The sequence below is a fragment of the Melitaea cinxia genome, chromosome 7, assembly GCF_905220565.1.
Source record: "Melitaea cinxia chromosome 7, ilMelCinx1.1, whole genome shotgun sequence".
NCBI lineage: Eukaryota > Metazoa > Arthropoda > Insecta > Lepidoptera > Nymphalidae > Melitaea > Melitaea cinxia.
In genome coordinates this window covers 10,636,266-10,697,213 of record NC_059400.1, presented here as the reverse complement: position 1 = coordinate 10,697,213, position 60,948 = coordinate 10,636,266, and the positions used below count along the sequence as shown (strand labels likewise).

At 32.9% G+C, this 60,948-nt stretch overlaps 2 protein-coding genes across 2 annotated transcripts; both read right to left on the bottom strand.

The window, feature by feature from the left end:
• Positions 1-7,942: 7,942 nt before the first annotated feature.
• LOC123655345 (speckle-type POZ protein) lies at positions 7,943-43,162 on the bottom strand. The gene is made up of 8 exons (XM_045591157.1): positions 43,071-43,162; positions 34,459-34,494; positions 21,520-21,688; positions 17,186-17,523; positions 12,986-13,227; positions 11,575-11,753; positions 10,097-10,239; positions 7,943-8,696 (listed from the first exon to the last, which is right to left on the bottom strand). The coding sequence occupies exons 1-8, from the start codon at positions 43,082-43,084 to the stop codon at positions 8,543-8,545; spliced, it is 1,275 nt and encodes a 424-aa protein (XP_045447113.1). The 5' UTR covers positions 43,085-43,162; the 3' UTR covers positions 7,943-8,542.
• A 7,765-nt stretch (positions 43,163-50,927) lies between these two features.
• On the bottom strand, positions 50,928-51,567 carry LOC123655173 (protein GVQW3-like). Its single transcript, XM_045591008.1, has 2 exons — positions 51,322-51,567; positions 50,928-51,275 (listed from the first exon to the last, which is right to left on the bottom strand). Exons 1-2 carry the CDS (start codon positions 51,565-51,567, stop codon positions 50,928-50,930), a joined length of 594 nt encoding a protein of 197 aa, XP_045446964.1.
• Between the last annotated feature and the right edge of the window lie 9,381 nt (positions 51,568-60,948).

Genomic DNA, 60,948 nt, shown 5'->3' with positions numbered 1-60,948 from the left:
AAGGAGCCTACCTGCGAAATTTCCAGTTCGTTGGTGTTATAGTTTCGGAGATTTTGTGATGAATGACCTTTCGCTTTTATATATGTATAGATAGATAGATAGATAGATAGAAGATAGATAGATAGATAGATTATAGATTATAGAATAATATACGGTTGTGCTTTCACCTAAATTTTTGGAGGATAAAAAGAACTAATTTGTGTTCTTTTTTTTAGTTATGTATTCACCTGTCCATTCTGTTTTTAACTGACTTCCAAAAAGAAGGTGGTTCTCAATTCGACTGTATTCTTCTGTGTATTCTGTGTTATTTACTAATAAATTTCTCATCCGTAAACAAAATTTTCTGACGTCCTTTGCGTACCATTTAAGAGCCATTTCACAAAAATCGGTAACAATCCGCGAAATTGTAATATTTTGACGTCGTTAATCTCAGTGTTGGATGCAATAATGTAATTTATATTCTTGAAATATAATAGAGCAACCTTTGTTGTAGTCCATAGTCAGATCAGAATTTTGATTTATATTATGTGTATAAAATTATTAACCTTTTCATCAGCCTCCTCCCTAGGTAAACGGTCGCAATGTATACTTTGAAGTCCTACTTTTCAATAACCTCTACGTTGAAACCATTTTAAAAAAATATCATAATATGTGGAATATAATTTTGTTGTCCACTATCATAGATTTTTATTCCATTTGTATCTCTATTAAACGATAAAAAAAATTTAAAGTTACGAATATTTTCCAAATAAGTACAATTTTAAAAGCGATATTTCTCTTAGAAAACTAAGAAATTTTAACGAACTATCTTCATCAAAGTAAACTTACATCATTAAGGAATACAAAAAAAATAATTATAAGATGTAATTATTTTTAATACATTATATAATAAATAATAAAAAGATGGTATATATTGCCACGCATCAACCCCGGTAAATCAGTCGAGCGCTAGCGCTCTTAGAGGTAAGGTCCACGCCAAATTCTGCGCAGCCGTCTCTTTCGCTCACACGCGCCAAGCGCCTGTTGTTATAGCGGATAAAACGCATTTGATACTTTCATAATAAAATATAAATAAAATAAACATATTATGAAAATGACTGTAAAATAATATAATGATAATTTCTGTAAACAAATGTATAATTTAATTTTCTTTTCTCACACTATCAATACAAATAGGCATTTCAATCTGTTTGTCTTGTTATTTGTTAATTAATATGTTTGTCGGTGTCGATGTCATTAAATGCTTTTTTATTCATATCGTAAATATTAGATTCATTCGTAAACTGAAAAAACTAAATCAATTTAAAAAAATTGTTTCATAAAATTGATTTTTTTAATTTTATTTTAAATTTATTGACTGTTGTTATATAACATACTTGAAATTTTTAACAAATTAATTATGTAAAAAACATTTTATACCATAGTTATAATTTTTATTATACATCAGAAAATGATCACGATGGTCTTTTGGTTGTCACACTATACGTACTAGCACAAAGATCGCGCGGCTCGTACGACTCGCGCGATGCGACCAAATTTACCTAAACTTGCAGAGCGTAAAATTGTGAAATGGCTCTTAAGTAGTTAATATGTACGATTTTATTTTTGTGTTACCCACACATTAGGAATTCTAAACATTTTTGATATGATATTCAAAAATATTTAAGTAGTTGTTTTGATTTTACCACATTTATTTTTAATTGCAACAGCAGTTGCATGGAGCAGTTGTGTCCAGACTGTATAATAACATTTCGTCGCATAAGTTCTAACACCGCGGAAGTCCAAAAAATGCCTTTTTAACATTTGCATGTTATTTGATAGAGAATCGAAAGACGCACCTCTTGATCAATCAGAAACAATGATTTGAACCAATTAATGCATTTTGTTTTGAAAACAAATACACAGCGTATCTCCGTGTCGCGGGAATCGTCATGAAAACAGCGGGTAAGTCAGTTTACTTTCGTATTGTAACAGATAACAAATTGTGCTCTTAAGAAATACATTGTAAATTAAGGTAAGTTTAATTCATATTAATAATATTATGTGTTTATATAAGGGATAAAATCTGGATATTTGGTTTTTAAGTATAGTTAAGTCTAAATATCAATTATGTTATCATAAAAATAGTATGAAAATGTTTCTTTACTTACGCGGTGTTCTGCTCAATGCAGAAGTGACTTACGCGGTGTTTTCTATAACGATTTTTAATACAAGGTTTTAAATTTACAGATAGCAATGCACCATGAATTACGAAAGCAGTGATGATGAAGAAATCGCTTACCTATACTAGGACTAAAAATACCATTGAAAGAGAAAAATGAAAATATCACCTCCAATGAAAACTTGGAAAACCTAGACATTAACAATTTGCCTGTTGTTATAATTCCAGATAATGATAATATAAGCGGCGAGGTGAGTTTACAAGATCTTTCCAAATGCCATGTAACGATGGAAGAAACTACAGTTCACTCGCCTCTGTTACCATCGAATTTCGAACCTGTTGATATTAACTTTGGACAAACAAGTGTGATACCGATTGCGAGTCCCTTGCTAGTGGATGACGAGGTCGAACATGGTGATCTTAACTCTGGGCGAAAAAGATGTTCTAAGGGATGTTCTGAGAACAAAAAGTGGACTAAAAATAATAGCAAGAAACTTAGGATGGAAGGAAAAGAATATCTAGTTTATCGTCGAGATAGCAATGGACCAAATTTAGAGTATTACATGATACGATGATGATAGGCCAGCCCGAATAATTGGCCATCGATATACTTCCGCGTTTTGTAAGAAATCAAAGCTTTGTGCTTGTGATACTATACCAGACAAGGAACGGAATAATTTATTCTTCAATTACTGGAATAATATGACGTGGGAACAGCGTAAACAATAAGTCGTATCAAATGTTCAGGTATGCTTAAAAAAGCAAGTCAAATCTAAAACATCGTCATCTAGGCGTAGTGAGACCAAAGAGTATTTTTTAGAAACTGCAAATGGACGTGTTCAAGTCTGCAAGCATACTTTTTTGAATACGTTTGATATCAAGGAATGGACAGTACGCTATTGGCGTAACCCGAACTTAATCATAAGGTTTCAGAAGGACACTTAAAGAAAGATGAGATAGCTTTTCTGAAAGTTTTTTTAAATAGTTTGCCAAAAATACCTTCTCACTACTGCAGAGGTACGTCTTCTAGAGAATATTTAGAGCTTATTATCGAAAACAAGAATCATGTTTTCAAAATTTATTGTGATAAGTGTAATTCAGATAATAAAAAACCCGTCAGCCGATGGTCCTTTACCAAAATTTTAAGGAAAAGAATTTAAGTTTATTCCAGCCAAAAAAAGATCAATGTGACACATGCAATGCGTTCAAAGTAATATTAGTGAAGATCTTTATCGCAATCACGTAATTCGAAAAGAAGCAGCTAGAGATGAGAAAAGGACGCACGATCTTCAATCAGTAAAATTATGTCCGATTCTCAGGCTAGTGCTTTATATTACAAAACAAAGCTCTGTGTTTACAATTTTACAATGTTTTATCTAGGATTAAAATATGTTCATTGTTGCTGGTTTGACGAGCACAATGCAGGATTAGTGGCTTCTGTTTTTACATCATGTATCATAGATTGCTTAAGAAAATCTCTTTCTGAAAAACATATGTCAATTATGCTATTTTCTGATTGATGTCCATGTCAAAACAGAAACGTTGTTTTAGCTAATGCTCTTTTAGATTTGGCCATGGAATATAACGTCGTAATAACGAAAAAGGTTCATACCCAAATGGAGTGTGACTCCAGCCTCAGTGTAATTGAATGTAAGCTTAAAAATAAGGAGATATACTTACCCTCCCAGTATGCCTCAATTTCTAAGGAAGAACGACAAAAACAACCTTTTATCGTTCAGTTTTAATCTTACGACTTTTATGACTACTCAAACAAAAATGATTTTTGTATGAGTCAATCCGGCCTCGCCGAGTTGCAAACGATCCTACAGTCACTGATTTGAAGGCTTTAGAGTATAACCCTAATGGCATTATTAACTATAAGTTAAGCTTTCAGGATAACTATAAGAATTTGCACAGAAGAGCAAAAAATAATAGGACAAACCAGGCCCAAGGTCAAAGCTTTATAACAATCATCAAAAAATAAATGAATCTTAATGGAAACATCTTCAAGAACTAAAGTCAGTTATACCCCCTGACTGTCACAATTTTTACGATACTTTACTTCACTTACTTCACAAGAATCTCATACAATTCTTGCGATTAAATTAGTTTAATCACTACTTAAATTTAAATTTCTTTTCGTGCAACTCGGCGTAAGATTATTAATGACTAATTTATGATGCATTTTTGTTATTTTTAATATTTTCATAAAGTAGGGCAGATTTCGCATTTAAGTAATACTGATGTTCCTTTTTATTTGATTTTATACCAAATAAGCATCAAAGTAAAAAAAATAGTGTAATAAAGCTAATTTGTTAATTATTTATAACGAAAAGTTTATAAAATCTGTTAAGAATTTTGTAGAAGTATCTTTAATGTTTGTAATTTTGTAGGAGGTAAAATTCTACCCGTTATTTTAATTTTAGTGGAAATAAATATTTAAAAATATTTACAGAGTATTTATCATGTATTTATAATAACTCAGCGTAAGTCTCGCCATTTTTAACCGACTTCCAAAAAAGAAGGAGGTTCTCAATTCGACTGTATTTTTTTTAATGTATGTTACATCAGAACTTTTGACCGTGTGGACCGATTTCGACAAATTTTTTTTTAATCGAAAGGTGGTGTGTGCCAATTGGTCCCATTTAAATTTATTTGAGATCTAACAACTACTTTTCGAGTTATATTTAATGCATTTTTACTTGACGCTTTTTTCGTCGACCTACGTTGTATTATACCGCATAACTTTCTACTGGATGTACCGATTTTAATAATTCTTTTTTGTTGGAAAGGAGATATCCCTAGTTTAGTACCATGATAAGGAAACTAGGATCTGATGATGGAATCCCAGAGAAATCGAGGGAAACTGTTGAAAATCCGCAATAACTTTTTACTGGGTGTACCGATTTTGATAATTATTTTTTTGTTGGAAAGAAGATATCCCTAGTTTAGTAAAATGATAAGGAAATCAGGATCTGATGATGGGGTCCCAGAGAAATCGAGGGAAACTCTTGAAAATCCACAATAACTTTTTACTAGGTGTACCGATTTTAATAATTTTTAATTTAATCGAAAGCTGATGTTTGTCATGTGGTCACATATAAATTTTATTGAGATCTGATAACTACTTTTTGAGTAATCTTTAATAACGCGTAGTTACTTGACTATTTTTTCGTCGATCTACGTTGTATTACTCGTCGATGTAATTGAAGTCGGTTTTTTTTCGTTTGTGAGCAAACACAATTGTTTATTATAATGTAGTACCTAATACCGCGTAGGTATGTCACAAAAATAATTCAAATAATAATTTTTTATAACAACCGTTACAAAAATCTTAAAAAAACCTTTCTTTCATAAATTTTCATTAAAAATATATGTACTACGATCGCGATATATAAAAAGGCACGGTTTTTTTGCTCTCATGAAAAGTTGTTATTTTTGACTTTCGGGATGTTAGAACTTAAGCGACGATTTGTATCATTATAATATAATATTTATTCATTTATAAAGGTAGTCAACAGTTGTTTACACTAATTCATAAATTTTTTATTTGTAGTTAAGTTGTAAAGTCAGCGAACCTTTTACATTTGTTTTTTCTTTCATATTTATTTATAGAACCGTTAAGGGATTATTCATGTAATAATTATTTTAAGAATTAGATGAGAAAAAATAAAAAAGTTTTAAAAAGGAGTAATAAAACCATACATTACATTACATTATTTCATTTATTTGCTCAACTTATTGACAATTTCGAAAATCACAGTTAATATTTCTGACAATTGTTTTGTAACTATCATATTACGCGACAACAGCTGTCAGTATGTAAATGGGAAGTGGGTATAAAATGGTATTATAAATATTATTACTTTTATTGGCCACAGTATATTATTATTTATTTATATATTGTAGTTTTTCATTGATATTGGTACAATTTTTTCCAGGAAAATTATATAAGAAACTTTATACAAAAAAAAAAAAAAAAACAATCAGTAACTAAAATAAGAAAGTGAAAGATGACTAAGCAATTAAAACACTTTACGGAAAGAGCATAAATGAAAAGTGATTGACTGCCATAAAAGACACAAAATATATAATAAAGACACAAACCAATGATTATATCAGTTTTTTTAAAATAATTTAAAATAAATCCAACATGTCAAATTAAAAACATTACTAATTTTAAACAAACAGATTTTTTATGAGAAAAATCACAATATGCCATTGGAATATCACCGATGTATACAAAAGAATTCAGAATGGTGTCTCACAATGATACCACTTAAAATTTAGTACTTAATAAATATTGTAATGGTGGGATCATAGCTCATCTATATACAACACCAACAAATTCAATAGACTTATTATAATCACTCGAGTTACCTACATCATCTAAATTAATGTCACAGAGCTTTGTACAGGAAGCAACACACGGTGACCAAAACATTGACTTTGGTCTTGACATTGATAATATTTGTACAAAACTGTGTTACAGAACTTTATAAACATTTATTGCGTTCAATTACCACACTACTTCGAGTAGATGAAAAGTGCTACTTTAAATGTCTACCGAGAAATTTGTCAAAGCAACTTATGATTCAGTGAATCATTTGTATACCAATATTTTACTAGGCGAATAATCTTTTTTCATTCTGTACATTTTATCTTTCCAACATTTCATCAAATAAACAGGAAGATCTTTACACTACAACAAAAACCAGACAATGACAGTTTCTTTTAAATATGAGGTCTAAATTGAATTAATAGCAATAATTTACATTAAACATAACCATAAAAGAATGTTCACAGAAACGACATATATAAAATATACTTCGAGCCTATATCGAAAACTACATAAACGCGCAAAAAGCGTCCAGCATATTATCATAACATACACATTAAAAGTAATTATTTAAAAGCGGTACAGATAAGACCGCGAGAGACAAAAACGTTAGGATCGAATATCGTCTTGAGATCAATAATAGTAAACAAAGTGACGAATCCACAGATTTACAACTAAACATACGAATACATTCACCGTCCACTCTCACTCCTAATCTGGTGTAAATATATTTAATATTCATTTAGCTCCACACACGACCCCCAACATTAGTATAAAAGTTGGCCGAAAACTTCAAATACAAATTCATATTAAGCGCTAATGTTTTGTCGGCACATGTCATCCAAACCACTTGTGAATAAAACAATAGTGGTTAGCCTGGTTTGAAGTTTATGAATCACACTGTTGAAACATTACCATATAAAACGATTTAACGTATGAGTGACCAAATTCAGCCCAGATGATGATTGTGTAACCACCTTTATGAAGTAAATCTTTCTCCTTCATGGGGACGAATGGCTATGCCACAGCAGTTAGTTGTGACAGGCTGAATCATTATGAAGTAAAAATAATAATGGCTTCACGTATCCTATGACATAGTAACTTAGAAGAACGAATCTTTTGACAGTACTATTAAATCTTTTTACTTACTCTGCCTTCTGTAGATTTCTTTTTTTCTAGCTTCTTATTATATTAACTTTATCACTTCATAGTAAATACAGGCTGCTTAAAATTAGTTTGCAATACTTGCCTGATGCTTTAAATAAAGTCAATAAAACTAGTAATTACCATAGGGTTAACGCTATGTATGCGTAAGTATTAGTCTTATTTGTTCATATTGAATCATAAAAGCAGTTTTCGGATCTTCGACGATATTTTATATCATATGATGAGTCACATTTAATTATCACATAACTTGAACATAAGGTAAACAAACCCAAAAGTAAAAATAGAGAAAGCCATGTATTTTATTCACACCATGTACTTTTTATCGTTTTACATTAATCGAGGTAAAATACGACCAACAATTTATCATTAAGTCTGTATAGTGAAGGTTTAGCGCTGCGGGCGTAAACTTGGGTTGTCAGGTATCTCCGCTATTACTCTGCTATTGTTTTAAAGGATCCCAGTGATGCCGTATCTGTAATCCTAACAATTCGCTCGCATACATTCACAAAGAGATTGATCCGCGTAGAACTCTATATCGACGAGTCATAATGGTCGTAATGCATGCGAAGTCGGTTCAAATTCCAGACGAAGCGGGCTCATTGCAGGTACGGAGCCACCGTCGCATATTTTCTCTCATTCCACTATCATTAATAATAAACGGGTAAAGCATCCTCCCCAATGTCAACAACAAGTCTTACGTAACAGTCGTAACGAGACGGTGCAGTCGGAGCGGGCTAACTGCTATAACAGCTCCAGTGGTTCGTTCTCTCTCACTCCAATATCAAAAGAAAGAGACGGACGATGCGTCTTCGTCGAGACTCGAGACGCGTCGGAAGTGATCGGATCTTTGGTATGAGGCGGTCGGGGTGCGGCGCCTACGCCTGTTTGACGCGCTTGCGCGGCGGCCCGATGGGCGGGATCTGCTGCTGCTGCGTGGCGAGCGCGCGGAAGGCCTCCGCGATGAGGTGCGGGTGGGACGATATCATGTTCTTCCAGCCCGCCGTGTCCATCACGTCCGTCGCGTGACTCCTGAAACACGCACGACACACTCAAACACATGGCCACAGCGAAAAGATCGCCTTTGTACATCTCTCGTCCATCTCATTTGTTACTGTGTCTTTATATTGACTAGCCCGTTGGCGCAGTTTGTAGTGACCCTGCTTTCTGCTCCGAGGGCTGTGGGTTCGATTCCCACCCCGAGTCTGGGTGTAATATAAATATTTATTTACATATTTATATATGTATTATTTATAAGTATGTTTATCGAAAAAAAAAATATGTAGCTATATAACAGTCGGCTGTAACCTATAACACAAGCATTAAGTTGCTTACTTTAGGGACAGACGACCGTGTGTGTATTGTGTAAATATTTATTTATTTATTATATTGGATGTAGAGTAAGGAGTATTATCGTTATTACATTTAAAAATTCAAATTCAAATTTATTTTATTTCGAATATAAACTATAAGATGTCATCGGTTTAAATAAAAGTACGAACTATTCGGCGCAGTGGGGTACAATGTTATCATTTTTAACCGATATCAAAAAAAGATAGGGTTTTTATCTGTACTGTATTTTTTTATGTGTTATCTCATAACTTTTTGCTGAGAGTACCGATTTTGATGATTATTTTTTAATGGAAAGCTGGGGCATGTCGTGTGGTTTCATTTAAATTTGATGGAGACGTGAAGGGTACTTTTTGAGTTTCGCTCGCGTTAAGTTGAGGAAACAACGTGCTTATATATCATATAGCCTATAAGCTTGCATTGGTAAATGGAGTATGCAAGAAAAAAAATTTTTTCAATTCGAACCAATAGTTCTTTCAACAAACAAACACTCTTCAGCTTTATAATATTTATACAATTATACCTAACTAGCTGACCCGGCGAACTTCGTATCGCCTAACACAAACTTTATCGTATGGTATTAAAGTTCAAATTGACTTTTAAATATTATCACAAATCTTTTGTATGGGAGTATAGAAAAGTGTTGTTTTTAGACTTTTTCAGGAAATTTAATTTTTTTTTTTGAATTTTTCTCTCCGTAAGAACCATCCTCGTACTTCAAGGAATATTTTAAAAAAAGAATTAGCGAAATCGGTCCAACCGTTCTCGAGTTTTGCGCTTAGAAACACATTCAGCGACTCATTTTTATATTATAGATAACGTGTAGTTAATATATTATTTTTTCGACTTCGAATGTTGTATTACTTGTCTATGTAAATTGAAGATTTTTTTTGTTAGCGATCATTTACAATTATTTTAAGTCATATACATTCAAAAAATTAAACTAAACTTCCTTGCTGGCAGCTTTTTTTATAGATCAAACTAGATCTGTCGATATATTGAATAAATATTAAAAGGGTAAATTAAAGAAATAAAAGTATAAGATAATAATAATAATAAGGGAAGAAATATGATGAACTAACGTGTTGATAAAGTCGATGGTCTGCGCTTTTAGTTGGTCTGCAGAATGTAAATCGGCTAGTATCAGCGTATCGGCTGCCGTTTCTACTGACAAGCTCAGGCACAACGCTTCCTCGCACATCACTTTTAGTCTGTCCAACGCGTACTGAAAATAAAAAATATATAATTAATCGTAGTATTTTTTTTTAAATGTGCTCTGCTACCTCTATAAATTGAACTAATAGTTTTGAACGTCCTCGTCAATTTAATCAGTAAAAGTATTACGCGTAAGCGCGTAAGCGTATATATATATATATATATATATATATATATATATATATATATATATATATATATAATTATATTATATTATATAAAGGTTTGTAAGATTCTTATTACATATGAGTTTTTGAATACATACTTAAGTAAGTTTACATAGTGATATATTCAAAATCTGATTCTATTCCAGGGCCATAGCTTCAACATTCAGGTCCGGCAGACGAAATATTATCTATTTAACGTTAATCCTATTTTCGTATCGTACGAATACATACTAACTACTATTACATTTTATCAAATCTATTTTTGTGCACGTTTGGAATGTTATTACGTTTCCTCAATTTTATGGTCGACACGTTACGTTTCACGAATTGTATTATTTTAGTTGGTTCTCGTATCGAAACTAATTATATAACTAATAAACTTTAAAAGTGAAGTTTTGGTTTCTTTCGTTCCTTTTCTTTGACAACATAACTTTATATATGTATATACATTTATTATGTTGAATATCAGTACCTACGGGTGAAATATTTGTTTAAATGACATCGTATAACTTTAGCCTTTTATTAAAAAATCGGATGGATTGTAAAATGTTTTAAAAGAAGATGTAATACTACGGCAACTGCGATGTTTGTATGTACCTGTGTCCGATTTTCTACAAGAATTATCAAATGCACAAAATAACTTAAGATTTAATGCCTTCAGCTATTGGTTTAATGTTATTATTATCTATATAAGTTGATAATAAATAATAATTCATAACAAATTTGTCAGAAATTCATGATAATTTTAGTATCATTTCAATGTCAAGATTCCACTGCATTACGTAAGTTACGTATCTATTAACGACTAGGTACCACTGTATTTGTAATACCTAATACAATTTGGTAGTAACATAATATAAAATATGTATAATAGAAAATCGTTTCTCGATGAAGATTATTTGAAGAAACGTACGTTTCTATGAATATGTACAAATTTTATTTCTATTTTAACAAAGATATGTACTTGATTTACATTCGGAATAGTGTTCATAACCTTGGTCACTTGAACTTTTGTCTGAACCTTTTTGATAAATATATCCAATTTTTTTTATCATTACAAGTAGCTAATGTTACAAATTAAAGTGAATTTTTAGCAACTTTTATTTGTAGTTATTATAGGGATAGCTTATGTTTGCTATTGTGTATCATAATGTATATAAATAATTGATTTTTAATACCTTGTCTGCTGCAGCTAATAAATCGTCAGCCATTTTGTCGAGGTTTGGCGCGCGATCCGTGTAAATGAATCTTAACATCTCTCGTAGAACTTCGTGATCAACGTCTGTAATGTCTACGCGATTTCTTTTCCTCTCTTCCATTTCATGTTCAAACATTGCCGCGAATACAGGACTCCGCGCTATAAAATTGAACGAAATAATTTATACTACACGTCATTTTTTTTTTTTTTTTTTTATGAATTATTTAAAATAATGTTACAGTTTAATGCAGAATATGCTGTAATCGTGGTAACCGAAAAAAGAAATTCCCTATATTTAGCATACGTGACAGATGATACATAGCGAGTGTCAGCACGTTTTGCAATTGAAACTACCTATTCATTGTTATTTCGTAATAAGTATGTTGTTTGTTCCATTATTAGGTTTATAAAGAATATAGACATATTTATTTATTTTAAATATCCGTTGTCCGTAAATTTTATTACTCATTTGGATTTTCACAGAAAAATAATTTCATATGTAAACTGGACCACTAGGAAAAAGGGTCGGTTAGAAAACCTTACATATCTTCAGAAGTACCTGACCTTTATGAAATAAAGACTAAATTAAAGAATATTTTAATGTGCTTTAATGAAAAAAAAAAAAATGAGTTCAAGCTTTTTAGTTTTAATAAACTAGCGACCCGCCCCGGCTTCACATGGGTGCAAAAACTATCAGTGTTCCTCCACTATATTATGCATGTATTATTCGTATAAACCTTCCTCTGGAATCACTTTATTTACTTAAGAAAACCGCATCAAAAGTCGTTGCGTAGTTTTAAAGATCTATATACAGACAGCGGGAAACGAGTATGTTTTATACTATGTAGTGATGTAAAATAAATAAAAATGCGCAGGTTTTTTTCCAGTAATTTCGTAAATGTTTGTTGTTCGCAGTAATGCAGTTATACGATTTGACAAACTTTTTACTAGGTTTTTGAGTCAATGTTGCCGAATCACTCGACAGCTATCTATCACTGTATTTCACCGACTGTGCACTGTCAAGATTCTGGTACATTCTTCACGGGTTAACGACGTGATGATGATGACTTAAAAATAATAAAATTTGTAAGTCATAGTATACCATATTTATAATTTTTATTGCAAAACTAAAACAAACGCGAAACAATTGATTTGTTTTTTGATACTAAATTCAATAACGACCATTATTTTACATTTTCAGTTTTTTATACAATTATCAAAAATAAATAAAAAGGTTTAATATACTATTTTATGTGACATTAAATATTCTTTAATTGTACTTTACTACTTACAGGTACTTTTAAAGATATTTAAGATTTTCTAACCGACCCTTTTTCTTTGCGGTCCAGTGTAGTAATAGTAAGATTGTTGTTTCTAGTTCTAATAATTACCTGCTAAAATAGCTTTGTGCGCCTGAAACTCCCTTCCTCCCACCGCTAACGTGACATCAGAAAACCTCTCGTTGTCAAAGAGTGCACCCAAGTCATCTGACAACCGACACTCTGGTACTTTAAACTGAACGACGTTGCTTTGCCCGCTAATATTAATGCTATCTGCGACAACTGACACCTCGCAGAATATCGTCAGTTTGTCTTCTGGTAGAAGGCCATTCGCTTCATCCAATAGGAAGTCTCTGTAATTAAATCGATATAATGTTATTGGCATTTGTGATTATTATTATCATGCGTATTAGCACGTGACTATATTTTGCGTTCAGTAAAAACAAAGAATTACCATGTCTATTCTATAACAGGATGAACCTACTGCGTGAAATTATACTTTCGGTATAAAATTACTTTTATGTATTATTTTTTTACAGATAGCGAATAATGACTAAAAGGTCATATTTGTATGACGTCATTGACTAAAATCTAGCGATAACCGATAGATAGAATTGCTACTGTATCAATATTTTTATAACGTTTTTTAGTTAGGTGCCTACTTCATCATAATTTCCACTATTGAATCTGTTTGAAAAGTAAATGATAACAAATCTTTAAATAACAGAATTTATTTTTAAGTTAGATTTTATGTTGATTGATTTGTTAAAATACAAATGAATTTAAATTTATGAATTTGTATATCTCAACAACGTATTTCTTTTAATAGAGGTAAAACTTTTAACTTAGGTAGGGCACAGCAGGAATTTCCTGCTCAAAATATGGAGCAGCTCGACTGGGGTAGTACCTCGACCTTACAGAAGATCACAGCTAAATAATACTGTTTTCAAGCAGTATTGTGTTCCTGTTGGTGAGTAAGGTGACCAGAGCTCCTGGGGGGGATTGGGGATTTGGTCGGCAACGCGCTTGCGATGCTTCTGGTGTTGCAGGCTTCTATAAGCTACGGTAATCTCTTACCATCAGGCGAGCCGTACGCTTGTTTGCCGACCTAGTTATATAAAAAAAAAACTAACTTTACTAACGAATAAAGTAAGTTCCTCGTATAGGGCCTTGATAATTGTTTTATTTTATTGTACTTCACTTTTTTAATCTAATGCATTATTATTATTTAAACCGTTGTTATAACAATCGTGATAGTATGTAAGTCCTATATATTCCATTAACATTACATGTGTGTATGACTATGCACGGACATTGAAGTCTTAGTGAAGGAACCGACCCTTTAAGTAGGTACTAAACAAAATTAGTTTCTGCTGTTTCACATTGTATTTTAAATCGAAAGCAAAACATAAATTCTCTTTGATTATGAAATAATCAAGTCATGTACGTCAATAGAGTAACTTTGAAATTATCTTCAACCCTGATCTGATATTTACTCTTTTATCATTTTTCCGTATGCGTTATCTGTTAGGTAGTATCAAACAGTACGTTACATTTTGCAATTTATCGTTAGTACAGTTTACTGGAATTAGACTATGTTTTTAATTCACAGCGCAACAGAATAATTTAATGATATATAGCATTAATACATTCAAGAGACACAATTAACAAGCACCTATCTAAAATTCAATATTGATTCCTTAAGATAATCAGCACAAAGTCCTAGGCGCAACTTTATAAGCGCGTATACACACAAATAAACAAAAAAAATCGCACACTCGTTATGTTTACTTTGATTATGGTTTTTATTCAGCAATAATGGTTATGAAGGTTATGTTGGTTTTAAAATATTTTGTTACCATTCCTCTGATTTGAATCAAGGTGTCAGGGTATCGTGATGTCATTTACACCAAAAAATGCCACTGGAAGCAGCTAAAACAGCCAGGGCTTTGGCACATGTGGACGCTGGGTTTAGCCAGCAACCCTTATTCAATATGCTATCCAGTGTTACAGCCGGTCCTGTTCTCACTCAAGAAGATCAAGAAAAGATCACAAAGTTTTTTTTTTTTGTAATTGTGAGCTTAAGAATCTTAAGAAGTAGTTAGCAGAGAGAGACATGAGATCATTTGAACCAGTTCGTGTCCCAGAACAGACCGTGGTTCTACTAGCGAGACTTAGATTTACTCAAGAACTTTTAAATTGGACTTCGGAACAAAGGAAGACAGCTTTCTTTTCTGAAGAGTCAAGAATTGCTTTGCAGTCTTAATGGACATCAGTGTTTGTATAAATGTCGCAGTGAAAGGTTCACTGAATGTTTTGAGGTTGAAACAGAGGGCACGCGGGACGTTCGATAATGGTCTGATGTGGCATTTATTTCAACGCTCGTACAGTTGTTCGACTTCGAAACTGGCAGGGTTAATGCTCAGAAGTATGCGATAAACGTATTAGTACCATGTGTCATTTCGAATTTTGCCATTTATAGGCGATAATGTTGTTTTAATGTACGATAACTCTAGTGCACACGCCGCGAGAGTTGTAGCAGGTTTTTTTTTTATTCAACTAGGTCGGCAAACAAGCGTACGGCACACCTGATTGTAACCGATTACCGTAACGTATAGATAGATACCTGCAACACCAGAAACATTGAAACGCGATGTCGACTCTATTTTGGCCTGAACCTAATCAAACATGTATGAGACAATCTCAAAAGACAGATTCGGAGTCGTACAACAGCACCTCCAAATATCAGAGACCTAAAATTTCTGCTGTTGAGGAGTGGCAGGACATTTCACAAAGTAACATCCCAAGACATAATGGACCGACTTCCAAATCGATTGCAGTGGTTCATTAAAGACAGAAAATAAAATACACATGATTAAATCGATAATTTCATCATCATCATCATCTTTTTAGCCATCACAGTTCCCTGCTGGACATAGGCATCCACAAGTTCACGCCAAAAATGGTGTGAACTCGTGTGTTTTGCCTATAGTAACCACGCTGGGCAGGCGGGCTGGTGACCGCAAGGCTGGCTTTGGGTGGTAGTGGAACTGTGTTATCCCTTAGTCGCCTCTTACGACACTCACGGGAAGAGAGGGAGTGGCTATATTCTTTATTGCCGTAGCCACACAGCTAGGTGTCGAAAATTTGCATCGATATAATTGAACCGAAAATTTAAATCGATAATTTACAGCACATTTTTTTTTAATTTTTCTGATTTTTATTATTATTATTTATTTTTTGTAAGAAATCTGCACATTCTTATTTTTTCTTTAATTTTTATTTCTTTATTTACCTTATAAAAACTTCCAAATATTTCATTTGTTTTCGTAAAGATTAACCTAATGTAACTTTATAACAAAATAAATTAAATTCGCATAGAATTTTGCAAAAAATAAATAAATTATAAAACGTTGGTGGTCGGTTAATTGTGCCAGTGAGTGTATTTAATATCTTTATTGAATTTAGATATTACATATAATAATATAAAAGAAAAATATTTTTGGATCAACATAAAATAAAATATATTATTTATAGATATGTTCTTTATGTTTATATGGTTGTTTTTACCAAAACATTGAAAACTTGATAAGTTAGGGTTATGTTAACATGCCCTTTCGATATGCCATGTAATTGTTAACATTTATAAACGATTCAAGTAGATTAAGATTATTTTTTTAAAAGCTAAATTATACTTAAAAGACTTGTATAAAACGCATCTGCATATATATACTACATATAAATACAATTTTATTGAAGTGTCTGTCTGTGACATCAAAGTAACTGCCTTTTAACAAGTGCATTTAGTTAATTGCACGAAATTAAAACACAAACTAATGATTTTTAAAATTTTGTCCGTCTGTCTGTCTGTTTGTCCGGGCTAATCTTCGGAACCGCTGAACTGATTTCTATGGTACTTTCACAAGAAGATAGAGGAGATTCTTAATCAAAATATAGGCTACATTTTATCTCGCAAGAAAATTGTGTTCATGGCGTGCGAGTACTCACCGCCCAGATAGATACGAAATAACCAAACGTTTTCTTTTAAATGAGAAGATTTTTGTGCGCAAATCTGTATCGGTATATCTTTACTGATATTATAAAGCTGAAAAAGAGTTTGTTTGTCTGTTTGTTTAAACACAGTAATCTCAGAAACAACGAGTCATTTTTTGAACTGAAAAATTATTTTTGCGTTTGATAGCCCATTCACCGAGCAAGGCTACAGATCATTTTTCCTCAAATTAACGCGAGTGAACCCGTGAGGCATAGCTAGTGACAAAAACGAAGTGAAGGCAAAGAGTATAAACGTACCTTCTTATGAATTTTTTGAATCCCCAGTCTTTGCCTTGGACGAATCTGTACGCGCGTTGTGATTCCATAGCTTTCGTTTCTTCTCTTTTCGCGTTTAATATTGAAAATTTAAACTTTGCCCGAACTTCTGATTTATTACACGACACTAATAATAAATATAACGATAAATAGTCTTTGCTCTCTTCATCGAGTCCTTTTGGATTAACGCGAAGACACCACTTTAATTTATCACTAGCACCAGCTGAGAATGTCGATGATTTTAACACTTCACCCATCTCTTCTCTACAAAAACTAAAATTATTTATTGTCCACATGTAACTAAACTTCACCACTTTGACCTGAAAAAAAGACAAAATATATTAATAACGTTTTAGGTACTAGAGATTAATCTTCACAATATAATTACTATGAAACGTATAATCATAACGTATTCAGAAAACAAATGAAAAAAATTATGATAAAATAAGAAACAATCAACTCTTTATACTTGTTTCTAACGACATAATACGCTATACGTAGTTTGTCGACTGTCGGTGGCTTCAGGCCGCTGTAAAACCACATCCTTTGTGATGTGGTGAGTATACTTTTTATCGCCTTCGATAAGTTTGAAACAAGTGCTCGCGTTCAACATTAATATTGCATTTATGACAAATAAAACATGGTATAAACCTAGTTTATTCGTATATGCTCTCTCAATAACATTAAATACTTTGAAGTGGTTAAATATCCACATGTTTAAAAGACATATATAAAGACAAGCAATTTGCTAATTTCGTTATGTTTTCTGTTTGCGTAATATGTTTTGAGTTCACGGTATTTATCTCGAATTAGGTGTCAACAATATACTACGTGTAGAATTGCATTTGAAAATACGCATTGGGTATCTAATCTATAGTTAAATAGATGATATAAACGTGACCAATAAGTGATATCAAAAAGATGATTGACAATGTTGATAATTTTGCTACTCAATCATTAGCAGTACACGTGTCCGGGCCCAACTATGGCCGAGGTGGGCACATGGGCAACCGGAGGTCAGGACTAGGCGATGTGTCGACGCTTGGAAATGGTCGTTGCCCCCGACCGTTGCTTGACTTGCCGACTTGCGGTGCTGCTGAGGTCTTCGCCCGGTCACCGACCCGCTCCAAGGCCGCCCGCATCATCCTCGCTTTCTTGGATTATACCTCGCGAAATCCAAGTCCTAACTACCCAAAGTCCGGTAACCAAACGATTTTTACCATATAATTTTTTTGGTATTAGTTTATTATTATTTTACGAAAAACTACATTTTATGGTACAAAATTAAAAATATAAAAAAAAAAATGTGTTACTTATTTTGAATTACTGTAACACTGCAAATTTACTAGTTACCGCTATAGTTAAAATCGGTGGCTTTGAATATATTTTTGAAATTATAAACATTTATAAATTATATTGTTCAATATTAAATGCGTGTTTTTTACTTAAAACGTGTCATTCCGAACAACGCAACGTGAATCTTTGTTGAGTGGCGGACGTACTTGCACGTGCTCGGTACAAAGCTACGTAACATTCCATGAGTATACAACAAGGAAGAGACTTGTAATTTATTTAATCGTAGGCAATTAATTAGTAGGCATATAATAAGAAACATGTTAAAGTCAAGTCGACAGTTATATATACCTACGACTAAACGAAGATAGGTACCTTAATAAGTCGACGTACCGCTGCTTGTAACGATTTTATTGAAACGCCGTTATCTTTAGCGAACCAAATAGATTTTGGCAAAAAGTATCAAAAAAGATAATATCTACCGGGTCACCTTCTAAAATATCCATCAACGGTTGTTTCGATTTTCTGTACTCTTTATCGTGTGACTGATACCTAGTGAAACCGTTTTAGGAATTACTAAAAATAATACGTCGTTTTTTTGTCTAAACTTTATACCTAAATTGTGTACGTTAGGCTCAAAAAGTAACCGAAAAAGAAACAAAGGTTAATCTGAATAAAAAGCGAAGGTAGATTTTAAAAATAACGAAGAGTACTAAGTCATTTTTAAATGAAAATTATTTATTGTTTACATAACAGAAATAACGAAATTTTTCGATCGAAATATACTTTTGATTATACCTAGAAAATTTCACAATAACCTTGAAGATAACTTTCTGAAACCAGTTACATATCTGTAAACAAATAAATAGCAAGGTGAAAGAAAATATCATCGTTACGTGACAAATTCACGACTGATAATGACCGTAGGTATTATTCAGTTATTTGTAATTGTCTTAAATTAATATGGTAAAAGATATCTACGATTTTATTTTTGTGTTACTCACACATTAGGAATTCTAAACAAAATGGTAAAAGATTATATGGTAAAAAACTTCGGGAAAAGTTATAACCCGACATGGTTTCGAAGTTCACGTTGTTGTGGTTGCAACGCCAACGAAAACGTGATGTTAAATTTAACTCTTTTGCCGTCACATGTTTTCATAACAATAAAAATGTGACGTTCAGTTTGTTTCTAAGAAATATTATCGGTTTCAGTTTTACCTCGCTAGCTTTAGTGATACAAAACTGGGACCGATCGCGTCTTATAGTTGCAAACATTGGTAAGATGAATAACTATTAAAAATAAAATTAATAAATTTGCATAGCAGAAAACCAGCGCTATTATCTTTATAGATGAGTCATGGCCATCTCGATACTCGTACAATATTATACACGTTCGTACTCACTTCCTTGTTGATGCTCATATTAACACAATCGCGTAGATGCGGAATATTTCAAGAGCAAAGATAACGAGTCTGGCAAACAATATTATCACTCATTTATAAATTCAGACTGTTTAGAAAAACTTACATAAGTAAATTCAGTTAAGAGAATGATGAAATTCATCATTATTACAGCCTATACAGTCCACTGCGGAACATAGGCCTCCACAAGTTCACGCCAAAAATAATGTGAACTCATGTGTTTTGCCCATAGTCACCACGCTGGGCAGGCGGGTTGGTGACCGCAGTACTGGCTTTGTCGCACTGAAGACGCTGGTGCCCGTCTTCGACCTGTGTATTTCAAAGCCAGCAGTTGGATGGTTATCCCGCCACCGGTCGGCTTTTTAAGTTCCAAGGTGATAGTGGAACTGTGTTATCCCTTAGTCGCCTCTTACGACACCCACAGGAAGAGAGGGGGTGGCTATATTCTTTAGTACCGTAGCCACACAGTACTAGTAATGATGAAATTAAATTAATACAACTGCGTTTTAAAAACTAATACTGTTATATAGCTATCATATTGTAATGCATTATATAGTATATACATATCTTTAGGTTATTCGAATTAGAAATACAGTAAATTTTATAATCACTCAGCTTTACAAACGGGTTACAAATTAGAAGTCCGTGACGGCTAAACAGACGCACGAGTGAACTTAACTAGCTCCGCTGTAGTCTTTGATCTAATTATTTAGGTGTCGCTCCATGTGACGTTGTTGTTAAGACTATTTTACGCCGAGGCAACAATGTGCGGCATTGTGGCATGCTTCATATTGTGGCGTGTGCCATCTTGTGGCATGCCACAAATTGCGGCAAATGAGACATGCGGCAGCGTATTTTACGCCGAGACTATAGTTTTTAAGCGTCTGCCTATTCGATTGATTGAGATAGGGTAGAATTTCTACACACATATTAGAATATATTTTTTTATTAATATTTTTTTTCTCCTTTATTTCTATTTTTCTTTACACCACTCCTTGAACGATTTATCTCATTTTGTAAATTCTAAAAAAAATAAGTTCAATCAAAACATAACCTAGAAACCGGTTTGACGCATCAAAAATGTCACACGGAATCAATTGTGCTCGGATACAAGCTGCGACAGTCTGCCACATGACACAAGGGTCTTGACATGCCGCAAGATTCTTGCCATAATTTGCGACATTTTTAAAGCGAGAAAGTCGCATACCACAATGACACACATTGTTGCCTCGGTGTAAAGCAGCCTTTAGAGAGCTCAACAAAAGATTTTTCGATTATATAACCTCCACATGACTCCTTATTGTATCTCATCCTCATCAAGAATATATTATTTCATTGTTTTCTTTAGCGCGATGTTCGCTACATTGAAACTGATAATAGACTATATAAATATATTTATTGATGATAGATTGATGTTATCAATAAATCATTATAGTAAAATCGTTAGTCTGTTGTAAATATATTACGTTAAGATAACGACAAAATAATTGCCATACTTAGCATACAGACAAAATATTTGGTAGGCTCAAAAGCTCTCGACTGTAATGAGTAGCTGTAACAACTTTAGTCTAAAAGTAAAGATGGTAGATGTCTGTATACCTGTGTGAAACACCAGTTTTCTGCGACGGGCGTATTCCCGTCATGCAACGGGCTGGGCACGCGGCTTACCGCCATCCCGCCGGCGCCGTTGGAGGACACGCGCGCCGACTGTGGAGCGGGCGCGCCGCCGCCCGACCCCCCACCGCCACACTCGCTGCCCGACCCGAGCCTGCAACGCGGATGACGTTCAATATGCATATTTCGATCAATTGATCTATTGCTGAACGAAACAATTCAATATTTCGATTAAAAATTATCAATGACGAACGTTGAAAATGAATCATTCTGGACATGTTCTAAAACTCATTTTAAAAACAATAGCTCAAATACCTACACTTTATTCGGACTTTGAATAAGGTATTCAATACCCTTTAATCATAGGTGTCATATGAAATAATGCCACGATTTTGCTCCAACTTAACGGTTACCGTTATATAGGTTGTTTTTGAGAGCAGTACACACAGGTTCAAATGACCACATGACCACATTCTGTTCATGTCAACAGAAACATTGTCACTTTCAACTATAGGAAATTTTCCTTATATGTGTCCTACTTGACAAGAAATTATAATCATACGTTTAAAACTTTCAACACGTGTTCAAAGTTCAATATAGTGCACTAAAATTGTAAACTCTTTCAAACTAACGACATAACACACGTATATTATTAGAAATTGTTATAGGAAAGAAAAAAAGCTAATTTTATGCGAGAAAATTCCTAGGTCTAAGACTGATTCAAGCCAATATTTTACAGAGAATGCTCATTGAATAAAATCAAATAACATAGCTTTACTTGTAATTAAACTTGACAAAGTTATTGTCATCTATCTATCTTATACTATTAAAAAGCAATTCTTGTATATACGCTTCAGCCTGTAATATCCCACTGCTGGGCACAGGCCTCTTTCCCCATGTAGGAGAAGGATCAGAGCTTAATCCACCACGCTGCTCCAATGCGGGTTGGCGGATATATTCCCTACTATGAGTAACGATCGCTATCAGGTGTACATGATAACAATCGGGACCGACGGCTTAACGTGCTCTCCGAGGCACGGTGGGGAGACCCACTAGGACTGCACAAACACCCAGACCACGGCAAACACTTGTATGGCCAATACGAATGTTTGTCATGTCTTTTATATATATATATCCAACGATTTTCATGAAATTTAGTATGCAGGGGATTTCGGGGGATATAAATAAATCTAGCTAGGATTCATTTTTAGAAAATGTCGTTTTGTCCCTGTTTTTAGGCAATGAAAAAATGGCTACAATATTTTTAGAATAGGAAGGTAAACTTCGCACTTGTCAATAAAGTTGTAATAGCTCAGGTGGGAAATCGGCCGGTTGCAATGGACCAAAAATGCCACGGTTCAAATCCTCATGTTTCCAGATCGATTATTATTGTTGGAATGAAGTTCCTTACGGCAGGCTTAACATTTGGCTGGGCGACCGAACTGAAAAAAATGTGATACTAAAACCGTAAGAAAAATATATAACGGAAGTGACGTAATATCAGTAACACGACTGTATAATATGACGTTTGTTAAACTAAAATATTACGAGTAAACTTTTTTAAAAAATATTTATGTAATATGTATATTATACTGTCGACAAAAATAAATAAAGACATATGTTTTTTTTACTTCACTTAATAGTTTGAATTATTATTATTATTATTATTATTTTGTTTGATTTATTTTATTTTACGGTATTTGTTATTTTCTAAAATATTAAATTTCCTAAATACTTTTATGTACTTAATTAAAAACCAATCACCAAAATTAAAAAAATCAAGAACTAGAAAATATATATATATATATATATATATATATATATATAATTCAACAAAGTTCAAATTGTGTTGCTTCTATACTATCCGAAGGAACTTCGTTCATACCTGGTGTCCCATGACACCACATAATTTTTTTCTTCTTTTTTTTCTAAATGCACTCGTTATTTTTTATTTAAATAGCCAGTTCATATTTTTTATTATTATGTCGGTAAAATCGAAAAATATTATTTATATTTTATCAATACGTAATTCGTATTTAAATATGATTTCCAAAATACACGATTTGCTAAAAATACCGAGCTAAGCTCGGTCAACCAGTTACTAAACACACCGGCATATTTAGCGGAACATAAAATAAGGTTTGATATCAGTATCATATAAGGTTGCTGGCTGGTTTATACTTCATTTAATTAAAAAAGAAATATTTTCAAATTAAGAAAACAACTGAACATCACATTTTATGCAATTGTTTTAATTTAATTCAAATACACCTTATCTGGAGCGAACTTCGAGTATTTCTTCCTTCTGCGTTTTATTTAAAATTTCATTGAAATACTGTTTTTTGTTAGTTTTTTTTTTAATCGCGTATCTTTTTGGAGTTGAGGACTGAATTATGCCTGACTTAGCCCCAACGGAGATTGCCAGGGCACTCGAAATGCGAAGAAATGGTCAAACCTACAGAGTGATATTCAGAGATCTTCGTCGACCAGTTTCAACGACCCATCGCAGTATTCAACGGTTTAGGGAGACCGGTACTTATGTGAGAAGAGCAGGACAAGGCAGAAAAAGACGCACTTCGAGTAGGGATGATCGTTTCATTTGGCTTCGTGTACGTAGGAACCCCCGTTTGACATCCGTCCAAGCCCGACATGAGTTAGAAGCAGTGCGGGGTGTAACTATAAGTGAGCGTACGGTACGAAGAAGATTCGAAGAAGCTGGTTTGGGTTCATTTGTCCCCGCCAAAGCTCCAAGGTTCGAGGTAAATCATCGTAGAAACAGGTTAACTTTTGCTCAGGAACATCGACTTTGGAACGCGGACCAATGGAGTAAGGTATTGTTTAGTGATGAGTGCAGAATTCTCTTAAATCAAATTGACGGCAGGCAAAGAATATACAGACGCAAAGGAGAACGACACATTCAGACAAATTTTGAAACTACAGTTGCATACGGTGGTGGATCAATAATGGTTTGGGCGGGCATATGTTTGGGAGCTCGCACACACTTGGTAGTGATTGACAGAGGGAGTCTGACTGCAGACCACTATATCACAGAAGTTTTAGAAGAAAATGTCGTACCGTTTGCCCCATATATCGGCGACGACTTTGTTTTTATGCAGTATAATGCTCGGCCGCATACCGCTCGGGTAACTCAAGCTTATCTTAATGATATGAATATCACTGTTATGGAGTGGCCGGCGAGATCACCAGATATGAACCGAATAGAGCACGTTTGGGACTTGCTGAAAAGAAAAGTTAAGTCCAGAATTCCAGCTCCTGCCAACGTGGGTGAACTGCGAATCGCCGTAGTTGAGGAATGGCGGAGACTATCCCAGGAGACCATCGATAACATCATTCTCAGTATGCCTAGACGGGTAGAAACTTTAATAAGAGCACGTGGAGGAAATACGCGATATTAACCACCATTTTTCTAATTTAATTAATTGTTATTTTAATATTAATTTTAACTTTTCCCGGTTACATGAAAAGTTCAAAAATGTACCATTTTTTACAAATAGCTCTTACTCGCAAAATCTGTTCTTAATGTGATCTCATTTTAAGAAAAACAAATGAAACTTCAAATAACAAAAGAAGTGTAGTAAGTAGATTTTAAAATAAAACCATATTTTTTTTAATTATGGATCTTTTTTTGTGTTCCGCTAAATATGCCGGTGTGTTTATATTATCATATATTTGACACACACACACACACGTCAATCAAATTGAGATTATAGACTATAGATTATTATTGTTTGTCTTTACTGCATGTCAAACATAATAATATATATATATATATATATATATATATATATATATATATGTGTGTGTGTGTGTGTGTGTGTGTGTGTGTGTGTGTGTGTGTGTGTGTGTGTGTGTGTAAGTGTGTGTTTAATGTGGTCGTTAATTGTGGTCGAATCTCGACCACTGGGCGACCACTAGTAATAATAAATAAGTAGCATTTTCGAGTGCTTTTAAAATGTTGACTAACATTAATTGATAGTAGTTTGGATGGAATGAGTTAATAGCTATAAAAATAAGTGTCACTCGAGTTAGTTTCAATGTCCGCTAGTCGTTAACTGAGTGATAGGTTACATTTTATTTATTTACTTTTCGCACAATGATACAAAATAGAAACAATAAATAAAATGTAAAACAATCAACTCACATCAGATCAAACATGCGGTCTTATTGCTCTAACACAGTGATCTAATAGCGATACTAGCGTAAAAAAGCTTGTTGTCATAGAAAAAACTAGTCATTGTATTTAAGTTGGGCACAACAAAATATAGCGAAATCAGACAGAAGATCACAGCTAAATATTATTGTTCTCAAGTAGCGTTGTGTTCCTGTGGCGAGTAATGTGGTCAGAGGTCCTGGGGAAGGTCGGGGTTAGGGTCGGCAACGCGCTTGCGATACTTCTGGTGTTGTAGGCGTCTGTAGCGGTAATCACTAACTATCAGGTGGGCACGTAACAAAAAAAAACGTTACGCTTGAGGAGAAGAAAACCTACATTGTAGCTAACGCTCACTGGATCAAAACACTTTGAAAATTCTTTAAAATGTGAGTAAACTTTATATGTTTTGGAACAAATTCCGAGATATGTACGAAAATCATTTTTCAATAGGCGGAAAGATATATGTTAATTGGTAAAAGTTATCCAAAATCTTAAAGCTATTTCATAACTGATTTAAGTAAACTTGTATAACAAGAGAGAAAAAAAAATAGAAATAAAAAATAACCGAACAGAAAATATACTTAGATATAATCTTACTTTATGTGACATAGTTCTAAGTGAAGGAAGTATTTGAAATTAATACTTGGATATAAGTAACAATAAATCTGCGTTTGCAATTAGAAGGTATGCTAACTGGTGACCTAGTGGCCTAATGGCGATACTTGAAAATTCTCATGGAATAGAATGCAAGGCAAAAATGTAGCAACATTGTAATAAGCCAATCAACAATCGCAATTTCGCATCCCAAATCTGGGCCGAGAACACAATTTTCATTCGTTCGTTACAGTAAGCGGGCACCGATGTATACGTTAGTGAACAATAACTTCATGGCTTAAGAAGACTTAAAAGTTATTTAAGTATATTTTCGCTTTTAGGTTACGGTGTCATCAAATCGTCGAGAGTATGCCGAACTGCGACAGCACAATACAAGATATCGCCGTACTTTCACGAACTGTAGTTCGATTACCAAATACACGTTAGAATCTGTGTCAGTTTCATCACCACTGCATCCGTTCGCGGCTCGCGTGCGATGGCTTTGTTTAACGTCCAGCAGCTGTATGGCCCGGTAATTTATTAGGGCGAACAGAACGTCCTACAGGCTGCGTGATTGACCACTCGCTAAAGATGCCACTGAGCTGCCGCTGAACTTGATCAACAGAATAAACAGTACGTAGTTAATAAGAAAACTCTCAATACACTTTGTTTGTAAAACTTGTTTAAGTAAAAATATTGAGTGATAATGGAGTACCTCTAAATATTTATAAGTAAGGCAAAACTAAATTATTAATGAATTTGTAATGGTAGGTCATTGACGTCACCCGAAAAAACAATTACAGAAATGGAAAATTACATTTGACAATTATTTTTAATATTGTCTATTGCAAAAAATATTACAAATGGCCACTACAATATTACAAACTTATAATAATAACAATATTATTTAAAATAATTTAAAACATACATACAATAAACCTAAAGGAAAAAAGTTAATGTGTTGTTCATGCAAAACGAGGACAAAGGGAAACAGTTATTGTAACAAACCGCGATTAACGTGTAACGCATTACAGACATCAGCGCAAAAGTGTCCAACGAGTCACTACCAGAAGTAGGCTACATTAATTTTATTAATCAGTCCGACCCAGAAAGTTAAGATGTTGATGGAAGACGAGCTGACGGAGTGACAGGATCAAATAAATATGAATTGAGATAATTTTGTACACAATGGTTAATAATGGTGTAATATTAGTGTGCCAGACATGTAAGTATTCAATAATAATTTAAACTGTGAAATAACACAAGTTATAAAACGTATCTGCCTGAAATACGAATACCGTCGCGTGACGCGTCGTTGCATCGAAATACCTACTTACTTACTTTTATCATCTAGAAGTTTTTGTGAAAAACGTACAATATATAAACATTTCAGTTTCGACTTTAGGTGGTCAATTTTTCATAGCAAGATAGCTGATAAGATATCCGATATAGGCGATCTGTTCGAGGTCGACTAACAAATTTGCCACTGTGGCAAGTAGAGCGGCCCGAGCGACCTACATCTAGTTTCAGTTAAACTGCTCCTATTATCGTTAGCAGTTGCTGAAGTACCATATCAATTTATTTATTTCCACGGATCGACTTCTATTAAACGAACACGATAATAAAATAGACTTGCTATGTATAAAATCGATTACACTAAAAAAAAGAAATATTAATTTATTGTATTTTTTTTTTAATTTCTACCGATTTTATTATATTTAAATCTATCACAATAAATGTACAATAAGCAATATCATAAGTTATTTATACTTGTAATTTTTTTTACGATAAAAGTTTTATAAGGAGGTATACCTACTTTATTAGGCATTCAAATTTATTTAGAGAATTTAGAATATACAACCGCTTTGAGAAGTCAACAACCGGTAAAAGCTTGAGCAATCACCGACGCACATCTCATCGGTCTCCCGGGGTCTTATTATAGATGTCATCCGACCTGCTAGAATCTTCTTCTATATTTAAAGCCCTCGGGACGTTCTCGTAATATAAATATCAGAATCGATGTTAACTTATTCGAGACAAATGTATCGAATATATTTGCTAATTATAAACAGATGTTGTTCCATTTTCGGTAATCCTAATTTGGTAAGTTTAAACCTACTCAAGCAAAAAATAACTAAATGATTCAATTAGGCACAATGGCACGTAAGGTTTCTTTTGCTTCTTTATTAAAATCACAATAAAAGAGTATGTATATAACTATATACCTCTGTATATACACATACATTTAAAAATAAAATATAATATTTTGACATTTTTTTAAATTATATTACAAACATTTTAATAAAAAAAATTTGGAATACATATTAAATGTAAATTTTTTCAGCAAGCCAAACTTTGTCATTGCCATTTTCGAATGTCGAATTGTTGGCGATCACTAATAACTGGACGTAAATGGTAAACAATATAGCACTGTTTTACAAATCGGCAATGAATAATAAAACTATTTAAACGAGACAATGGCAACAGAATTAGGACGTAGAACAATGATCGCAAATAGGTGTACGATTTAATTTTTTTCCAAGCGATGTCTCAATGATGCAGCGGACGTGCCACTGCAGGGGGGGAGTAACCAAGTGAGCATTGCCCTCTTAACGACAACTGCGTTCTGTGACTCAGACGCCCTGAGGACGACCTTACAATAGGGTCCTCGACTGAACCGATTTAAAGGACGGAATGTTTATCGAACTAACTGCAAAATATACTTGTATCAATAATTTCATTTTAATATCAAAATAAATATTAATTAGTATATGTATTTACAAAATCAAAACAAAATATGTTTCACATGAAAGGAATCTTAATTTTTCAGTTTTCAACGTAAAACGTACATAATTCGTATTAAATATCGATATTAATATCGATATATAGATTTATTGTAAACTTATAGCTATTTAATATGTATTCTTTCTAATGTATTTCTCATGTAAGTGAATTGTTAATTCTTATGAGAATAAATATCTTTGACCTGAAATAGTTACTATACGTTAATTACATCGGTTATTGAAGTACTTAGTGATAAATACGCGGTTTATGTATTTTTGTTGGTCTGCACTAAGCTAGATAGCGAAAATTGATAATAGACCTCATAAATGGATACAAGGTCAGTTGATCGTCTGAATATGACACAAAAGAGCGATGCTATCAGATGTAGTCTATGTAAAATGAAACGAATGACATATTTCCATGAACACATAATATATTTAATACCTATATCTTATATAACCATATAATGTTTGATTGCTATATGCTATGTCACCTGTTCAAAAAAAAAAAAAATCCTATATTTGATCACAAATTTTTAAGTTGATACCGTTTTGTATACACATAAATAAAGTCACAAAAAGCCATTGATATATTATTCACGTAAAGGTAAAATTCCGTTCCAGGGGTATCAAGTATAAGGTTGAGGGATAGAAATAAGTGCAATTAAATTGTCAGTTTGTACATCATAGAAGTCATGTTTATTTGAGTTTATTTACCCAAGTTTCCAATACTGAAACAAAAGTAGTACAAGATATACCTAATTTCATTATAATTTTATTAGAAATGTGAAAGATATACAACCCACTGCACTAGGGATAATTAAAAAAAAAAAACAGATCAATCTACATTACATTAAAAAACAATAAATTAACAAAACGATCTTTTAAAAATCAACTACAAAAGAGGCTTTTAAGTGTTCTCAAGGAAAGAATTATCGAATTATAAAACATCTAACTTAAGTATGTATTTTCTTGTAAATAATATTAATTAGTGTAAAATAAACTAACAATAGTCAGTAAGAATAAGTATTACCTACGATGTAAATTAGGAGCTACATTTGCCAACAAACTGTCTTACAGTTTGGCAGAAGTATTGTATAAAAGCAACTTGTAAGACTTATTCTGAAAAAAACATTTTTATTATTATTATTATTATAATCGATACTGAAGCCAAAAATTCCACTTCTGTTTTTGTCTGTCTTTTTACTTGACCGAACATCATTTGAAACTACTGAATGAATTTGAACGAAAATTGCCCTGACTTGGACATTCAGCACGGTTCTCTTTGAAAAAGGTATGAAATAAAATATCTATAATCGCAAATGAAATCGCGGGAACAGGTAAATACAATTAAAATCGTGAAACGAGAAAAAAGTCAAATTTTAACTTTTTATACTACCGCATATAATGTAAGATTATGATATATATATACTAAGGAAATTTCTTTACAAATGATAAGAGCTAAGAGGTTGAAACTGAATATTTTACATAGTTAGCTATACTGTAGTTGGGTTAAAATTAAATCGATTGAAACATTTTGTCCACATTTTCTATACATTCATAAGGATTAGGATGTGCATTTGGTGTATAGATCATAAATCGAGAAAATATAGTCGATCCTTATATACATATTATATAGATAGGTTATATCGCGAATCGTGGGTGTGACGTGTGTAACCACCAAACACACGATACAGTCAAGGTTGTGGCAGTCGTCATAGTCCGTGGCAATTTGTAACAATAACTTCTCAATGTCAAAGCTCGTTATTTAACGCTACGTTAAATCATATTATTATTATTTATTAATTTGTTTGAAAACTGTTACACGTTCCTTAAGCGAACGAGTGAACAAACATTACTATCTGTTATTTTGTTTTAAATATCCAATCTTAAGATATTAATCAAGGTATTTACTATAACAACCGTAGTGACGTAAACAGCTGCAGTTAGAAATGTTATTACGGAATTAAATAACAATATTTAGCGCTATTAAAAACAATACCTGATTTATTTATACCTGATGTACGACGTAATACGTGCTAGTAACTCAAATATAGAGAAGGATAAATAAGCTCTAACAGGCGTTTTTAACCTGTCCGTAGGCAGATGTGTAATTGCAAGGTTATAAGGTATAAACATTTCGCGGACGAGCGAGCTAATGCGGAAATATAATGACACCTCTATTTGTCCGAGATGTACGAGGACGTACAAGGTGACCGAGCCACGTGTGCTGTGACGATTGACTTCGACCACTCGTCAGTGTTCGCATTTCGCGTAACTCGTATTAAATTAGGGTTGACACGACTCGATATCTAAATGTTTAAACGATATACGTTATCGTTATCACTCACAATAATGACGGAAGAATTTCCAATAAGACTAATATTTTAAAATTTATACTATCGAACCGGCGTAATTATTGTTCATAAAATTTTAAATATTTTAATTCTGATTTAAAAACAATAAGATTTTAACAAAATTTATGATCAAATATTGCAATAATCATGTAGGAACCTTCCTTCTGCAGGTTATTTGCAATGTCTAAACTTAATCATAATGTTTTATTATTATTATAATATACTAAATGCCCGGATAGACTTCGTTCTGTTAAAAGTTAATAATAAATAAATAAATAAATAAATAAATATATATATATATATATATATATATATATATATATATATATATATATATATATATATATATTTGTATTAAATCCTTCCGTTTAAATGATTTGATTGAGACATTCTCGAGTTACACGCTTAGCAACATTTATTTTTATTTATATAGATAACATCCCCATAATTATAAATAAATAAAATATTTAGAAAATAAAGTCTGCTGTCTAGACATAATTATTTAGATAATGCCGCTTGCCAACACATCAACATGTATGTATAAAGATGAAATAGCAGAAGATAGTGTTATTGAGGTGAAAATTAATTTAAAACGTTTATACTTTTATTTTAAAAAATCCTTCCAGAAATAATTATAAAAAAGAAGCAATGCAACAAATTATAAAATAAGCAACAAACAGATACTTTTATTACGTTACACGTTATATTACAGTCGTTATTTACATAATGATTACTAGCTACAGGTAAATAATAACGGTTTACATCGCACTATATCATAAGAATACTAAAAGTTTATAAGTAATAGCTATTAATCTAATATATATTCTCGTGTCACGGTGTTTGTAGTTAAACTCCTCCGAAACGGCTTGACCGATTCTCATGAAATTTTGTGTGCATATTGGGTAGGTCTGAGAATCGAACAACATCTATTTTTCATTTCCCTGAATGTTAAGGGTAGTCCACCACTAAATTTTTTTTTAATTTTTAGATAAAGTATTTATTTTTTATTTTATTATGATTTGGCGTTGAAAAATACATAAAACCCTAAATTTTCACTCTCCTACCAACAACCCCTATTTTTAAATAGCGTTTAGCGGCAAGACAACGTTTGCAGAGTCAGCTAGTATTATATATTATTCTAAGGAAACTAATTATATTACAATTTAAATATGTATAACATAAACTTGCTGTGACTAGTTCTTTTTTTAACCGACTTCAAAAAAGGAGGAGGTTACTCAATTCGATATATCTCTATATAGAGTCGAATTGAGTAACCTCCTCCTTTTTTGAAGTCGGTTATATATATATTATGTATGTTCAGGGATAACTCCGTCGTTTATAAACCGATTTTGATAATTCTTTTTTTGTTGGGAAGGAGATATTCCTAGTTTGGTACCATGATAAGGAAATCAGGATGTGATAATGGGATCCCACAGAAATCGAGGGAAACTCTCGAAAATCCGCATAACTTTTTACTGGGTGTATCGATTTTAATGATTTTTTGACTAGCCCGTTGGCGCAGTTTGTAGTGACCCTGCTTTCTGCTCCGAGGGTTGTGGGTTCGATTCCCACCCCGAGTCTGGGTGTAATATAAATATTTATATATGTATTATTTATAAGTATGTTTATCGAAAAAAAAAAATATGTAGCTATATACCAGTCGGCTGTTACCTATAACACAAGCGTTAAGTTGCTTACTTTAGGAACAGACGACCGTGTGTGTATTGTGTAGATATTTATTTATTATTTATTTAATCGAAAGTCGATGTTAATCATGTGGTCACATTTAAATTTCACCGAGATCTGATTACCATTTTGGAGTAATCTTTGATAATGCGTATTTACTTGACTATTTTTTCGTCTACCTTATGTTGTATTACTTGTCGATATAATTGAACTCGGGTTTTTTTCGTTTGCCTGCAAACACAATTATTATAATCTATTAGATTTGGGATCCGATTTAGTTTATTTTTAGTAAAAGAGTAAGCAAATAAAATTCTAATAATTTAGTAATATAAATAATAAACCTATAATTATTATTATAAACCGATATTAGAAATATATATATATGTGTCGCAAGAGGCGACTAAGGGATAACACAGTTCCGTTACCACCTTGGAAGTTATAAAGCCGACCAATGGCGGGATAACCATCAAACTGCTGGTTTTGAAATACACAGGCCGCAGACGGGCAGCAGCGTCTTAAGTGTGACAAAGCCAGCCCTGCGGTCACCAACACGCCTGCCCACGCGTGGTGACTATGGGCAAAACACATGAGTTCACGCCATTTTTGGCTTGAACTCGTGGAGGCCTATATTCAGCAGGGGACTGCAATAGGCTGAACTGACTGACTACCTATTGACTTAAAACGAAAAAGACCAACATAACGTCACTATGTTTTGTATACATTATTTACTTATTTATTTATAAATACTTTATTGCACAATACATTAAAGAATTGTACAAAAGGCGGGCTTAATGCTAAAAGCATTCTCTACCAGCTATCAGCCAACCTTAGGACGTACAAGTGCATTATGTCGATTGTATATATTTAAAAAAAAATCTTAAATCCCTTAAATGATTCTGTGTAACTTACAGACATGGAAGCGATGTAGGACCTGTCTCTTTTCATGGACTATATTTAAGGAAATACTAAAAGGCCTAACCTCCCGTGCTACCTCGTGGCGACGAATCGAACTATTGTCGGTTATAATGTAGAGCTGCCATTACGTCATGACCTTAGTGTATCGCCGTGACGTTCAACATGCAAACCTAATTAGCTTGGCGTATAAAATATGACACGTGTATTCTTAAAGCCAATGTAAACTAATATAGAGCTTCATTTGTCGGTAAAAACAATAAATGTCTTTATTTCAACATTTTACAACTATTTACTGATTTTATGATATATATATATTAAAAATAATTTAATTACTTTCCGTTAGTGATACATTTTATAGTATTGTTAGTATTTAGTTACCTATATAAATATAAAAATATAAATTAAACCTATTACGTACTTCATTCGAGTGGCTCGCGCGGATTGTTGTTGATACCTAGAAAGCAAATACGTTAATATATTCGGGTGAAATCACAGAAGGTTTAGGATCAAGGAATATAGCAAAATGTCATTGGCAGCGCCGAGCGAGGATAAGCTCCGATGCGGAAGCAAGCAAAGCGAGGCCGAGGACACATGGCAATTCACAAACTGAACGCAAACCTGAAGCGGTTGAACTTTTGACCACGGCTATTATACTTATTATTAACCGTTAATACCAATTATGCTTCTATAATTTTACCAAAACGTACACATCTTTCGTTTAAATTTATTTTAAGAACATTCATGATTATTCACATTATTTCCCAAAATTACATAATTCCTTAAAAACTAAACAAACGTTATGTACAAATAACGAAGTGACGTAGAACGCTGTAGTAAAATAATTTTGAAATGATTACGTGGACACTTAACACGTTTTAAATACAAAGAGCAAGAGTTTACGCGGGACGATTATGCAACATTCCAAGTGCCATACGTGAGTGGGAGTCGCGGCGAAGAACTGAAATCAACGTACGATCTGCAACTCGTTCGACGTACGCAACGAAACGACAATATTTGGCAACGCGGTCATTGGAAAGCAAAGACATCGACGCTAATGTAACGCCGCATAAGACATTAATCTAACTAGGACAGGTTGATTTATAACTACACCGAGAAACTGTGCCACCTCAGCCCTACTGCAGCAACATGTTCTACATTGTTATGCCATGAATATGCAAACATACAGTGAAGACAGAGAGAAGAACCACAGTAGCTGTATACTGTGGTACTGAAAAGTAAATAACTACGCGGAAATGCGAAAGAACGTTAAGCAATTCGGTAATGAAAAGGCCGGGTACCGCTGGCCTCTAGCTTTATTGCTCTATGAATTACTAGATGACTAAATAGATTGAAGACCTTGACTTCGGTCTGATATAAATTATATGACCCTACTTCCTCAAACATCTGCGAGGGTCGTCACTGCAAATTATATTTAAACGATGATGCTTTCCGGTAGCCGGGGGTCGTTTGACATATTGCAAGATTTTTAATTTCTTGCAGAATTTCATCCAATAGGTATCCGGTAATTTAGTGAAAAGTCTAGCTAGACAAAATTTTTAAATATCTTTGAAAATCGCGATGACGCCATGAACGAACGAATTAGGTGGACCTTGGCGTCTAAAATATACGTACTATACAAATAACGAACACAACGTTGTGGGTTTAGACAAGAACAACTTGTATTTGAGCATACATTTTTTGTCTAATCTTGTAAATGATGATCATATTAGTATTATTTATGTATGGAAATATGTGTTCCGTTAAATAATAGTTTACGAGTACACCTCCAAAGGTCACAGTTACAAAAACAATAGCTGCGGTATTAAAATATTTACTAGCCCTGACACATTGCTCGATTGCAGATGGATGTGGGTGTGTGTTGTACGTAAAAGGTATAATCCATGTGTGAGTATATATTAAGACACTATAATCAGTAGCAGTAAGTCGGCTCACCAGCGGCGGCAACGAGAACGCGACCCGGTTCGCCGATCGAGAAAGCATCTGCAAAACTCGGTTGAGGCCGCGATCTACGGACATCTCTTTCGAGACCTATAAATCTTTAAAAATACCTTTCGACTTAAAGCCATGATAATTTAATAACCGAGATGACCTCAGATATAGGATTAAACCAATGAAATACCCGCCGACTACTTCGCGTTGAGCCGCGAACCTCGAAATCTATCGAGGTTTAACAGAACTTCCGTGTCTTGTGTGTAAAAGATATCTCCAAATTAACAATTCCTTGAAATAAATTTATTTCACAACCGATATCAAAATTCTTTTCGTGTTCGATTTCTTTAATATCGTTATATTATATATAGATTTTGCAAAGTTTAGTTTATTTAAATATTGCTATAATTTGTGCATATACTTAATTGCGGTTTTAAATAAATTGTGGATTAACTCGATCCGATAGTATATTATATCATAAAGTAATTAGTTTTACATTAATTTTTTCCGACTTCAAAAAAATGGGGAAGTTCTCAATTGTATTGTACTTATGTGTGTTGCCTCATAACTTTTTAAAGGGTGTACGTACCGGTTTTTATGATTCTTTTAAAATGAAACTTCTTTAGGTGCATGAGGGTAGTAAAGCTGGCCATTGACGATCACTTTTTCGCGTCAGTTTAACTGATCAGTTTTTGGCGTCAGTTAAACTGATCAGTTTTTCGCGTCAGCGCGCGCTTCAGTTTTCGACCGATCGGGCTGTTTTAAGGACGTGTAGGTACTACCTATTTTTGTTGAGAAAAAAAAAAGGGATTCTGATTCCGAAGAAGAAACATCAATTCTTAAAGCAGCTACTGTTTGTTGCTATATACTGGTCTACAATTGTCTATAATTTTATATGAACAGTTTTTATTATTAGTTGTACCTCATCAGTAATGAGTATGACAATGGTCAATCGATCATGCACGGTGTCATTAATGCCATTAATTATAAATGTATTTATTTATTTCTAAGTATTATTTATATGTATTTATAAAAAAAAATTTATCTATATCAGTCGGCAGTTACCTAGCACAAGCATTACATTGCTTATTGTAGAAAGAGACGACCGTGTGTATATGTTATAAATATAAAAAATAAAAATAGTAGGTGTGCAAAATAAAACCTTTTGTCGATGCTGTTTAATTTTATAATTTTCGCCCGTTTTCCACAATAATTCTGAATTTTTATATTTTTCAACAAATTCTGTCATTATACCACGTCTAGGGGACACCGACGCCGACAGTTTAAAAACAAAAACTACACTAGTGCACTCTCAATCACCGCGGACGCTGCGAGCAAAATGAAGCAATTGGTTGGAACGACGATTACACAGACACGGGCAGTTCGGTGCGACGCGCCGCGCCGGGTTGCATTTTCGTGGCGCGTCGTCAGTTAAAAACTCTGGAGCGATGGTTCTACACTCACGATCAAATTTTTGAGAGCGCGAGAAACTGATCAGTTAAACTGACGTGAAAAACTGATCGTCAATGCCCAGCTTAAAATCTTTACGGATGAAACGGTAACGTTTTAGTCGATGGCGCTGAAATGGAAATCTAAAGCTAAATTTGTATAAATATAAACGAGACTTAAAAATTAGTTTGCCAAAGAAGTTTTACTTCTCACATGTGTACTTTGTACGCACGCACTTTTTTTAATCACCTTAGTTAGTTCTAGTACCTTTTTAGTTGTTTTTTTGAAGTCGGTTTTTTTTGTCGTTTGAGAGCAAATACAATTATGTGGTTACGAATTCATAAAACTAATTAGCACTAGTCTAAATACTTTCTTTAATGCTTGTGCAACTTGCTTGTTGAAGCAACGTCGCAGTTAGATTAAAACAAAACGTTATAGGTTTTATCCATTGCGGAAGGTACTAGCTAGGTAGGCTTTAGATTAAGAAACGTCGAATTATCTAAGCTCAAAATTTGACCGTTTGTCGGCATAATTTCGTTACAAAAAAAAATAACCCTTACCTATATAATTTCAAAATGACGGTTCTTAATCTAAAGCCTAGCCTACAGCTATAAGAGATGTTAGGGTAGGGGTGTTAGGTTAACCGCCGGAGCGAGGTAGCGAATGCTAGCGCGACCCCATCCCGCCCCACCCAGGCGGACGACTGCTCACACGTGGTGGTTTTTTTAGTCAGTAGGAATCTGACATAATCTTCTGGCGCCCCCGCGCTGGAGGGAATTCATGATGAATTTTCCCCACGTAAAAAAAGGGGTGATAGGTTAGGTATATACTATACTATATAGGAATAGCACGAATATGAGGTTGGTTACGATCATTGATAATCTCTATTTATTAGAATCTCGCAATTGCCTAGTTAGGACAAAAGAATAATGGAGTCAAATACGACACCGTAATAAATTTGACCTACGTAAGGAATTAATGACGGTTAAAAAAAAAATAGGGAAGATATTCATAAACGGTTGTATGCTCCGTGACTGAAATTCAACTATTGGTACATAAAAAATAAAAATTTAGCAATGAGAAATCAATCACCAAACAAGAATAAATGCAACAGTCATATAAATTTAGAATATTATAACTATATTTATTGCATTTAAAGAAAACGAATGTAAATATAATTAATTTAACTATTGCGGCCAGTGTCGGCTTCGGGTCACACTACGCGGTAAGGGGCACAAGGTAAAAGATGGTACATTGAAAGCGGCCTTAAGCCCAATAGCAAGCTGCGACCGTGTCGCTTCCTATTGGCGTGGAGGCGACAATGCCAGCTCTTGCCTCCGACGGTCGCGAAGGTGACAGCTGCTAAGGCCGATCACCACTTGAACATTGGTTGGTTGGTGGTTGGTGGTAGGTTAGCTTTATAGATAGCTACTCTTATAATTGCATTACATTGGTCTACAAAGAACTTCATAAATATTGTTTTCGACAGTTCGATTGTCAGTATATTATTAATTTCATCGTGTTATTGATCTTATCATTGTCATTAAATATTTATTAAAAAAATACATATAAAGATCTCTTTTCATCAGTGGAAAACGATTGAAATAGTATTATAACGACCCTGACAAATTGAATAATTCGTTACTAATTATAAATATTGTTATGGCATATGCTCTAAATGTATGGCAACGGTTTTAATAGACTTAATATTTATAGAGAATCATGTTTTACGTGTATATAATGACGCGATTTTATTAAAATATTAAAAATTAGACTCTAGTGACATTTAATGTCACAAATAGACACGCATTTTATTATTGTAACATAAATATTGGTTACAATTCTCAAATTTTATATGACTAACAATGACCTTACTAAACGACTTTAAAAAAAAATACAAGACTCAGAGAGTTCGACTGCATATATTTTTCTTTTTGTGAGTGTTACCTTATAACTTAATACTGTGTGTATCGATTTTGATTATTTTTTTAATCGAAAGCTGGTGCTTGTCGTGTGGTTTCATATACCTACATTTGATTGAGATCAGGCGACTTCTTTTTGAGTTATATCTAATAATGCAAATTAAATTAATTATTATTCGACTATCTACGTTGTATTACTTGTCTATGTAAATTGAGGTTGGGTTTTTTTCGTTTGCGAGCAAACACAATTCGTATTCTTATTTATATCGTCATCTCGTTTCTACGTTATTTTGTTGAAACAAATCGTAACATTTTAGGTTATAATATATGAGTTACGGTGACTAATATTTAGAAACGGCAAAGAATAAAGAACGAAAACGGCTACCCCAAATTATTAAACAAAAGTAAGGGACCGAAACGTAAACGCTCGAGCTTTACGGGTCAACCATCAACGGAGCACTTCGTTAGTGGGAGGCGAATCGGAGCAAAGGGTGTAGGGCCAACGGGGGAGGACCCTGACACAGATCCCGAAGCGTCACTGAAGCGCCGCGGAGACCTCGAGATTCGACTGTTATAATATCATCGATTCCTCGAAGTACCATTCCGTGTTACGTTCGAAATGGGTCAACGCGCTCGTCTCTTCGTAAGCACAGAGTGCGTGGTGATGTCCCTGTCCCGATTTGCTCCCTCGGCAAATTAAAACAGAGTACAACCATGTTCCAAATCGGCCACTCACTATTTTCATAACAATTAATGTAACACGCATTACAAAACGACTTTTTATATGGTTTTGCCTAAATGAATTTTATAGAGGTCTCGTATTTTTTTGTATCGTCTTCGTTTTGGAAATGCCAGGGCACGTAAGGTAAGTTGAAGTATGGCTACATTGCGACTTGCGACACTTTACGTCGTTTATTAAAGACGTTTCGTTCTATAATTTATTATTCATAATTATGTATGAAAGACCTTAAACACTTAAGAATAAATAATATTTAAATAAACGACTTTTTGAAGTTATTAATAAGGCAATCAAATCGTTTTATAAGAGAACAAGCAATATTAGTGTAATTGTTGGATGTGTAGATATACATTTTCAAACGAAGTTGACATGAGAATAAGGTCTCATGTAAACGAGGTGCTTAGTTGTAAATGAAACCATGACATTTACTAAGCAGCATTTAAATGTTTAAATATGTTAAGGTTTATTACAAGGTTTACACTTTGTTAACAATTGAGAAAGTTTTATACCGTACATTAATTACCAATAATGTAATTTTCTTTTTTGTCACAAAAAGAAAACTAAAGAAAAAAGCAAAATAACGTAGTGAGTATGTATTGTGAAAACTACTATCAAGATCGTTAGACAAAGAAATGACGCTACGCACCGAGCCGAAGAAACGAGGCAGTGACGCACTTTCCAACGGCTTAAGCAAAATTTCACACATTCTTAATTATAAAAAAATAAATCATTAAAATGCGTAACGGAATTTATCAATAGTTTTACCTCATATAACTGCACATTATATGGGTATACATATAAATTAGTTATTATATAATTAAAAGATATATATATATACGCCATACCTAGTTCTGAAACAGGAGCAAAGAATGGATTTGACCGCAATCTTTTGCTTTGTGAACGTGCGCCGCTGCCCCTTAGCTAAATTGATACACTCTTGCGAAATAACCTCGCCCAACTTATTCCTACACAATCAAATTAGACAGCACCGGCCTGGTTTCTAGTGCATTTAGAATATATAAGTATATATATATATATATACACACACACACACACACACACACGAGACACATTTGATTCGACTTATCTTTGAAAGAATAACAAACAACGCATGTTGCTCCAGTTTATTTACTAGACCTGAAACATCTTTAAAATCGTACTTATCCAATAGATCCTATAGCGTTATAATCTAAAAAAGCATTTTATATAACAGTTTAGTTTGTATATTTAAGTTTTATAAATATATGGCTATGTATGCAACAATAATTTACAGTCTGACAAGTAAAATAGTGATTTCTTTCTTGGATATCAAAAATAATGTACTGTAAAACCTAGTTTACGAAGGCAAACAATTGAATGAAATGTATTCATTATGCCTTAGAGCAAAAAGCATTACTAAAATAGAGTTTATAAGTGACCTAACAGTGAAACTTAAGAGCAGTTTGAAAGCGCTTTTAAAAGCTGCGCAGAATTTTCAATTGAAATGGTAGAGCAAAATAAATCAAAATTTTGTTTAATTGGCTTTAATGTTTAATAATTCTCGTAACTTGTATTTAAAAATGTTTTTTTATTATTTTTGTTTGATATGTCGAATGCATACGAGAGTAAAATACTACATGATACTCTGGTGCGTTTAAATATAAAATCATATTGAGGTATTCGGGTCCTATGCCTTTCCAGTAACCTCCGAGACCCACGATCATCGACCCCTGGAAGCGCATCCCGCAAATCCTTATCTCTTGCCTACACCGATACAAACGCGCTATATAACCTCCGTATACGAACAACTATATGGCACGTCTCAAGGTGAAATGAGGCAAACAAAAGAAACTAACTTTTTGCTATAAAAGTGTTTAGGATGTTACTGAAAATGTAGATTTTAGGACAAAGATTTAGCAGTCGTTGTTTTATACAGTAGATTGTGTACTTATGAGTGATAGTGTAAGTACGTAAATGGAAAATTAGGTTATCTTGTACGTTAGCGAAAATACTATTCCGAATAGTCCATGTACCATCAGAGTCGAAATTTTTGGTAATAATTTAAACAAATCCTATAAAAAAACCAACCAGAAATAATTAAACGTTAAATTTAGAATTATAACAAAAAGAAGAAGTCCAAAAAACTTTTCGGGAGCTGGCGGATCACTTTCTGGGTTCGTTTTGTTACCTGCTTTTAAGGGTCTGCGCGAAACGACCTTTTATATTTCCAGTTTAATATTTATACATCGAATCAAGAGATATTACACAATTAAACGATTTCAAATCATAAAAACACTATATGTTATGTATGTAAGAATTATGTGGTTTAAAATTGATAATATAAATATAACTGGACTATTATATACTATGAATATAAACATTTAACATGAGAGGATGATACGAAAATAGTAAAAAATACACTATATGTATGATAAAACACGTTTACTGAATAAATATCGAAGTAAAATCATGGGGTTAGCTTTTTAGGGTTACCGTAACGAACGAGGGTGCGGACGAAGAGAAAACAGCGGCATAACATTAACGGGCTTCGACGGGGCCAAGGGGACACTGAACCGATACAAATACATCACATTATGTTAACTTTAAATACACGACTAGCTATGTTCTGAATATAATTATTATTAGTGACGAGTGATAATACCCTAACGTAAGAATAGCTCGATTTCTATGCTCCCTCTACCTGTCGTTGGCGTTCAGCTTACACAACAAAGAAAGTTATAATGCGTGCGAGGCTAAGTAACTTTCGCTATTTGCAGCGCTGCTTCTTACTTGATTACAAAAATAATTAATGTTACAAACAAGGACAGTTGATTAATAGTGAAACTATAAATGTCGGTTAACGCATTAATAAATATTTATGTTTTGATAATAATTTGAGAAATTTGTTTTTAATTAAAAAAAAATTGAGCGATAATTACTACGTTTAAATAAAGTAGTTCCGTGTTGACACTAGCAACGAAAATAGCTCACCTCGCTAAGGCCATAATTTGATCGTAAAATCCAACTTTCCAGAATAATGGCACCACTTCGTCAACACAAATCACCAGGAAGAAATTAGAATAGTGGGAAAGTCCACTAACGACGTCTGATGTGTGAGTGCGAATCACGTTTGACAGTTTCACTTCACCACATGGTTATTGGGTAGCGCGGAGCAACTTAACGGACGTGGAGCGCTACGTGTGAGCGAGGGGCGACTGACGAGTGTCGCGTGTGTTGCGATGCGGGGAGTTGCGAGCGCTAGCTCCTATCACCGGAGCGAGCCGCGCGCCAGCGAGGGCGGAACGCTTTCCGACTGGCACCCGCGGGACAGCTGCGCGACCCTTTCTACTTCATCTCCATTGTACTGGTGAAAGCTTTGCACCGTTCGCATGCTCCGTCCTCCATGCTCCATGCTACCCACTCCGCTTATCCAAAATATTAAAATTATAGGTACGTTTATTGTATTACTACAATGTACCATTTTGTATTAATTGTATATCAGTAGAAGAGATCACATAATGAAATTATTGTTTTTATAAAACTATACTTATATTTAATATATTAAAACTATTTAGCATCAATATTGATCACTACAATAAATAAAATCGTAAATTAATACATGCATAATAAAACTCTTTAGTTATCTCACACTTATCATTACTAAAATGTAGTAATTCCAAATAAAAAAATTACACGCACTGAGTAGTTTATACAACGCAATAACTCTAATTTCTTATTTATATAAACCCTTAACGTTAAATAGCGTATTGGCAATGAATGCAAATCAGTAAAATATACACGTTGGATATAGGCTACCTCTAAAGAACCTTAAAAAAGCTCATTTTCAGAATAAATTTGACAGGTAGATATTTTAATAAAGGGTTTCGCATAAGGCTTATTACCACAAGCAATCTTGGTCAACCAGGTACTTTTATATTACAGGTACAAGTTAGAAAACAGATCTCGACAATTTTTATAAAATGTTGAAGATTAAAAATAAAACATTAGTCCTATTTCAAGGAATCAAGATGGTTCGGCGCTTGAAATATCTTTATTTAAGCTGGTCGCAAGTCAAAATCCGAACTGGTATCGTTGAATTTAAAAATGAAAAATAATTAAAGAAAGCACCACGAGAACCTGCATATCTCAGAAGTTTTAAAACTTGCATCTTCATCAATGTGTAGAGTTCATTAACGGTTTTGTCCTTCAGTAGACCATTTTCATTCGTAGCAATAATTATTAAATTTTAACAATGCCTGCAATGTATTTTATGTATCTAAGATATTACATAATACAAATATATTTTCTATGATGATAAATATGATCTAAAGTAACGTAGACAAATTTGAAACGGTTTCTTATTTTTTTATCATCATCACTTTTTAGCTTATCGCAGTCCACAGCTGGACATGGCCTCCACAAGTTCGCGCCAAAAGTGGCGTGAACTCATGTGTGTTGCCCATAGTCACCACAGTAGGTTGATGACCGCAGGGCTGGCTTTGTCGCACCGAAGACGCTGCTGCCTGTCTTCGGCCTGTGTGTTTGAAAGCCAACAGTCGGATGGTTATCCCGTCATCGGTTGGCTTTTTAACTTCCCAGGTTAGCGGAATTGTATTATCCCTTAGTTAATTTTGAATTGATACATAATGCTATGTAGCGACCGTCCAACTTTCGAATAAAATGGTGTGCATATTTCAGTTTCAACTATAATGAATCACAGCTGACTTTGTTTTATAAAAAATCTGAGAGCTTTTTTAGCTCAACATTAGCATCGTTAGGTTAGGATAATATAGGTGGTACTACAAAAATCCCTTAAGCACTTATGAATTTTTAACTTATTAAACTTTATTTTTATTAAAACCAGCTGTAGAATAATTGTGTTTGCTCGCAAACGAAAACAAACCGATTTCAATTAGAATAATATAATATAACGTAGTACGATGAAAAATAGTCAAGTAATTACGTATTATTAAAGATAACAAGTACTCGTCATCTCAATGATCGGTCGGAACCAAATGATAAGCACTAGCTTTCGATTAAAAAATTAATCATCAAAAACGGTACAACCATTAGAAGGTTATGAGGTAACACACAAAAAATAATCGAATTGAGAACCTCCTTTTTAGTCGGTTAAAAAGCTAACTGGTAAAGCTATTCTTTTTTGACGAATATACACATACTATGGTGTTATATATAAGAAATGTATATTACATGCAGATTCCGTCGAAAAACAAACCAACAACAGTTCACACCTTGACTGTAACCATTGTTACTCCAACATAATGAGATTCTTTACTATTATTATTCGATATTTATAGAAGCGTAGTTTTTCCGCCTAAAACTGTTTACTTTATTAGTATGATATCTTTATTATTGAGAAAGTACGCGAAATTAGCACTCAAATGACGTGATCTGCTTTTGTTATATATAATGGAAAAATAGACCACAATAAATCTTCGCCGAAATGCGCTTCAATATTAGCAGACCAGATACGGTTGACGGGATTTTATTTTTCTATAATCATTGTAATGATTTCAAGTTTTATCAGCAGTATATCATTTACTTTATATTATATCTAGTTAATATTTGTCATACAGATATATAATTTTGCTAAATATTAGAAATAGGAGCATGCATATGCCCTAGGAATCACAGCATGTTGCTTTAAGGCCTTTTACTTTTTACAAGACAGGTTATCTAACACAAAAAAAAAAAACTTTAATTTCACTCTGAGAAGTAAATCCTGACACATTAGCACGATTAAAAAGTCTTCCCTAGTACTTTATTTAAAGATCTAATGATCTAATCAATTTTTTCTTCCTCTCTTCGTCTTGCGGTTTTAATTGCGGGTAAAGTTAAATCAAATAACAAGCTTTAATGTTTTTAATAGTATGAACTATTTTTGATTTCTATACTAATATCTATTTTGTGTTAGTAAAGAGATACGATAAAAATATCTACCAAAGTGCAATTACTTCTTTTCGAATGATTATTCATTAGTCTTACGTACAGTATAATTACCATAGAGATCCATGTACGTCACTAGATACTCATTGTAAATTTTAAGAGCGACAGCACTGCCATAGATTCACTCGCGTGCACTTTCCACGATTAACTTTCTTATTTACTATTTGACTTGACCTTTCCTTTCTATAACATTTACTTTAAATACAGATTAATTTAAGTTTCAATTTTATGTCAAAATAGCCGTAAAACCCTTTTTATACGCTAATAGCAGACCCGGCGACATTAGTTACGCCATATTTTTTTTAAGGTAAACAAATCGATTTTTTTAACTTTTATCCTCTATCCTATATCAAATACCTTGTCCTGACAATAACGAACACAAATAATAAAAATATATATATTCAATTTGGTACAGTAGTTCGGAAGTTGTTCACGTACAAACATTATATAATTGTTATTTATGTAGAAGAATAAAAAAATATAATACACGACACGTGATATGAGTTAACGTTTCTAATTACGTGAACCCTTAAAAATATTCCTTGAAACAAACAATTATTTTATTGACAGAGTATTTAAATTTCTTATTATTATTAAAGTTTTAGCTGGGTTGGGGTATGCATTCTAATCACTTACGTAAAATATACATAATTATGTCAAATGCGTTCTAGAATATATTACAGTAGTTATATTTACGACAATAGTGCCAAACCAATTTGTTAAAGCTTGACAAAGTGCAAAAGCAATGTCTCAATAAAAGGTGTCTTCATTAAAAGCACTCACATAGATATGTATGTAACAGAGAGCGAGTTAAGTATTTTAACTATTTATTAGAAGACAATTTTTGGCTAAAACACGACTTAAAACTATAATCTTACACAAAATATTCTTTAAACGAATTAAGTATGTTAAGAGTATGTTCTACTAGTTAATGGCGTAATAAAAGGAAACCGTTATCAGCTATCACTTACATATTTAGAGACAAAAGAAAACAATATGGCTAGTAGTAATCCTCCTACAATGTTTTAATTACATAATCTAAATAACTAATCTTCTTAGTGTCGTTAAAGCAAAAAATTCTTATGAAGTAAACGCTATTAATTATAATGTTCTAGAAGAGTTAAATGAATTTTTTAGAGATTTTACTGGAATATTCACAGATGGATCAAAATGTGGTTATGGGCTGCATTTCATGATCCAACAAGACGATAAACGAATATTTTGTCCATGATGTCAATAAAACTGATGGCTATTTTGGAAGCTCTAACTTATGTTTAGTACTTGGGCTTACAAAATGTTGTTATATTGACATATAGAAAAGGTGCATTGCAAGACCTTAATGGATTAATTTTAGGGAAAAGGGGGTAACCTATAGAAAAGAAAAAGAAAGAAAGAAAATATATTTGTATCTATAGCATATAATATAATAAGCATATTGTACCAATTTCAATATATTAATGTCTAAATGTATCTGGAAATAATATTTCGATGTAATATCTAAAATTAAAGGAATTTCGTTTCGCACGATTCAAAGTCATCCTCCTTACTCTAGTTTAACCGTTACAAAATAAATAGATTATATATACCTAATAGCTCATCATCTTAGGTCGGGACACATTCCAACAAAAAGCATTGTGATTTCCTATGAAAAAAAAATGTCTCCCCTAATTGTTATACTAAAGAAGACTTATATCACTTTGTAATGAAATATGTCGAATTACAGTCAGAGACAATAATTTTTTATTAATTTAACCTTAGGACTAATATAATATAGGACAAAAGTCGCTTAATTTTATAGAAGAATAATTAAAAAAAAAAAGATTTGAAATCTTGACTTCCATTTGTCATAGCCTATAGTTATATCGTCAACAACAATAAATAACAACGAAGTAACCTTTCTTTGTTTAAAAAAAAACAAACATTTTTTTTTTTCAAAAACTGTTCTTCCTTAACTATATTTTAGTTTACAGAAGTAAAGTTTACATTAAAAACCATTCCACAAAATATTTTTACCTGCGAAAGATGACACACAAACTGCAGGTATAGGTACCTCATAGAAAAAATAACCCTTGCTCTAGGTAATTTGCAAAATTGTAGAAATTGTTAACTCGAGTTAACAATTCTATTTACGAAAACTCTTTGGCCTTCCTCGTTAAATAGGCTATCCAAAATAAAACAATTTTTCTTGTATAAATAAAAATGCTAAATAACTAAAATGTTTTGTTACTTAGTATTACACAAAGAGTTCGTTTACACTACCAACGCTACCTATTAATTTTTACAAAATTATAACACATTTCAAATTCCGCACGTATCTTTTATATGCACTTATCAAAACAAAATGCTAATAATTGTTAAGGCGTTTTTCATTTACATAATCTGACATGACAAACAAAAAATAATTAGGTACAATGATGACTAGTACAATGGTACAGTTTGCAGTGACTCTGCTTTCTGCTCAGGAGGTTGTTGGTTCGATTGCCACCTCTGAGTCTAGGTGTCTAGTCGAGTATATATTTATTTACAATTTATATATATTTCAAAGTTTTTTTCATATTTTATCACCCTGCAAAGGGTTCCATTAGGTATAGGGTGGAATATTGCTTCTTCAAAGTATCCATCCGACATCAATTGCAATTACCGTTAACTGTAATTAAATGAATGAATATGGCGACTTAAATGTGTTGTGCTTTGCATTAACTATAATTAACTAATTTGGTAATAAAAAAATTACGTATTGGTGAATAGAGTGTCTTCGAAGCCTTAATTTTTTATTTATCTTAGCCCTTTTTTTGGTTTGTGGTTTCTGTGGTGTTACATATAAATAACATTGAAGTATCCGCCTGTTATTTCAACATAACTGTTTTTCAAGTACATATAGTTATTTACACGATACTAAAACAAGAACAAATGATTTTAATTTTTTTGTCTGTGTCTGTTTGTCTGGGCTTCGGAACGGCTGAATGCGGCTGAACTCAGAATGGCTGATTTTTATAGGACTTGGACTTGACGATAGAGGAGGTTGTGGAGCAACATATATAGTATATAATTACTACTTTTTATCGCGGATTGCCGCGAAATCAGATTTACACGGGGAAAAAAGGGATTACCGTGCCAGAGTACCTACCGCCCAGATAGATACGAAAAAAAAAACCAAACGTTTTCTATTAAACATGAAAATCGTTGAGAGCAAATCTATACATCTAGTCTATACTAATATCTATCAGGAAATAATGGTCGAATCAAAAAATTCTTTTTGTGTTGGATAGCCCTTTTTAGCAAGGAAGGCTATAGACTATATTTTCCACAAATAAATGCAGGTTAAACCGCGGGGAACAGCTATTATTTAATAAGTTTTAACTACAAGGGTGGTTTCGTTCATAAGATCCTATAGAAGCCATAGATAAGTCGTCCCTGACGGACGGCAGAAAGTATATATATATATATATATATATATATATATATATATATTTACTATTAGAGCGGAATCTTATTAATCATTCACAGGAATTCAATGTTATTATTAGAATTTTGATATTTAACCATTCACATTGAAAAATTTCGGACTTAATTAAACATGGGCTTTCGTGTACCTATTTATTTAGCTTTTTTTAGTTAAATCAGTATCTTGTAGTAGTTTGTGTCACCAAAACGAAATAATTAGGTATAAGATTAACACGAATTGTATAACCTACTTTTAAATAAATTATTTACATTTTTTAATCTAATTATATAATTACTACATCCGTAATTAATGTTTAGACTACCAGGTAGGTGTACGCACATGCACTACTTTTTAACCCTGAAATTATACGTATTAGTTTTTCTAACATTATTACGACTTCTCCATCGTATAAATCTTGAATCAGCAAAACCGATTTTAATTTTTTTACTGTCTCCGATATGAATGTAAAATGTAGCATGTCCTGAAAATATTTTAATAGTTATGAATTTTAGGCTACGTATTAATATCCATTCAAATCTTTGTACATTGTGAATACTACACTCAATTTCGGGTATATCTCTTGTTTTGTTCTATACAAAAAATATAAAAATTGATAATAATAGGATCACTATCTATACTATATTTAGTCGACGAATTCACTTAAAATTTTATATAGGTACGTAAAAATTCAAATAAATAACGGATACAAAAATATATAAAAACAATGTACAACTATTATAATTATGTATGCTTTAAATAAGTTATTAAACAAAGATGCCTGTATTCAGTAGTGATATGTTATAGGCTGAATTAATTTAAAAAAAAAAGTTATTTACGTATATGCAGGTCAATTTTCGAGGTCAAATCGTATCATTAAAAATACATATTTCACGAACTGTACCATGAGTCATAACGATAACGCATATTAGTTATGAGAGTGTACAACACATTTTTTAAATAGTATTTTGATGCAAATACGTGTACGAGGGGCGGCTGAAAAGTTCTGAGCCTAGGGCATTAAGAGTCTAGATAAAAATCTAAATAAAATTTATTTTTTAATATAGCCCCCCTGGACTTCAATGCACCTTTGACATCTTTTATAGAGGGCTTGTATCCCTCATAAAAAGTAACCCGCGTCTTTGGCTAGAAAATGTTCATTAACGGCCACCTTCATCTCTTCATCGTCCCCAAATCTTCGTCCCCGTAAGTCTTTTTTCAAATTTAAAAAAAAAAATCGCTAGGTGCCAGATCTGGACTATAGGGAGGGTGATTTACTTCATCGAAGCCAGTTTCTCGCAAGGCTTGCCTCGCAATGCGCGCCGTGTGAACCGGCGCGTTGTCTTGCAAAAACAAAATTCCTTTGCTGATTTTACCTCTTCTTTTTTCGACAATGGCTTCGCGAAATTTTTTTAAAAGCCCAGCATAATACTCTGCATTCATTGTAGTTTTTTTTGGAAGGTGGCCATGAGTTTGGAAGCCGGTTTTTCCACCTTGAACTTTTTCGGCGGTCTTTCCCCCTTCTCTATGAACTGCATTGACTCCTGCTTTGGTTCTGGGTCATATTGTCGGATCCACGTTTCATCAACAGTGACAATACGAGTACAAATTTTTTCCAAATTATCCTTGCACAAGTCTAAAAACTCTTCAGAAGTTTCAACGCGCCGCTGCTTGTCAAGTGGCGTGAGCATTTTTGGCACCCAACGCGCACTGACTTTATTCATATGCAAATGATTGTGCATAATATCTCCAACTCGTTCCTTACTAAAGCCAAGCTCTTCTGCTATCTGCCACAATTTTATTCGGCGATCGTCCAGTACATTTTTTTTTTACTTTTTCGATGTTTTCATCGGTGACTGCGGTGTCCGGCCGACCCGAGCGGGGGTCATCTTCCAGAGTCTCTCTGCCTTGTTGGAATAGGCGTGTCCATCGTTTAACCGTGGCTGAGGACGGTCCAGATTCTCCGTATACACTAGAAGTTTCTTCAAAAATTTCTTTTGCTGTTTTCCCCGTTTTAACGAGGAATTTGATGACGGCGCGATGCTCAAACTTCGTTAAGTGCAGTGATGACTCAGACATGGTGATGTTTACGGTTCAATTACTCAAAGCCTAATGAAGCTAATGACGTGAAACTTCGCTTATATAGTGGGTAGATGTCGTTCAAATAGTGACCCACCGGACAAGTAAATAGTACGACTGCAAGTACCCTAGGCTCAGAAGTTTTCAGCCGCCCCTCGTATCTACAATGTCTGGTGCGATTTTTGGGAGCCCTATGTCCAGCAGTGGATTGCAATAGGTTACCGTAATGTGGGTAAAAAACTTTACTCGTAATGACAGAAACGTAAAAATGATATTTTATATTTATTACTAGCTGACCCCGCAAACGTTGTTTTCCATATATTTTATTAACCTCCCCCCCCCTATAACTTAGGGGAATGAAATAGGGTAAAACCGGGATAGATGCCTCACTTTTTGAAATAGCCACCTAATTTTAAAAATATGACTTTTATACGAATAATTTTTATTAATGTAGCTAGCTCAATCCTTTATGTTGAATTATGACTATTTTTTTTCAACCTAGCCAATGCAGATTAAGCAGAAATTAGCTTTTCGTGAACCCTTTTTTTTGAGGATAGATGCCTACCTATATGGATAGTTGCCTCACCATAAAAATAGTGAGTAGGATAGATGCCCTTTAAACCGTGTAAACGAAAAACCAAAAACCAAATGTTAGGTTAGGCTACTCCTAAAACATCGATTGTCTCCAAGAAACATGGGCCATAGCAATGAAAAAATTTTTGTGTTTTTTTATATCTTTTAATTGTTATAATTAGAATAAGATATAATAGATTAAATTTATATATATATATATATAATAAATTTAATTAAATTTTACAAGCATATATTCAACAAAAGTATAAAATCTTAATTGTTGGTCTAAAATATTCATATCAAGTATCAACATGCACATTGCACAATCATACTTTCTCATCGAAAGCTGACTGTAGGTTTTCTATAGTCCAAGAACATACTCGAGCTCACATTTCTTCCTTTCTTTTATATTTTCGTGGCATAGTTCTGCTAGAATCAGTAAAACATCCAAACATAAATATACCTAAATACATAAAAACTCTTAACTCTAGACTACAAAGTCTTGAGCATCGGCGCAAGGTTGCCTGTCTGTCTGTATTTTACAGAATATATTTCGGAGAGTGTGCCCAAGAGCTGCACAATTTGGTTCCACCATCACCATTCTACCACCGAACCGCTAGGCATCGCTTGAGTGTGCACCGCTACGTAGTTGAAATCCCACGATCTCGCACTAAGCGTTTTGCTTCCTATTTCTTAATACGCACCACAAAAATTTGGAATGCCCTTCCGGCTTCCGTTTTTCCAAATAATTACAACTTGGGTATTTTCAAATCAAGAGTGAATGGGCATCTTCTAGGCAAGCGCGCACTATCTTAGGCTGCATCTTCACTTACCATCAGGTGAGATCGCGGCCAAGCGCTAGTCTATAAACTTACTCCGTATATGGTGAAGGGATAGATGCCCCTAACCTATACCTCAAAAAATCAGGGCAACTATCCTTTGTGATTGGGATAGATGCCCACGTATTTTTTAAATAAATTATAAACAAAATAGCATCTAATTACAACTATATGCAGACTCAATGACCCAGTATATAGATGTGATAAAAAATATAAAGGAATTTATTACTATTTATAAAATTATACAACCTTAAATACTAACCTTTAAAACTTTGACGTGTTTTTAAATTTCGCCACGGAGAAAATTACACACACGATCCAAACGCGTCCTTGCCATACGAATATCTGTGGATATCTGAGGTACGGGGTGTCTTCGACTCCTACTTATGTGATTAATTTTTATTTGTGAGTTCGGGATGTTAGGTTTTTAGAACATGAGGCATTTATCCCACTGCGGCATCTCTCCCGGTTTTACCATATAGATGTTGGCCGATTCTCTGACCTACCTGATATGCACACAAAATTTCATAATATTTTATTAACCCTCTTAATCCCCCCCCCCTTAACTTAGGGGTATGAAAAATATATGTTGTTCGATTTTCACACCTACCCGATATGCACACAAAATTTCATGAGAATCGGTCAAGCCGTTTCGGAGGAGTTTAACTACAAACACCGCGACATGAAAATTTTATATATTAGATAACACTGTAACACTTTATTCACATAATTCATTTATTCAGCGCCAAGCACAAACAAATCTTGTACTATTAAACGAGCAATTCTTGTATATATATAATCTGAATCTCGGAACCGGCTCGTTCGTCGTCGGCATTTAGTATGCAGGGGATTTCGGGTGCGATAAATCGATATAGAAAAGGATTCATTTTTAGAAAATGTATTTTATCCCTGTTTTTAGGCAATGCAATAAATGGCTACGATATCGTTAGAATACGAAGGTAAATTTCACAATTATTAATAGCTCGGGTGGGAAATCAACCGGGAAGACCACGGTTCAAATCACCATATCCAGATCGATTTTTTTCCCTTTTTTGGAACGAAGTTCCTTACGGCAGGCTTGGGAGAGATAGAGATTTTGCTGGGCGACCGAACTGAAAAAAATGTAAGACTAAAACGGTACGAAAAATATATAACGGAAGTGACGTAATATCAGTCACACGACTGTATAATATGACGTATGTAAAACCGAACTCATTTAACATTTACAGTTATAAAGGTTTGACGTTTTTTTTTTTTTTTTGTATAATAATAAATTAAAATAGCTATCGTTGGGGTGTAACGTCTATTTGTATAGTCCATTTTTTAGAGGTCTCCTAAATGTTAAATAAATATGGCGTACTTCCGACCACAGAAAATTAAAGTAATAGTGTTATTTAGTAAAGTGACACAAAGAGCAAATGAATGAACAATAACTAATAAGCCATAGATGAGAAGTAAAATTCATTTTATATTCAAATATTGTTGAAATTATTTAAAACCTGATAATATATTGAATATTTTTGTTGAGAATTAGCAGAGGTACAGAATTATGAAAAAAAAAATAATCTAGCATCTTTATAAAAGGCAAAGTTATTTTATATTAAATGGGCTAGCGTTAAAAATGTTCAGGGTGAAATTGATATTCAGAAACATTCATAATATAAAATAAAACATTTACAATAAAGACTACTATAAAAGATTGACATTTGTTATACTTTGTAAGCACTTTTTTTCACTTAACATAAAAAATAACAAACAATATTTAACAACTTAATCTTATGGGCGATCAGTTTTTCAACCATAGGTAGGCTGTTGGTTTAGGGAATCAAATTTTTATTTTTATTTTTTTTCTATAATCCTCTAGTCTTGTGTTAGCGCATTAGTGCACGTGTCTGTCCTATATTTAAGTTTACTTGTATACCTATACCTATTTGTATATTTAAATCCATGTTATTTAGCTGTAAGTTTTCCTGTAAAATAAATAAATAAATAAACTTAATAACAAATCGCTTTACGGTAACATTGTTTTATAACTTATTAACAAATTGTAGTTCGTGAAAATTTTTAATATAGGTAAAGGACACGCCCTATTTAATCGTTCATTTTGTTCATTCACTTATACTAATTCACCTCTAAAAATATAATCACCACATCCCTATTTGCCTTATAAAGGCGGATTTATATTTGACTGTCGTATCGTCAGAATCGGTATCATACAATTTGGATGACGTTTACATTGCTGTCTTGCGTCATGTCGTGATGGCTTCTGATGTCTCGCATCAGAACCGATCCCGATTCGCGTCCAATAAGTGGGTTGCGGGGGGTGCTGAAACGGCACCATCACGACACGTCAGATTAATGTGAACAGTGTTGTGTTATAATGCGTTAGAGTCGCTTGTTTATTTACGTAAATTGTAAAATAATAGTTTATTTCGCTTTTAAAAATTGATGACTTAATTGAAATTGTACGACAATATAATACTATTTATAATATAAAACATAAACAATATAATATATAATATATTTGAGTTGCGAGCATTTAAAATTGCACAATTTGGATCCGCCATCACTTTTCTACCACCGAATCGCTGTTTGCGGCTACCAGCTGTTATCTTGACGGAATATTTAGTTCTCCTGTGGCCGTTAGGGAAGCCAGTATCACCAGCGAAACTAGCCGATATTCAATCCATATTACATCTCTTTACACAAGATGCAAAGAGTTTTTTTTATTTTATAATGGTCTCATTAGTGATGCAATAGAAGACGATATAGATGGAATAGATACGGTGGATTTCGAAATCTAATTTGTTGATAACGTCGAATAAACGTATCTATATGCATAATTTAATATATATTTTTGTAATGAAAGCTATATTACGATATTATAAATACATAGTTTCATTTGTATCAGGAAATCCCTGGAGTGTGGTTCTTTTTCGCATATAAGAAAAGCTATCAACTAGTACATGTTAAAAGGAACCACTTGCAGATTTTCTTAATTATCTAGAAAGTTGAAGAGTATTCAGACCAAATTTGTATACACATACTTTAATTAGTAATTTATCCATGAATTTAAATAAAATATATATTAATTTTGCTTCATCTAACCGAGCTGCACGTGTTTTTGTAAATCCTTTGATATCTCAGAAGTTCGTTTTTGCTGGGTGGTTCCTTTTTGCATAAATACGGACAAATATAGTAACAATGGCAAGTGAACTGACAAGTGACAAATGAAACTGCCAGTGATAATAGTTAATAATTAATAAGCGCAAAATTAAATACGTAAGTATTAGTTTATAAATATTAATGTACATGGTTAATAATTCATATTATTTAAACAACTCTGCCCTACTAATTGTATCTGCAGTAATCGATACTATAATTCAGAATTGTAGACCAATAGATTTTGGAAGTTGACTACATATTTTTAATTAAGATTATGCACTATAAGTTTTTTGCAACAAATACTAACTAAAGCCAAATGCAGTACAACACCATTACTATATTTTTAGTAGTATTAAATAATAATGTTCCTGAAGCAAAATTTATGAGACAGTTTACATTAATAATTAACAATGAATCCATCTTGATCGTGATAATAACTCTAACATATAATTTAGTTTCGATACTATAATTTAGAATGGTAGACCAATAGATTTTGGAAGTTGACTATATATTTTTAATTTCATTTATCTCATATATAAAATTCTCGTGTCGCGATGTTTGTAGTTAAAATCCTTCGAAACGCCTTGACCGATTCTCATGAAATTTTGTGTGCATATCGGATAGGTCTAAGAATCGAACAACATCTATTTATCATACCCCTAAGTTATAGGGGGGGGGGATTAAGCAGGTTAAAAAAAACATATATCAAAAGAACGTTTGCGGGGTCAGCTAGTGTTTCTATAAAAATATTTTAAATAGTTGTTTGTTGAGATTGTATATTTTAAAAGAATAATGACTTGATGAGTGAAAAATAATATATTCCAAAATAATAAAAATTAAAATAATATATTATAAAACAATTATAAATAATTTAATAATTTAATTATGATAATATATTTAAAAACTAAAGTAAAAATTGTTTCTGAAACAAGTTTTGTAGATTGATTATAAATACGAATTAAAAAACAAAAATTTTATTGTGATAATAAGATTAAGAAATATGTTTATCGTGTTTTTATCTCCAAACCACCATTTTGCAAGTACTGCATTTGCAATAAAGAAGGCAGATTACTGTAATGTAATGTGTACATAATAATGTATGTAATTGTGCCCATAATAAGTATGCTACACTACATATCTTATACATTATTTATTTTATTTTTATCATTATAATGGTTTGCCGGTTGCGATGAAGTATTTTTTAATAATGAAGTAACGCACGATGTGTAACAAAGGCAATATATAAAATAAAAAAATAAAAATGCCGGTAGTATAAAAATTGATACTAAATACAAAATTACAAGATTGAGAGTAATTGCTTCTCAAAAACTGATAGGCACTCCAACAAATCGTGTTTCGGAAATAATATTTAAATACGAATTACATGTTTATAAAATATGAATAATATTTTTTTTTTACCGAAATAATAAAAAAATAAATAAATATAAAAAATAAAAAATAAATTAAAAAATAATAATGATAAAATATGAATAATATTTTTCGATTTTACCTACATAATACTTAAAAATAAGAACTGGCTATTTAAATAAAAAATAACGAGTTCAATTAGAAAAAAAAATAAATTATAATAATCGATCTGGCAATTTGAGGATTTGAACCGTGATCCGTAAAGATCACGGTTCAAATCTCTCATCATATTTTCGATAGATCGCGATCTGGTCGATTTCCCACCTCAGCTATTACACTTTATTGACAAATGCGAAATTTAACTTCGTATTCTAGAGATATTGTAGCCAAATTTTCATTGTCTAAAAACTGGGATAAAACGACATTTTCTAAAAATGAATCCTAGCTAGATTTATTTATCTCCCCCCAAATCCCCTGCATACTAAATTTAATGAAAATCGTTGGAGTCGTTTCTAAGATCCAGATTATATATATACACAAGAATTGCTCGTTTAATAGTATTAGATTTCACCAAATATGAAAACTGACAATGTTAAACATTTCATCCATCGAGCACTTAAAGAATATACTAAAAAGGTTTCTGAATACTTGGTGAAAATTTCCATCAGCTTCCGATAATTGTGTCTGGTAACTTTAACGTCAATTTTGCAGATGAAAAATCAGAACCACTAAAAACATTTTTTTAGAAAAATTAAACTTTCGTATTAACAACAATCCAAAAGAATCGACAACGAGATATGATACTATTATTGATATTATTTTTTTAATATATTTGGGCAAAATATAATCGCAAGCATATATATCTTATTATATATAGATACCACAAGCCAATAGTTTCAGTAATAGAATTTAATGATAAGAATTGATTAATAAAAATTACCTATAATAATACTAATAAACTTTTTTTTAATTATTTATGTAATTTTATATACGAATATATATTACGGATATAAATGCGCATAAGCATGTTTTTTATTTCACTTAATAGTTTGAATTATTATTATTATTGTTTTGTTTCATTAACTTTATTTTACGGTATTTGTTATTTTCTAAAATACTACATTTCCTAAATACTTTTATGCACTTAATTAAAAACCAATCAAGAAAATTACAAAAAAATAACTAAGAACTAGAAAGTATATATATGAAATTAAACAAATTTTTTTTTTCGAATTGTGTTGCTTCTATACTATCTGAAGGTACTTCGTTCCTACGTAGTGTCCCATGACACCACATAATTTTTTTTTCTCATTGCACTCATGATTTTTTATTTAAATAACCAGTTCATATTTTTTATTATTATGTCGGTAAAAATCGGAAAATATTATTCATATTTTATCAATATGTAATTCATATTTAAGTATGATTTCCAAAAAAACACGATTTATTAAAAATACCGAGCTAAGCTCGGTCACCCAGGTACTTTATATTAATGTATGATATTTATGTATAATTAAATAACACGTTATAGATTAAACACTCTATTAATAATAATTATAGTTTAGCACACGCTATAATAAAGAGTAGGACAAGTTGCATCAGTCCACTCTTAACTCAACGAACTGAGAAAGCTTCGATCACAGCTGGTGAAAACCTTACAACGTACCAGCTGTCACACGGCGCGCTTTAAGAGGAAAGGGTACCGAAGAGACTTTTCAAAAATAGGTATTTGAATAAAATGTTTCTGTCGCGCTGCATGCCGCTACCGCGCCCCGCGCCATCTCCGCCCCGTTTTTTCTATGTGTGACTGTCGTGTTGTTAGTGTGCGTGCGCCGGCTATTCAGCTATTAATTGTTGACGATATTTTAGTATTCGCATCTTTCGTTTGTGATTGACTACGAGTACATATAGCGCATAGTGCTATTTTTCTGAATTTGGCTTGTTTTATTGAATTTGTTCTGCATCGTATTGCTGTGACTCGGCTTACTATTATTGAATTTCGTAAACTACTTATTATTATGTTTTATTATTTTGACTTGGATACTCTTTGTGACTTGATACATGTCTATATTTTTGTGGGTAATTATCGAAATACTTAGGTACTTTATTTATGAATTAGGTATGTAATTACATGGTTGAGTTGTGTGTAAGAATGGGTAATGAAATACATACATAATTATAGTGTATACATGTAGTACATAGTATAAGTGTAAGTATAGTATATATATATATATATATATATGTAATGTAGTACATACACAGTATAAAATGTTTGCCTTAGTACCTATATAATTTGTAATGTCTCATGTTTGTCGCAGTTATTAATACATGGGTATAGGTTATATATATTAATTAACATATGTTATATATGTAATTGCGGCGATATAACAATGGTTAAAAATAATATTATAAATAAAAAAAAAACAAGAAAAGCCGCCTGCGTGAAGAACAACTATTAGAAAGTCAATTGAAAAAGCTGGAACAAGATAAAAATTCAATAATTACACAAAGATAGCTAAATAAATTACACCAATTTCAAACATTATGTACTGTACACTTAAAAAAATCATGAAGGCGACTTTTTCAATTATTATTTTATTTATGTTTTTTTTTTTTTTTTGTGTCTAGGTCGGCAAACAAGCGTACGGCTCACCTGATGGTAAGCGATTACCGTAGCTTATAGACGCCTGCAACACCAGAAGCATCGCAAGCGCGTTGCCGACCCAATCCCCAATCCCCCCAGGAGCTCTGGTCACCTTACTCACCAACAGGAACACAATACTGCTTGAAAACAGTATTATTTTGCTGTCATCTTCTGTAAGGTCGAGGTACTACCCCAGTCGGGCTGCTCCATATTTTGAGCAAGAAATTCCTGCTGTGCCCTACCTCAGTTATGTTTTTTTTTAGTTAGGCAAATTACGTAATCGATTGAATTTTTTTAAAGAGTGGTTGATTAACATGACATAACATAACAATACACTTTATTGAACACCAACAGAAAATAATAATACGTATTAGATTGATTTTTAACCGACTTCCAAAAAAGGAGGAGGTTCTTAATTCGACTGTATTTTTCTTTTTTTTTTTGTGTGACCGAGTTCGACTTGTACGTAAAGGAAAAAAAGCCGACTTCAATTACACCGACATGTAATATAACAAAGGTAGACGAAAATATAGTCAAGTAAATACGCGTTATTAAAGATTACTCAAAAATTTGTTATCAGATCTCAATGAAATTTAAATATGACTACACGATAAACATCAGCTTTCGATTAAATTAAAAATCATCAAAATCGGTACACCTAGTAAAAAGTTATGCGGTATAATACAACGTAGGTCGACGAAAATAGTCAAGTAAAAACGTATTATTTATATTACTCGAAAAGTTGTTGTTAGATCTCAAATAAACTCAAGTGAGACCAAATGACACACACCA

Excerpts from the sequence above, each read along its gene's own strand:
- LOC123655345 (XM_045591157.1), bottom strand. Across the intron at positions 10,240-11,574 it reads TATTAGCTGCAGCAGACAAG|TACGCGTTGGACAGACTAAA; the intron begins GTATTAAAAATC and ends TTTTATTTTCAG. Across the intron at positions 8,697-10,096 it reads ACCATCGACTTTATCAACAC|GAGTCACGCGACGGACGTGA; the intron begins GTTAGTTCATCA and ends TGCGTGTTTCAG.
- LOC123655173 (XM_045591008.1), bottom strand. The coding sequence starts at position 51,567 with ATGTCTGAGTCATCACTGCACTTAACGAAGTTTGAGCATCGCGCCGTC. Across the intron at positions 51,276-51,321 it reads CCGATGAAAACATCGAAAAA|ATAGCAGAAGAGCTTGGCTT; the intron begins GTAAAAAAAAAA and ends AAATTGTGGCAG.